General features: G+C 39.7%; 2 protein-coding genes across 2 annotated transcripts; both read right to left on the bottom strand.

Annotated features, from left to right (window-relative positions):
• Positions 1-21,826: 21,826 nt before the first annotated feature.
• Positions 21,827-25,061, bottom strand: LOC148846216 (beta-amyrin 28-monooxygenase-like). The gene is made up of 3 exons (XM_088955834.1): positions 24,066-25,061; positions 22,470-22,657; positions 21,827-22,358 (listed from the first exon to the last, which is right to left on the bottom strand). The coding sequence occupies exons 1-3, from the start codon at positions 25,018-25,020 to the stop codon at positions 22,059-22,061; spliced, it is 1,443 nt and encodes a 480-aa protein (XP_088811960.1). The 5' UTR covers positions 25,021-25,061; the 3' UTR covers positions 21,827-22,058.
• A 10,637-nt stretch (positions 25,062-35,698) lies between these two features.
• LOC148846217 (beta-amyrin 28-monooxygenase-like) lies at positions 35,699-38,933 on the bottom strand. Its single transcript, XM_088955816.1, has 3 exons — positions 37,937-38,933; positions 36,341-36,528; positions 35,699-36,229 (listed from the first exon to the last, which is right to left on the bottom strand). The coding sequence occupies exons 1-3, from the start codon at positions 38,889-38,891 to the stop codon at positions 35,930-35,932; spliced, it is 1,443 nt and encodes a 480-aa protein (XP_088811942.1). The 5' UTR covers positions 38,892-38,933; the 3' UTR covers positions 35,699-35,929.
• Positions 38,934-72,089: the final 33,156 nt, after the last annotated feature.

Here is a 72,089-nt window from a genome sequence, read left to right on the forward strand (position 1 = left end):
TGGATCTATTTAGTTTACATACCATGTTTTCCTGACCTGCAACAATGAAGCCTTGTGGCACCTACATATAGATATCTTTAGTAAAATCTCCATTCAGGAATGCAGTTTTGATATCCATCTGCCAAATCTCATAATCATGGTATACTGCTACAGCTAGTAGGATCCTAATGGATTTAATCATGGCCATAGGCGAAAAGGTTTCCAAATAATCAATGCTCTCTTTCTGAGTGTACCCTTTCGCCACCAGACAAGTTTTGAAGGTCTCAACCCTACCATCAGGGCCCTTCTTCCTCTTGTAAATCCATTTGCAACTGATTTCTTTTACCTCGAAAGGTGGATCTACTAGAACCCAGACTCCATTGGTCTCCATTGAGTCCATCTCTGCTTTCATGGCCTTCACCCACTTCTGGGAATCTATGTCCAACATAGCTTCTGCATAAGTCACGGGATCCTCCTCACTACTCAAAGGTTTCCACCAGGTAACTATCCTGGTCATAACCATAATGGACTGGTGGCCTAGATACCCGAGTGGATCTTCTATGTTGGTCACTACCTGGAACTTGTGGGACATCTCCCACTGCTCCTAAGCTCTCCTCATTAAGAACAACTTCCTGACGATGGGTGTCTAGGATGTAATCGGTTTCCAAGAATTATGCATTTTGACTGCAGAACACTTTCTACTCACTTGGGTCATAGAATAGGTAACCTAGAGAGCCTTTTGGGTAGCGTACAAATAGGCAACGGCTGGTCTTGGATTCCAACTTGTCTACACTCATTCTTTTAACATGTACTAGACAATCCCAAATCTTAAAGTGTCTGACACTCGGTTTCTTTCCGGTCCCAAGTTCATATGGAGTATTTAGAACCGATTTGGCTGAAACTCGATTCAGCACGTAAATCGCAGTCTCTAATGCGTAACCCCAAAAGGATGTGGGTAACACTGAATGTATGAGAAGTGACCGGACCATATCCAATAAGGTCCTATTCCTCCTCTCTGAAACACCATTAAGTTGTGGTGTAACAGGAGGAGCTAATTGTGATACTATCCCATTGTCCTTTAAGTAGTCCATGAATTCATCAGAGAGATACTCGCCACCTCGATCTGATTGAAGGGCTTTAATTTCCCTCCCAAACTGTTTCTCGACCTCTTGTATAAACTCTTTGAACTTTTAAAAGGATCCAGACTTGTGTCTCATTAGGTACATGTAACCATATCATAAAAAACCATCTATGAAAGTGATGAAATACACGTGTTTACTCCGAGTCCTAACACTCAGGGGACCACATACATTAGCATGTATTAGGTCAAATGTGCCTATACATCTTTCAGACTTATCGTTAAATGGCCATTTCATCATCTTGCCTTGTAGGCAAGGCTCACAAGTGAGAAGATCTTCTATAGTTAGAAAATCGAAAGGACCATCATTTACCAACCTTGTGATTCGGTCAACACCGATGTGGCCAAGTCGGTAATGCCACAGACACGTGGGATTAATTGTATCACGGGCTCTCTTCTTGGGGATTTCAGCCAACGTAGTTTCGGTTATGTTAGTTTTTAGAGAAGGATGTAGAACATAGAGACTGTTCTCTAGTTCCCTGTATGTGATGAATCTGTTATTTCTTTTAATAGTAATCGTATTACTAAAGAAGACAGAATAATCATCTGCACACAGTTTTGAGACAGAAATCAAAATTCTCCTTAAATTTTGTACATAAAGACAATCTCTCAGTACAATAGTTCATTCTCTAAAAAGTAATTCCACAATTCCTATGGCCACGGCTGCAACTGTTGCAGTAGTCCCCAAGTAGAGTGTGACTTCTCCTTCACTTAGTCTTCTGCTTACCCTGATTCCCTGCAGTGAATTACATGCATGAGTTGAAGCCCTAGAGTCAATACACCAGGATGCAGAAGCTACCAACAGATTGGTTTGTATAACACAAGTTTCGAAATTACCTTTCTTGGACTCTAGGTAGGCAGGACAACTCCTTTTCCAGTTGTATACCCAGGTTTTGACCCTCGCTAAGGATCTCACTGATTGGTACATCAAAAGCAGCCCAATCCGACACCTAGTGCAGTATCATAATCGAGTTTAGGGGTCCGATGTAAATTTCCAATTTTTCCCATCAATCTCCAAGGTCCAGGGCAGTACTGGAAATCTGGTCCAGATCAAAGATTCAATTAATTCTACACTATAAGTAACTAGGGTCTCACCTTGGCAGCTGAGACAGGCCACCCAACCGACTTGGTGGCACCACAGTATCAGCCTTGTCAGGATAGGTCTCCCAAGACCAACCCACTGGCTGTGAACGTTCTAAACTAACACGAGTCTCATTAAATGTTCAGTTTAAGGGTATTACACAGAAACATACCAAGGGAACATGAATCAAATATGCACTTTTATTCATTTACAATAAACTCATAAAGTACATCATCTTGATTGAAGCTAAGGGCGTACAAAACTGTCTAACAAGGATAAACCTCCCCAGGTGTATCCAATGGCTGTGGAGATTCTGAACTAATACGAGTCTCATAAGTGTCTAGTTTAAGGGCATTACAAAGAAACACACCATAATAACATGAATCAATTATGCACTTTATTCTTTTACAATAAATGTCAATAAGTTCATCAATCTAAATAGAGCTAAGGGCATAACTGTCTAGCTGGATAATGGACTTAAGTAAGATATAACCCATTAGGTAACCAGCCCTTAATGGTCTCTAACACTTAAACTCTCAGCCACAATGATCAAGCATTGCCCGATAAGGAAGGATCTCTCCCCTGATTGCAAGGTGCAGTGTCACACTCTCTGCTCGGATGGGTCACTGGAATTAAAACCTTTGCAAACACTTTTCTTGAAACATAATATATATGTATATATATATATATATATATATATATATATATATATATATATATATATATATATTGCAAAACAACTCTAAAACACGTTTGAAATCCACATCTACTGCCAACAATTTAGGTTTCCATCAAAGAGAGTGCAGTCCCGATCATTCACTTTGTCCACCAAAGGGGTCATTGATATCACTATGATCACCCACTTAATTGAATTCTCAGACTGCCCCAACATACCTAGGTTTTGACCCCCAAAGGATCTTACTGATTGGCACATCAAAGATAGCCCAATCCGGTACCCAATTCAATACCATAATCAAGTCTAGGGGTTATGTGTAACTTCCCAGTTTTGTCCATCAGTCTCCAAGGTCCAAAGCATAACTAGAATGGTCTGGGTTCAGTGCTTCAATCAAACAAACACTACATGTGCTTCAAGTCTAACCCTAGTAGCTAAGACAAGCTGCCCCAACTTCTTTGGTAGCACATTAGTATCAACCTTGGCAAAATAAACTCTCTAAATCTATCCAATGGCTAAGAACATTCTAAATTAACACAAGTCTCATAAGTGTCCAGCTTAATGGGTATTTTATAGAAATATACCAAACTCAACATGAAACAATAATGTACTTTTATTCATTTACAATAAATGTATTTGTACATTAATCTGATTGGAGCTAAGGGCATACATTATCTATCAATGAAGTCTTAGTATCTGTATTTAGTGAATCAGTAAAAAATGAACTCCATGTTCTGTACTCCTCTGCTTGATCTATGTGTGTGTGACAAATTCCATGAAACTTTTTTGGTGTTAGCCTAACATACATACATACAATACTAAATGTCATAGTTTGTTCATGTTTTCTTTGCTTTTAATGACTGATATAGCATCCATTAATGGAACACTGAGCTTCCGCTTCCCAAATTTTCTAGCACCAGTTTGGAGTGAAACAAGGTCACAATCAGCTCTAGTCTCATTGACAGTAGCTTTGCCACTATTAGCACATTAGGCGAGCACCTCTTCATCCCTTTGATGCTATCCCCAATCTCCCTTAGTGTGCAAGCCAGTGACAACGCCACTCCTTTACTTAGCTCCTTTATAGACATCCTCATCACCATCGAACGTGGCTGAAATCCACAGAAATAGAATTTGGATGAAGTAAGCCCCTATTCACTTTTTTGTAAATGCATTTACTCAGTAAGTCTTTCTTAGGATACCAGTAAGATTTGGTTCACTGGTTAAGAAGGGAAGAAGCACTAGGTTGATTTAGGTTGTTGTAGATTTCTTTAAGATTATGGGGAATCATTCTAAGAAGTCAAACCTCTTTGATCTTTCTTTTGCAATTTTGCAAGTGTTGATTTGATTAGTGGTGTCTTCTGCAAGGCCCCATATAAATGGGTTAATAAAACAGATTAAAACCGGGAATTCAAGAATAGTGCTAGAAATGGAATAAATTTTCATGTTAGTAGTAAGGCACTTGGCATCTTACCGACGTGAAATAACAGTTGTCCCTTCAACATGGCCAGCTTCAAAGACACTAGAGATGAATCCAGATGGAGTTCTTTTTAGCAATGGCCTAGGAGATCCAATGGCATTGTGAAGGGAACATCTCTTGTACAAACCAAGAATTTATCAATTTGAAACTAAAATGTATTTGACTCAAAAGTTTTCAATGGATAATAGATTTTTAAATTTTATTTGTAATTAATGTTTAGGTTTTTTGTCTTTCATTTTAATTTAGATGAATGTAGAGAAAATAGATTAATTTAAGAAAATTAGAAGTAAATTAAAAAAATGGGTTATATATATATAGATAGATATATAGATAGATATAAATATAGATTTAGCGGCAGTCATGATTGCTGCTAATGACATCTTTGATTGCTGCTAAAAGGCACTTATAGCAGCAGTCAGTTCATCATTCAGCAGTAGTCACAACTGTCGCTAAAAGTATTTTTAGTGGTAGTTTTTTTGTTCTTTACCAATAGTTGAGAAAATTGCCGCTAGAACTTCTAGTTTCTAGCGGCAGTTTTTCCTGTAGTGTAATTGTTTATTAGAATAATTACCAAATTCATGAAAGTAACTTTATGGAAATAAATAATGTAGTATTTTTCAATATACCAAAAACTAAGATAAATTACCAAAGATTACTAAAAAAATTCCTATAATTATGGAAATTTAATTTTGGTAATTGGATTTTTTTAATTAACTTTCACCAAACTAATTATTAGTATTTAAATTTTAGTATCTTGATTCTTTGATGAGACCAAAACGAACCCTAATTTTATCACCTAATATTCACTCTTTTACATTTATTTAGCACTTAAATGGACTCATTACTCTTGTATTTCGATTCAGGGCAATAAAGAAGGCAATTGGAAGAAAACAGGGCAAATCGGATGATTTTGCACAGTTTCGGCGACAGTCAGTAATCTAGGCCTAACTCTCAATTCCGGACACCGAATTGGACAATTCAAGAAGCATTAGAAAGATGAAAGGAAGGCCCACAACTTTTATGTTTTGGGTTTTGACAGATTCGGCACGCATCGATTACGAAAACGAGCCCAAAGTCGGAGCAAGTTCGTAGCCAGGCCCATTTCACAACTTAAGCCCAACTCGCAGAAGTACCTTGAAGCAGCCCAACTCGAATTCAAGAGTAGCTAAGCTTCTTTTTCTGGTTCAAGTGGGGAGGTTCGATTGTGTCATTGTGAGGTTCTGTAGTTACTTTATTTTCTTTCTTTTTAATTCAAGTATTCATTGGTTCTTCTGCACATTTTTATTGGATGTTAATGTTAATTAGTCTCACAAACTGAATTAATGTTGATTTTCCTACTGCTATCCATGATTTCGGTGATCCGTAATTGTCACGAATAATGGTACAAGTAGCAATTAGGTTGTTATCTTTTTGGGTCAATTGTTCGTGACAGCCTTTGACCAATGTTTTAACATGGTTCAACCTAAAAGAATCGATGGAACAAAGTTCAGTAATTGCAGCTATCTCAATTATTGTTATTTTGGATTAACTGTTTTCACAAATCTTAATGCTATCATTGTTTAACATGGAACGCTATCGTACCTAGTTGAGTGGTGATAAGTGTTGATCGAATGCTGGGTTTGGTCAACTGAATTAGGAAAACACAGGGTTTATTATGGCTATCCTAATAAATCTAAGGTTAAAGGCTTGAATTGCAAGAATGCTGAATTGTACCTAGGACCGATGACCAATCGATTCAACCTGAACCCTTGAACCAGAATTCGGTAAGACTGATTTTCTCTTGTTTGTTTAGATTGTTATTCTTTTAATTTTAGTTATTTACCCATTCGGCTAAGAGATTACTGATTTGCTCCCTGTGGGATTCGACCTAGAACCACTTTTACTGCAAATATTTTATTGTGGCACTACTAATAATTTTAAGGGCTTCGACAAACCTGTCAAAATTTTGAAGCCATTGCCGGGGCGCAACTTTAATTTCTTAGCTATTACCTTCCTCTTGTTAACCTCTTTTTTTTTAGGACTCATGCTTCTCAACGAGGTGAACTCGAGTACAATCCCAAAATTGAGAGAACTACCCGTCGTTTAAGAAAGGAGGAGAAGCAAAGGAAGGATCGTTCACCAAAGAAGGTGATTTCAGATTGTGATCTTCCCATCTTCGAAGAAGTAGAAAGAATGGCTGACAGAGAGAGGACATTAAGGGAGTTGGCTGCACCAATTATGAACCAACAACCTTTATGCATCACGTACCCCACTCTTGAGGTAGCCTTTGAACTCAAATCTGGTTTGATTCAATTATTACCTCTGTTTCAAGGTTTCCAAGGTGAGGACCCTCACAAACATCTAAAGGAATTTCATGTCGTCTGTTCAATTATGAAACCCCACGGTATGATCGAGGACCAGGTAAAACTCATAGCCTTTCCATTTACTTTAAGAGATAAAGCAAAGGATTGGTTGTATATTCTCCCTCCCGGTTCAGTACGCACATGGGATGAAATGAATAGGATATTTTTAGATAAATATTTTCCTGCATCCCGGGCTGCAAATATAAGAAAAGAAATATGTGGAGTTCGGCAGTTTGGTGGTGAGACATTATATGAATATTGGGAAAGGTTTAAGCAACTTGTTGCTAGTTGTCCCCACCACCAAATTCCTGAACAATTGTTAATCCAATACTTCTATGAAGGGCTTCAGCCCATGGATAGAAGTATGGTCGATGCAGCCAGTGGAGGAGCTCTAGTGAACAAGACACCTGAAGCGGCCAGGGAATTAATCTCCAATATGGCCAAAAATTCTCAGCAATTTGGTACAAGGACAGAAGGTACCATTCGAAGGGTTAACGAGGTAAGCCATGCAAATTTAGAAAACCAGATTTCTGATATAACTGCCTTGGTTAAGCAGCTCGCAGCAGGACAGTTACAAACTGCCAGGGTCTGTGGTATCTGTTCGATCCCTGGACATCCTACGGACATGTGTCCATCATTACAAGATGGCCCGATGCAGCAAATCAATGCCATGGGAGGATTCCCGGGCCAGCCCCAATGAAAGTATGATCCTTACTCCAATCATTACAATCCGGGGTGGAGAGATCATCCAAAATTAAGCTACGGGACCCAAGGAGGACAGCAGAAATATCAGCCCCAATTTCTCAGTCGACAGCCCCAGTTTTCAACACCCATCACAGCGCAAAGCAAATCCCCGAATTCAGGTATGTCTTTGGATGAAATAGTTAAGGCTCTAGCTACTAATACTCAGCAATTTCAACAGGAAACAAGAGCCAGCATTCAGAATTTGGGGAACCAAATGAGCCAACTTGCCACTGCCGTTAGCAAGTTGGAGGTGCAGAGCTCCAGGAAACTACCATCACAAATGGTAGTCAACCCCAAGGAGAGTGTAAGTGCAGTGGTGCTAAGAAGCGAGAAGGAACTGTAGCTAGAACCTACCTCACCAAGGAAAGTGGATAAAAGACAAGAAGAAGACAAGGTGCAGGACTCAAGAGTTATAGAGAGCGTTTCATCCATGATCAAGAGGACCTGACCAGAAAAACATGCTGATCCAGGTATGTTCACCCTACCTTGTGCGATTGGCAATAAGAAAATCGAGCATGCCATGCTACACTTAGGTGCATCTATGAATGTCATGCCATACACGATTTACTATGCTTTGAGATTAGGTCCTTTAAGAGAAACTAAAGCTGCTATCCAATTAGCTGATCGTTCTAACGCCTTCCCAGAAGGGATTGTTGAGAATGTAATGGTGCAGGTTAACGATTTAATTTTCCCAGCTGATTTTTACATTCTGAAGATGGAGGAGGACAAGATCGAAAGTTCAGCCCCACTTCTATTAGGCAGGCCATTTATGAAAACGGCCAAGACCAAAATAGATGTGGATGAGGGTACCCTCTTCGTCGAATGTGACGGAGAGACTATTAAATTTAATATTTTTGAAGCTATGAAGTACCCAAATGAAGACCATTCGGTTGACACTATTGATCCAACTGTGCAGGAATTTTTTGAAAAAGATATGAATGAGGAGTTAGAATCGAGTGCACAATTGGATACGAAGGCCCCTATTCCAGATTTGAACCCGCCCATGATGGATGGAAGGGGAGCACACCGAAAGCTGAAACCACGAGAGCTAAAGTAGCAAAGGAGGACGTCGAGCATAACGACGTTAAACAATTGCGCTTGTGGGAGGCAACCCATTGTGTTTAGTTAATTTTGTTATTTTGTTTGGTTTTGATTTTTGTGTTTAACAGGAACCCAACAAGGCAAACAGGGAAATACCCCCAAATCCTTCTACTTTATGCATAATCACATACACTGGGGACAATGTATAACTTAAGTGTGGGGGGATTACGAAAATCTGATGGAAATTTGGGATACCTTACCTTCTTGAAATTTCTGCTCCTTAGAAACTTATCTTTGAACGATTTCAACTTATCAGGAATCATGTGCTTAGGCTGAATAGATAAGATAGGATGCAAGCATGACTAACTGAATCTTTCTTGGCTGCATATGGTATCTCATGATTTTAATCGATCAATAGGCAAGATGCATAAGGGTTTGATTGATTTTCACATAATTATCTGTCAAACATGGGTTGATTATTCTAGAACTTGCTATGTTAGGCATATAGAGACCACGATCAATGAATTCATGGATCAGGCGGTGAAACCCTGTGATTCTTGTGAAAAAAAAAAGAGGGAGTTTGAAACTAAAATCGTGACTGATGTGAGATGGAGCATAAAATGCACTCACATTTAGAAACAAAAAAACAAGTGTGAGATGGAGCATAAAATGCACTCACATTTAGAAATGAAAGCAAGTGTGAGATGGAGCATAAAATGCACTCTGATCTTGAAAAGAAGGCAAGGGTTAGATGGAGCATAAAATGCACTCACCCTAGAACCCCAACCCCATTCTCACCTTCAGATCTTAGGAATTCACACTAAGTGGTGAAGATGTGATACATAGCAAGCTTAGGGCAATAAGCACACCTTGTTTTGATTCAAAGGAAAGTAATTGCATCTGGCTGAATTGGTTTGTTAAAAGCAATGAGCACCCGTGCAGTCCAAGGAGTTTTCAGCCGTGGAAGGCTTGTCTCCTTGACTATCGATTTAACTTGGGACCATGAGGAATGGTGATTTGCGATCACTCTTGGACAAGAAAAAGGGGAGAAAGAGATGAAAAGGGAAAGGTTACCAAGTCTGAACTAAAGCATGAAATGAACCAGGCCTCATGTAGAGAAAAAGAAAGATTGAAAATCAATAGTTAGTCTCTCTTGTGTTACTTGAGTTTTTGCCTTGTCCGAGGACGGGCAAACTTTAAGTGTGGGGGGATTTGATGAGACCAAAACGAACCCTAATTTTATCCCCTAATATTCACTCTTTTACATTTATTTAGCACTTGAATGGACTCATTACTCTTGTATTTCGATTCAGGGCAATAAAGAAGGCAATTGGAAGAAAACAGGGCAAATCGGATGATTTTGCACAGTTTCGGCGACAGTCAGTAATCTGGGCCTAACTCTCAATTCCGGACACCCAATTGGACAATTCAAGAAGCATTAGAAAGATGAAAGGAAGGCCCACAACTTTTATGTTTTGGGTTTTGACAGATTCGGCCCGCATCGATTACGAAAACGAGCCCAAAGTCGGAGCAAGTTCGCAGCCACGCCCATTTCACAACTTAAGCCCAACTCGCAGAAGTACCTTGAAGCAGCCCAACTCGAATTCAAGAGTTAAGAGTCCGAATTTCGAATGTAATCTCCAAGGAGAGAGTTTTATCAGATCTAAAGTCTTGAATGTAATCCTAGAGAGATAAAAAGATTGAGATTAGAACAGTAGATAAGAGATAGGATAGGATTAGTTCAAGATAAGATCAAAACTACCTAAGGATAAGATGATCTCCTAGAAGGAGTTGGAAAACAGCCCTCTCCTTTGGCTATATAAAGAGGGGGGTGAACCAGCTGTAGCAATCACTCATTCCAAGATCCAAGAGATCATCAAGAAGACCAAGAAGCAAGAAGGCAGTTCGGCTATGGAGAAGAAGAGCATGGAGATTGCGCAGATCATGAGTAGCTAAGCTTCTTTTTCTGGTTCAAGTGGGGAGGTTCGATTGTGTCATTGTGAGGTTCTGTAATTACTTTATTTTCTTTCTTTTTGATTCAAGTATTCATTGGTTCTTGTGCACATTTTTATTGGATGTTAATGTTAATTAGTCTGACAAACTGAATTAATGTTGATTTTCCTACTGCTATCCATGATTTCGGTGATCCGTAATTGTCACGAATAATGGTACAAGTAGCAATTAGGTTGTTATCTTTTTGGGTCAATTGTTCGTGATAGCCTTTGACCAATGTTTTAACATGGTTCAAGTTAAAAGAATGGATGGAACAAAGTTCAGTAATTGCAGCTATCTCAATTATTGTCATTTTGGTTTAACTGTTTTCACAAATCTTAATGCTATCACTGTTTAACATGGAACGCTATCATACCCAGTTGAGTGGTGATAAGTGTTGATCGAATGCTGGGTTTGGTCAACTGAATTAGGAAAACACAGGGTTTATTATGGCTATCCTAATAAATCTAAGGTTAAAGGCTTGAATTGCAAGAATGCTGAATTGTACCTAGGACCGATGGCCAATCGATTCAACCCGAACCCTTGAACCAGAATTCGGTAAGACTGATTTTCTATTGTTTGTTTAGATTGTTATTCTTTTAATTTTAGTTATTTAATTTTCCCACACAATTACTTTACCCATTCGGCTAAGAGATTACTGATTTGCTCCCTGTGGGATTCGACCTAGAACCACTTTTACTGCAAATATTTTATTGTGGGACTAATAATAATTTTGAGGGCTTCGATAAACCCGTCAAAATTTTGGCACCGTTGCCGGGGCGCAACTTTAATTTCTTAGCTATTACCTTCCTCTTGTTAACCTCTTTTGTTTTATGACTCGTGCTTCTCAACGAGGTGAACTCGAGTACAATCCCGAAATTGAGAGAACTACCCGTCGTTTAAGAAAGGAGGCGAAGCAAAGGAAGGATTGTTCACCAAAGAAGGTGAATTCAGATTGTGATCTTCCCATCTTCGAAGAAGTAGAAAGAATGGCTGATAGAGAGAGGACATTAAGGGAGTTGGCTGCACCAATTATGAACCAACAACCTTTATGCATCACGTACCCCACTCTTGAGGTAGCCTTTGAACTCAAATCTGGTTTGATTCAATTATTACCTCTGTTTCATGGTTTCCCAAGTGAGGACCCTCACAAACATCTAAAGGAATTTCATGTCGTCTGTTCAAGCATGAAACCCCACGGTATGATCGAGGACCAGGTAAAACTCATAGCCTTTCCATTTACTTTAAGAGATAAAGCAAAGTATTGGTTGTATATTCTCCCTCCCGGTTCAGTACGCACATGGGATGAAATGAATAGGATATTTTTAGATAAATATTTTCTTGCATCCCGGACTGCAAATATAAGAAAAGAAATATGTGGAGTTCGGCAGTTTGGTGGTGAGACATTATATGAATATTGGGAAAGGTTTAAGCAACTTGTTGCTAGTTGTCCCCACCACCAAATTCCTGAACAATTGTTAATCCAATACTTCTATGAAGGGCTTCAGCCCATGGATAGAAGTATGGTCGATGCAGCCAGTGGAGGAGCTCTAGTGAACAAGACACCTGAAGCGGCAAGGGAATTAATCTCCAATATGGCCGAAAATTCTCAGCAATTTGGTACAAGGACAGAAGGTACCATTCGAAGGGTTAACGAGGTAAGCCATGCAAATTTAGAAAACCAGATTTCTGATTTAACTGCCTTGGTTAAGCAGCTCGCAACAGGACAGTTACAAACTGCCAGGGTGTGTGGTATCTGTTCGATCCCTGGACATCCTACGGACATGTGTCCATCATTACAAGATGGTCCGATGCAGCAAATCAATGCCATGGGAGGATTCCCGGGCCAGCCCCAACGAAAGTATGATCCTTACTCCAATCATTACAATCCGGGGTGGAGAGATCATCCAAAATTAAGCTACGGGACCCAAGGAGGACAGCAGAAATATCAGCCCCAATTTCTCAGTCGACAGCCCCAGTTTTCATCACCCATCACAGCGCAAAGCCAACCCCCGAATTCAGGTATGTCTTTGGATGAAATAGTTAAGGCTCTAGCTACTAATACTCAGCAATTTCAACAGGAAACAAGAGCCAGCATTCAGAATTTGGGGAACCAAATGAGCCAACTTGCCACTGCCGTTAGCAAGTTGGAGGTGCAGAGCTCCAGGAAACTACCATCACAAATGGTAGTCAACCCCAAGGAGAGTGTAAGTGCAGTGGTGCTAAGAAGCGGGAAGGAACTGCAGCTAGAACCTACCTCACCAAGGAAGGTGGATAAAAGACAAGAAGAAGACAAGGTGCAGGACTCAAGAGTTAGAGAGAGCGTTTCAGCCATGGTCAAGAGGACCTTACCAGAAAAACATGCTGATCCAGGTATGTTCACCCTACCTTGTGCGATTGGCAATAAGAAAATCGAGCATGCCATGCTAGATGATGTGTTGCTCATTGTGACACTAGCAAGTGCACTAGCCGTTCAAGTAATAAAGTAGAGAGTGAAGTATCGTTTCCACGAGGATTTAGGAAACAATTACCAATACTAAATTGAGCACTTCTTATCTGATCAACAAATAAATCAAAACTCTAATGAAAGCTAAGAAATCCTAAATTAAAATCTATCTAAATCATTGGCCCAATTGCCTTCAATTCAGGTTAGAAGAGTAAGCAGTAAATGTCAATCTCAGAATTCAGCAATCTATCAATTTGGATCATTCGAATAAATCATGATTGATCCTTGGTTTGGTGAAACCCCAAGGTCATGAACAGCCTCTCTCAAGCGCATGTTCATCCTATGCATGAGTGACAGTTCTTCTATCTCTAGCAAGAATCTAATCCCCATGCATGCATTTCTTCAAACACTTCTAAGGCATCAATTCAAATCTGAATTGATCACCAACTGAATTGTGCAAGTTATCTCTAACCTTGCACTCAATTCAGTTCTTGAATAGTAGATCTGAATTCCTAGAGTCTCTCTTAAGCACTCTAGGAATTCCAAGCTGTAGATTAATTCGCCCAATCTAAAAATTGCAGATCTGAATTCTCTTTCAAGCAATTCAGATCTTGCAATCTCAGATCTGAGAATTCAGATCTGAGTTTTGAAGGTTAGTTGGCAGAATTACTCTACAATCACACCCTTATTCAAGAAACTTCAAGTACAATGCATGACCATTTGAATGAATCAAAAAGAATTAGATTGCTGAATTGAAATTTTACAAGCTGAAATACATCAAGGAAGAATGGAAACAAGGAGAAAGAAGAAAGAAAATATACAAAGAAACTGAATTCAAATCAAAAGAGAATGAAACTACAAATGATTTATTACAAAAGATCTTCAATCACAAACCCTCAATTTGAAATCACCTTCTCTTCTAGCTTGCTTGTCTTGAACTTCCTTCAGCCCTTCTTCTTCTTCTTCCTTGCGCCTAGCCTTCTTCTCTTCTCTTCTCTCAAGGTGGCCGAACCTCTAAGAGTGGGAGAGCCTTCCTCTCAAGCAATTGAACAACTTTCTCCCCTCCTAGAGGCCTCCTTATATAGTTTTTCAAGGGGGCTCTTGCCCCTTCTTGAAGCCTCTAGAATGGGGTGTATTACACCCCTCATGAACCTTCTAGAGTGCTCCCTCCTTCTCTTCAAGAAACTCCTAGAAGTTGCCGCCCCTAGCTCCCTTTGGGCTGCTATTTGGGCTACAACTTAGCTTGCTTTTGAGCTCAAGTGGGCTACACTCTAGGCTGTTATTTGGGCTAAAAATGGGCTGGGCCGAAATTTCCTTCTTGCTAGGCTTCTTCCCCTGGATTTTCCAAAGAGTTTCACTTGCTCTTCTTGGGCCGAATGAAATTCTCTTGCTCTCATGGCTGGGCCGGACTGAAATTGGTCTTTTTGAACCTTCTTTTTTTGCCTTTTTCCTTCATTTTCTTGGATTGATTATACCTGAACTTATTCTTAGCATTAAGCTAAATTACGGAAAAAATTAATAAAACCGGCATAAAAATCCATGCTAAAGTCCTCATAAAATATAGATAAATTGTAGGTTCATCACTAGACTTAGGTGCATCTATCAATGTCATGCCATACTCGATTTACTATGCTTTGAGATTAGGTCCTTTAAGGGAAACTAAAGCTGCTATCCAATTAGCTGATCGTTCTAATGCCTTCCCAGAAGGGATTGTTGAGAATGTAATGGTGCAGGTTAACGATTTAATTTTCCCAGCTGATTTTTACATTCTGAAGATGGAGGAGGACAGGATTGATAGTTCAGCCCCACTTCTATTAGGCAGGCCATTTATGAAAACGGCCAAGACCAAAATAGATGTGGATGAGGGTACCCTCTTCGTCGAATGTGACGGAGAGACTATTAAATTTAATATTTTTGAAGCTATGAAGTACCCAAATGAAGACCATTCGGTTGACACTATTGATCCAACTGTGCAGGAATTTTTTGAAAAAGATATGAATGAGGAGCTAGAATCGAGTGCACAATTGGATACGAAGGCCCCTATTCCAGATTTGAACCTGCCCATGATGGATGGAAGGGGAGCACACCGAAAGCTAAAACCACGAGAGCTAAAATAGCAAAGGAGGACGTCGAGCATAACGACGTTAAACAATTGCGCTTGTGGGAGGCAACCCATTGTGTTTATTTAATTTTGTTATTTTGTTTGGTTTTGATTTTTGTGTTTAACAGGAACCCAACAAGGCAAACAGGGAAGTACCCCCAAATCCTTCTACTTTATGCATAATCACATACACTGGAGACAATGTATAACTTAAGTGTGGGGGGATTACGAAAATCTGATGGAAATTTGGGATACCTTACCTTCTTGAAATTTCTGCTCCTTAGAAACTTATCTTTGAACGATTTCAACTTATCAGAAATCATGTGCTAAGGCTGAATAGATAAGATAGGATGCAAGCATGACTAACTGAATCTTTCTTGGCTGCATATGGTATCTCATGATTTTAATCGATCAATAGGCAAGATGTATAAGGGTTTGATTGATTTTCACATAATTATCTGTCAAACATGGGTTGATTATTCTAGAACTTGCTATGTTAGGCATATAGAGACCACGATCAATGAATTCATGGATCAGGCGGTGAAACCCTGTGATTCTTGTGAAAAAAAAAAAGAGGGAGTTTGAAACTAAAATCGTGACTGATGTGAGATGGAGCATAAAATGCACTCACATCTAGTAACAAAAAAACAAGTGTGAGATGGAGCATAAAATGCACTCACATTTAGAAATGAAAGCAAGTGACATTTAGAAATGCACACACATTTTAATTCATTATGAACTGATTGAAGGAAGGAGGCAAAGAGTTTAGGATGACATCAACTTTGGTGATATGATCTAGCCTAGATCCAAGAGCCTCCAGTTCATTGATGTATGCCATCATCTTAAGACAATGGTCATGAACTAACTGGTTCTTGGACATTTGTGCGGTCATAAATTGTTTTAGGACCTTCTGACGAGTAGAACGATTTTGCTCCTCATACATTGTCCTTAGACTATCCAAGATATCTTTGGACACTTCGATCTTATTGAATTGTCGATGTATCTAATTGTCTAAGGAGGCTATGATATAGCACTGGGTAAGAGATTTTCTCCCCCCATTCTTGATATTCCCTCTTGCGGGCTTCAGAAGCCCTATCACCCGGACGATCCGGAGTAGGGTTCTTAGCAACATTGTCCAATTTCTCAGACGTCAGGACCAGCATAAGGTTATGATACCAATCAACGTAATTTGGGCCCTTAAGCTTATTGTCGTCCAACATTTTGGTGAATTGTCCGTTTGCCATTTCTGATAAAGGCAAAGAAAATATTAGTCTACAACCTGATTTGATTCATATTTTCCACATAGATATAGCTTTTAATCTATGTTCCATTTCCATTTGTTCATCTCTGAGATTTCCCTCCTATCTCATTGATGGAGACTACGAACTATGTCTCTAGAAATGTGGAAAATCACATAGGGTGCATGGAGGCAACTGTTTCAACTGCATAACCCCACCACCTTCTGTGAAGGATCATATCCACTCATCTCATGAGGTTTCCCTTTGGCCTCTGCCAGACAAGGTTCATTGCCATTTTAGGTTAAACCTTTCTGTAGTAATTACCCATCATATTCGTGAATGCCAAGGTACCATGAGAGAGTCTTCTATTTTAGGATAGGCCCCTCCCACATCGGTCTATGACGCCCCTATCATCTTATGAAACAATCCAATAGATCCAACAGCAAATGGATAGCCCAATTTTATGGTGCATTTCCTCATTACTGAATGACCCATCTTCATGTTAATGATGAAAGGCCTTTAGAGAGTTCATCATATGAATTTCCCTATCACATGCACTCATATTTCAGTGGAGGGATCGAAATATTACGCCCTAATTTAGTTAGGTCAAACCAAAGTGGCTCCCACTGACTTTCTCAAAGACAGATTTAAATGGCTCCTAAATGACTAGGGTTCATACGGTTCCTCTTGAGGAGGAAGCTGATGTGGGGCCCACCAAATGGGGAGATCATTCAATGATCTTATGGACACTCTAGCAATGATGTGCATTCAGCCATAGTGTGCATAAGAGCCACTATCGAAATAAGAATGGCCCAAGTACTTATGGTCCATGTAGGTAATACATCACACATCTATACATCACATGCATGAAATAAATTGACCAAATCAATTAGAATATCTGTAAAAATGTTAATTAATTATATTAAATCAGTATCAGCCAAATAGAGCCCACAATGTTATCATGTAACATTATCTAGGTACATGGGTTGTACTGCAAAAAGCAGTTCGGCCCATGTAGCTAATTTAGGGCTGATTCAGTCATTATCATATTAAAATTAGGTTTTACAGAGCTGGGCCGAATTAAAGATTGAAGTGGGCCATCAACTCTCTGGCCTAAGTCAAATTTGGGTTAGAAAAGCCAACCCCATCGAACCAACAATTCGGTCCAACCAGTTTGGAGCAAATTTGGTGTAAATCGGCCCAAGTTTTGGTGTCCAGTTCAAGATTTAATTCAAGAATAATGATCTGAAAATAAATTAATTCAAGATAATCAAATTATCAAGAAACTAAAATCAGAAGGCTGCACTGTGATTTTCTTGGATATCCTACAAACCTACAAAGAACAGTTAATCGTAGATTGCTGAATCGATATTTACAAAATCGCAGATCGCATAACTTGTTTTTGCGAAAATTTCTTCTTCTCTATTGCGCACTCCAGTGATCTCCAGATGGAATTAGAATAGAGAAACCTAATTTTTTTATTATTACATCACATCAAAATCCTATACAATTTGTCTACAAAAATTATTTATAGACCAAAATTGAATAGAATAGAAATCGCTCGGCGTTCCAATCTTGGCACCATAATGATTCAATCTCCACCACATGTGCAGCCCAAAAATTCAAGAAAAATTCACAGAACAATTCTATAAATTTCAGAGAAAAATAAAGATTTATTTTCCAGATCATCTATCCATAATCTGAGAACCAATTCCTAGAAAAACGCTAATTGCACAAATTGGGTAGAATGCCTTCTGCCCATTTGTGCAGATTCAGATCTGTTTTAATTTGGTTCAAGACTTGAACTGGCTCCGTACCACTGAAGGGATGGGAGATCCATCATATGGATGGCCAAACCCAGCAAGAAGGTTGAGTAAAATTTCAATAATTTCTTTACTTCCATCAGGGAATCCTATTCCCAATTTAGAAAATTGCATTTTTAAGGTTCATTCTTGTAACCAAACTGGACCAAATCTAAAACCAAAATGAGGGAGGGATGTACCTGATACAGAATCCACGCAAGAATACTCCTCACAACATAGGTGTTCACGCGCAAAGAGAGTACCAAATCCTCCCTCCCCTGAAGATGACATAGCTTAAGGTGAGGCAGGATCACCAGTTAGTTCTTCACCAAGAACTAGTGATTCTTCAGCAAAAATTGAATAGGACAGTGAGCACAACTTCCAGATTGTTTCTTTTGGCAAGAAACAATATCAAGATCCAATCTTGATCCTATCCAAGAACTAGAGATCGAACAAGGTGGGGTCACAAGAGCAGGAAGAAATAGAGCAGAAGGCAAGAGCAGTCTAACTGTGTTGTCTTCTCTCTGTGTTCAGTGAATGTGTCTTTGGAGGTTCGCCCTGCTCTCTTATTTATAGCCTTAAAGAGAAAATTTCTTAATCCCATTAGGAGTTTCCTAAACCAAATTTTTTATTTGCATCTGGACTCTTTAAGTGATTAGGATAATCCCTTATCTTATCTACAGATAAAGATCAACCTTCCTAATCAATTTAGGAGTTCCTTTGATCCAAATCTTTATTTGGATCTGGACTCTTTAAGTGGATAAGAATAATCCCTTATCTTATTTGCTGATCCATATCACAGATCCGCCCTTATTTAATTAATTTAATTAACCCAGTTTGAAATGGGCTTTAGGCCCATTAAGCTTTCAGGCTCACTTCCCCTTTAATGCTGGCTATCTTGGCTCTCTTTGAATGGCGTGGGACCCTATCATTGATCTACACATCAGCCACATGGATTCAGCCTAGCCTCTATTACAAGGCCTAGCCGAATTCACTGTTGAATGCATTGAACCCCTGAGTTCAACACAATGGGCTCTTAACGGGCCCAACATTTACACTAAACGGTCCTTGGGCCCAGCCATCTTATGAAGGCCCAAGGACTGTGGGCAAATGTAAGATTAGCCCATCAGGTATAATCCTCAATGGTCTTACACTTAACCTCTCAACTCATAATGATCAAACACTGCCCAATAAGAGAGGACCTTTCCCTCGGTTGCAAGATGCAGTGCTGCACTCTCTATTCACATGGATCCCGGGAATTAAAACCTTTTGCAAACATTTTGAAACCATAATATGTATATGTATATCTCTATATAAATATATTTTGCAAAACAAATTTCTATGGTTGAAATCAACTGCCAACAATTTAGGTTTCCATGAGAGAGAGTGCATTCCCGATCATTCACATTATCCGACAAAGGGGCTGATCTTGTCACTATGATCACCCACTCAGATGAATTCTTGGACTATCCCAACATACCCAGGTTTTGACCCCCTCTAGGGATCTCATTGATTGACATATCAAAGACAACCCAATCCGACATCTAGTGCGGTATCATAATCGAGTCTAGGGGTTAGGTGTAACATTCCAGTTTTGCCCATCTATCTCCAAGGTCTAGGGCAATATTGGAATTTTGGTCCGGTTCAAGGTTACAAGAAAACCTACACTGAATGTAACTCAGGTCTCACCCTAGCAGCTGAGACAAGCCACCGCAACCAACTTGGGGGTACATTAATGTTAGCCTTGGTAGGATAAATCTTCCTAGATCTATCCAATGGCTGTGAAGATTCTAAACTAACGCGAGTCTCAAATGTATCTAGTTTAAGGGTATTACACGAAAACACACTCTAATCACAAGAATCAAATATATACTTTATTCATTTGCAATTAATGTCATAATGTACATCATGTTGATTGGAGCTAAGGCATACACTCTTTAACAAAAAGCTCAATGTATCTTTTGATTGTTAGAACTACAAGAAAATATTCTCAAAAAGACACGCCAAATGGGCCCTTAGTCTCTATAAGACCACTCCTCTCTCTCTTTCTAACCTTAAGACTACGTTTGTTTTGAAGAAAAAGGTAGGGAAAGGAAGGGAAAGAGAGGGAAACCTATACAAGATTTGTACAAATTTCTCTACTTTTCCCTTCCTTTACCTACCTTTTCCTTCAAACCAAACACAGCCTTAATGGTCAAAGTTTGTAACATCTCCTTCTCCATTCAATCCCTCTTTTACTCTTAAATCTATTTTAATTCCTTTTGCCTTTCTCCAATAAAGTAGGGGTGTAAATTAAATGGGTTGGGTTAGATTAAGGGTCAACCAAAACATGAACCCTAACTTGGACCCAAACTAATGTCAAAACCCAAATTTGCCCACTCGTAAATGGGCTGAACCAATTTTCTTCTTATATAAAAGTCTAAAGAAACCATCTTATTTCCATGGTTTATTAGGTTTTCTCTAGTTTTTTTATTAATTTAATGTAGATTTGTTTCATGGATTCTTTTGTTTCAATAATGAATTGCAGTAAGAAGTCACTTAACATAATAAGCCTTTGTTTATCTTTGTTAGTTTAATTTTGAAATTGTTCTTTTAGCTTAGTTATTAATCTCATATTAAGCACATTTTTTTGGCTTTATAAGGCTATACAACCATGGGGGCAGCCCATTACCCAAACCGTTAAACTCCCAACCTTAATGGTTGCATAATTTGATCCCATGTCTTTGCTACAACTAGTCAAAGAATCTATCAACTAAGCCACCATTAGTTGGCTCTCATGCTAGGCAGTTGACTTATGTACTTCTCATAAACGATCAGGTAAGCCACCCTTTTTATAAAGCATTCCATGCATCACATGGGTCACAGCTAGTATCTATATATAATAGAAAGAGGAAAGAGGGGAAGTGAGGAGTCCTCTCAAGCTCACATGTGCCTCCTCTTATTCTCCTTTCTCACACATGTGTATATTTATTTTTTAAATGGAATCATTAAAAATGTAATAAGGAAAAATTAAAATCAAGGTCTTCATTGTCTCTCATAAATTTCATATTTACTCTCTAATAACACTATTATTCTCTATCTCTCACCTTATTATTCTCTATCTCTCTCTATCTCTAATAACACCATTATTCTCTCACTCTCTCTCTCTCTCTCTCTCTCACCTTAATAGGCAATGTTTGTATCATCTCCCCTCCCCATTAAATCATTCTTTTCCCCTTAAATCTCTTTTAACCCCTTTTATTTCTATCTAATAAAGTAGGGACCTTAATTGGATGAATTGAGATAGGTTAAGGGCCAACCTAAATATGAACCATAACTTTGACCCAAATTAATATCGGATCTCAAATTTGCCCACCAATACATGGGATGAACCAAATTTCTTCACTTTAAAGAAACCATTTCTCCTTCCAATGGGTTATTTGGATTTTTCTATTATTTTATTAATTTAATGTAGATTTGTTTCATGGATTCTTGTCGTTTAATAATAAAAATCACTTAAAATGAGCCTTTGGTTATATTTGTCAGTTCAATTTTGATTTTTTTTAATTGGCTATTTATCTAAGCACAATTTTTGGCTATATTAGAAGTAAAAATTTGAATCTCAATAACTAAAAGGGAAAATAAATTACTTTTTTACTATTTTATATAAAAAACTAGAAATATATAAAAACTTTGACAAATCAATATTACTTCATTTTTCCCTTCAAAATATATTTTTAAAAAACAGCCCGTAGATAGCACAAACCACTACCATTAGTTTATTAATCATAGAATGTAAAACATGGATATCCATTTACTAATGATAAGATAATACAGATAAAACATTAAAATTTTGTATCTTTATTATCATAGAACAAATTAAGAAAGAAATAAAAAGCCGGGGGATATATAGGTTTTCACCGCTGCCATGATCTACATTGCTTATGCTTCAACGATTCACTGTATAAAAGGAAGAAAGGGGAAATGAACAAGAAGTGGGGAAACTTTGTGGACAGAAAATTTTCCTAATGTTGATGCAGACGAATCGGAAGTCCTTTTGCCGGGGTAGGCATCATATCGCCTATTATCTTCTCCTCCGGAAACACCACTTCCCATTTGTACCTTTTCACCACGTTATGGATGAAGGTGAGTACTGCTAATCGAGCATACTCTTTTCCTGGACACATTCGAGGTCCTCCGCCAAATGGAACTAAAGTGTAAGGAATTGGAAATCCAGTCCCTTCATCATATCTTGATGGGTCGAATTTTTCTGGTTCTGGGAAATACTCTGGATTTTTGTTTGTACTGCTAACTGTCCAATACACCTAAAATTGTAAAGCAACAATGGGTAAGTAATAAGTTAATATATATGGAATAGATCTTCTGGATTAATTACTGTAAAATAGAAAGTTGATAATGGGTCGGTAATTTCATACCTTCCAACCCTTTGGGATGGTATATCCAGCATAGGTGAAGTCAGTTATTGCCTCTCTGAATGTTCCTTGTAGAGGGGGTGTCAGTCTCATTGCTTCTAATACTACATTCCACGAGTATTTCATATTTTGAATATCATCCCATTCTAGTGCATCTCCAGCTTTTTTCGACAGGTAGATTTCCTTTTGTTCTGATTTCCAGAAGATATGAATATAATTAGTCTCCAACTCTCCATCTCACAAAATATATAAAGGACTTGCAAAATTCTATCTTTTTATAGTCCGTTGAGATGTGTAAACTAAGTTTGTTTGGATAGGATTTTGATATTCATCTTTAGGATGTTAAAACAAATTTGAGCCAAAAAGTGCTTTGAGCATTTGGTGAAAGTTATTTCTAAAGTCATAACAATTCAAAGCCGAAATACTTTTAAACCCCCGAAGAAACAGCCTAATAATCTGTGCGCTTAATTTTTCCTTTATTTTTTCAAGTCAAAAACAGGAATTTATATCTCCGCCCCACAAGGCTCCAGACACAGCCCATTCCCGCTGTGTATTAAAAATATTTCCTGATGATAGTATCAGTCCCAATACGCAGTGGAAATGTGTTGTGGGGCGGAGATGAAATCTCCAAGAACAGAAACCATGATTGACTTTCTTTTCGCAGTGGGGAGTGTGTGGGCATGTAGAACTTTTTGTATACTGTGGGAACAGAAGAAATTAAAGGGTCACGTTTGCTAAGCCGACCGGGGCTGTCGATTATAAAGTTGAGCTCTGAATGACGGGGAGACAAGAGGTGAGCTCAGGTTCTTCTACTCTTCCATTTATCAAAGGTTAAATTAAACTTTCTGAGGTATCCATCAAATACTTATACCTCCCCTTTTACCTGATGACTTATACACACTTCACCATGAAACCAAATTGGGGTTTGCCATTGCCAACAAACTGATAGAATTTAAAGGGAAATAATTATTTTACCAAAACACCCTTAATAATTTTATTATTGCCTTACTTTTGCTTTGAAAAGTATATTTTAAAATCGATCAAAATCTCTTCACTATAATTACATATATAATAAATACAGTTTTCTTTGATACTATAATAGGAAAAAGTTTAATACTAAAAAAGTATAAATTAAGGATTTAAGGGTATTTTTGTCAATGTAATATACAAAGAGGCTGCATAAAAATGGTAATATATACATTTAATTAAAAAGTATTAAATGTTACATGAGAGATCACGTTAGTGGAGGACTTGATCCCAAACTACGACAGAGGTGAATAAGTAAATAGGTAAAACAGAAGGGAGGTATAAGTAATTTACCCTTTGTAAAAATCCATTAATTTTATACTTTGTGCAAAAACAAAAATGCTACCCAAATGTAAATCGTGTTAATTAAATTATATGATACTTCCCTAAATCTATGTTTGGTTTGAAAGAAAAGGTAGGGACAGGTTTTGTATAAGTTTCTCTACCTGTCGTCCCTGCCTTTTCTTTCAAACCAAACACAGTTACGAGGCTAAGGAAAATTATTTTGAACAAAAATAAGTAAACAAATATATGATAGTCAACAGTTCCCAAAACTAGAGTTAGGTAATATACCACTAAGAATCTTTTCGTAGATATCCGGTCTTTCTCCCACATATTTTATGAAGAAAGTTATGGCAGTGGCCACAGCGCTGTAACCTGCAACCAGCAAACCCATTATTTTATCGGCGATCTCGGCCTCTGGCATAAGCCTGCCAGTGGGTTCGGTCGCTACGATCATATGGGACAGTATGTCTTGCATTTGTGCACCGGTAGCCATTGCTGTTTTCTTCTCTTTAATCACCAGCTGAAGCTCCTTCCGAACTCCAATGGCCGCCTTGCTACCACGATAAAATTGCGTTCCAGGGAAGTTTAAAATTATGGAATGCATTCCCAAGGTCATGTCATCAAATTTACTCACAAGCTTGGCCACTCGTTCTGGGTCTTCAATCCCCAAGAAGAAACGACTGGCCAAGGTTAGTGTGAATGTCTTGGCAAGGGGGAAGAACTTCACTTCATCTCTTCCTTCCCAGTACGTTTGGAGGTGGTGCTGACTGATTGAGTCCATTTTGCCCAAGTATCGAACCAAAGCTTCCGGCTTAAGAAAGCCTGGGGAACGCAAGACTTTTGTCTCTTCCCCGCGCTTGGGGGGAACTGCAGCCGGAGCTGAAGCCTGCTGCTGGTAGGAGCGGAAGAGCCTCTGCATAGGATGTGGACGCCAAGCTACAACGAGCTTTTGCTCGTTGGAGAAGAGGAATTTGTTACCGGCGGGGCCACAAATAACGGCGGTCGGCTCTCCAAATATTTTGGTCTTGAAGATCTCAGAGGAGTACTTCTTCATCCTATCTCCCACAAATTTCTCTGGCTTTCCGAAGACAAATTCAAGAGTCTCACCAATGATGGGCCATCCAAGACTACCAGGGGGCAGCTTGGTGGCACCGCCCACCTTGCTGCTTCTGTAAGCATAGAAGCTAAGGGCAAGAGAGATGACGATAAGAAGCACAGATAGAGATAGAAAGAAGAGCTCCATGGTTAATATTTTTGTGTGGACACGGCAAATGTGAAACGAAGTTGTGTGATATAAAGGCGCAGAGACGTGCTGGTATATATAGGTGAGAGTCGACATCTAGTCGTTGGCTTTGTGTTTGTTTATTCTTGGTGAAATTATCATGGCCGTAATATTCACGTTACAAGCCGGTCAGTACTGGATTCACTTTCAACGACGGTCGACCTGTTTTCATATTGCGCTGTCAAAGTGTAATAATTATATTAAGAAGTATATTTATATTGGTCAATTTTTTATTGTTCTGAATTTTGAATTCCGAAAAATGTCAAATGTCCAATTTTGAATTTTTATTTATTTATATAATTCAATAAAAAATAATATTAAAAATTATTATAATAAATATTACCTAATATTAATTATTAATAATTATTAATAGTAATTAATTAATAATTAATAGAGACGAATTCCCAAGATATAAGAGGCTTCTCCAAGATCCTTCATGGAGAATTTCTATGAAAGCCATATTTTCACCGTAATCAACATTCCTTTATCATTTCCAATGAGTAGAATGTCGTCTACATACAGAACCAAGAACATAACATTATCCCCACTGGTCTTCCTGTAAACACAAAGCTCATCTAGATTCTACACAAATTCAAACTATTTGATAGTAGAGTCAAACTGGATGTTCTAGCTCCTAGAAGCTTGCTTAAGTCCATATATGGATTGGTTGAGTTACATACGATGTGTTCCTGACTTGCAGCTATGAAACCTTACAGTTGTTGCATATAGAGATATCTTTAGTAAGATCTTCATTCAGGAACGCAGTTTTGACATCCATTTTCCAAATCTCATAGTCATGGTATGCTACTACAACTAGTAGGATCCTAATGGATTTAAGCATGGCCACGGGCGAAAAGGTTTCTTCATAATCAATTCCTTCTTTCTGAGTGTACCCTTTCACCACAAGACGAGCCTTATAGGTCTCAACCTTACCATCGGGGCCCTTCTTCCTCTTATAGATCCATTTGCAACAAAATGCTTTTACCCCAGGGGCAGATCTACTAGAGTTCAGACTCCATTGGTCTCCATTGAGTCCAACTCAGCTCTCATGGCATCTACCCACTTCAAGGAATCTATGTCCAACATAGCTTCCGTATAAGTCACGGGATCCTTCTCAATGGTTGTGGCTTCCACCAAGTAACTTTCTTGGTCATAGCCGTAATGAACTGGAGGCCTAGATTCCCAAATTCTCGAGTAGAACTCCTAGGTTGGTTATTAACTAGAGCTTGTGGGACATCTCCCACTACTCCTGAGCTCTCCTCATCAAGAACAACTTCTTGACGATGATTGTTTAGGATGTAATCTTCCTCCAAGAAATGGGCATTTCTACTACAGAACACCTTATATTCTCTAGGGTCATAGAATAAATACACTACAGAGCCTTTTGGGTAATTTACAAGTAGGCAACGACTAGTATTATATTCCTATTTGTCAGCACTTGTTCTTTTAACATGTGTCAGACAACCCCAAATTTTCAAGTGTCATACGCTTGGTTTCTTACTGGTCCAAAGCTCATAGGGAGTCTTCGGAACGGATTTGGTTGGAACCCAGTTCAGATGTGGATAATTCTGAGTGTGTGAGAAGTGATCGGACCATATCCAATAAAGTCCGGTTCCACCTTTTTGACACACCATTTAATTGTGGTGTAGCAGGAGGAGCTAGTTGTGATACTATCCCATTTTTCTTTAAGTAGTCCCTGAATTTGTTAGAGACATATTCGTCTCCTCGATCTGATCGAAGGGCCTTAATGTGTCTCCCCAACTGTTTCTCGACCTCTTGCCTGAATTCTTTGAACTATTTAATGGATTCAGACTTGTGTCTCATTAGTGAAGGGATAGGAAATCCAACACATGGATGCCCAAAGATTGTGGAATAAGGGGGAAAATTTCAAAAATTTTTCTCTCCCTTCAACTGGGAATCAAATTCCCTATTTAGAAAATCATATTTTCAAGGATCATTCTTGAACCATAAACTAAACTAGATCTGAACCAAAAGGAGTAGGGAGAGATAATACCTGATACAGAGAAATAATATCTCTCAATGGAGGTGTTCACGCCCAAGGGAGGATCCAAAATCTACTCCCACTGAAGATGGCATGGTGCAGGGTGGAGCAGAATCAGGAGTGTTCTTCCAAAAGAACTTGATCCTTCTCAAGAATCACCTGGACGGCTTGTGAATACAACTCCCACCAATCTTTTCTCCAAAAGATTGGAAACAAGATCCAATATTGATTTCACCCAAGGACTGGAGATCGAACTACTGTAGGCGGTGGTTGTAGGAAGGAGGCGGCAAGAGAGTATTTGCAGGGTGCAGAATTCTCTCTTCTGTGATTTCAGCTCTGAAGACAAGACTATTGCTTGTGGTTGTCTGTTGTGTTGATGTGTCTAAAGGCTGCCGGCCCCTCTTCCTTTTATAGACTTAAAGGGATCAGCTCCTAATCCCATTAGGAGTTGCTAAACCAAATCATATCTAGATTAGAAGTCCCTTTAAGATAAGGGATAACCTTTATCTTATCTGTAGATTAGATCTTGGACTCTCTAAGTGGATAGGGTGTGGGCCCAATCCTATCAGCTGATCCATCTCAGAATTCGCCCCTTAAGTGACTAATCAAATTAGCGAAATGGGCTTAAGGCCAATTTAAGGTTATGTATTCATTTAGCCTTCCAAACTACTGCCCAGTTGGGCTTCCTTGTATGGCGTGGGACCCAAACATTGATCTACACATCAGTCACATGGGTTCAACCCAGCTTTTGTTACAAGGCCTGGTCGAATACACTGTTATGGATAGTGCACCCCTTGAAACCCATCAGGTGGACTCTATGGGCCCAACACTTACCCTAAGTGGTCCTTGGGCCAAGCCACCTTGTAACACACAGGGACTGTGGGCAGATGCAAGATTATCCCATCAGGTATTATCCTCAATGGTCTTACACTTAACCTCTCAGCCCATAATGATCATATACTGCCCGACAAGAGATGACCTCTCCCTCGGCTGCAAGGTACAGTGTTGCACTCTCTGCTTATATGGATCATAGGAATTAAAATCTTTTGCAAATCATTTAGAAACCATAATATATATACTTTTATATCTCATATAAAATATATTTTGCAAAACGAATCTTAACGATTGAAATCGGCTATTGGCAGTCTTGGTTTCCATTAGTGAGAGTGCATCCCTGATCATTACCTTTGTCCGACAAAGGGGCTGATCCTGTCACTATGATCACCCACTCAGATGAATTCTTAGACTGTCCCAACATACCCAGGTGGCTGAGACAAGCCACCCCAACCGACTTGGTGGCACCACAGTGTCAGCCTTGTCAGGATAGGTCTCCCTAGACAGACCCACTAGCTGTGAACATTCTAAACTAACACAAGTCTCATTAAGTGTCCAGTTTAAGGGTATTACACAGAAACATACCAAGGGAACATGAATCAAATATGCACTTTTATTCATTTACAATAAACTCATAAAGTACATCATTTTGATTGAAGCTAAGGGCATACAAAACTGTCTAACAATTAGGTACACATAACCATATCGAGAGTGATCATCGGTGAATGTTATAAAATAAACATGTTGGCTATGTGTCCTAACATTCAGGGGACCACATACATCAGTATGTATAAGGTCAAAGGTGCCTGCTGATCTTTTAGGCTTACCATTAAATGGTCGTTTCGTCATCTTACCCTGAAGGCATGGTCACAGGTTGGAAGATCTTCTACAGCTAGAAAATTTAAAGGACCATCCTTTACCAACCTTGTGATATGATCTATGTTAATGTGGCCAAGTCGGTAATGCCACAGGCACATGGAATTAAATGTATCACGAGTTGTTTTCTTGGGTTATTATCTGACGTAGTTTTAGTTATATTTATTTTCAGAGAAGGATGGAGAACATAGGGACCATTCTCAAGTTCTTCATATGCGAGGAATTTGCTATCTCTTTTGATAGTAATCACATTACTATAAAGAATAGAATATCCATCCGCATACAGTTTTGAAACAGAAATCAAATTTCTTCTCAAATTAGGTACATAAAGACAATCTTTTAATGTAATTGTTCATTCTCCGAAATACAATTCTACAGTTCCTATGGATGTAGCTATAACGCTTGCAGAAGTCCCCAAGTAAAGAATCACTTCACCGTTACTCAGTCTTCTACTAGTCCTGAACCCCTATAATGTGTTACATGCATGAGTAGAAGCCCCGAAGTCAATACATCAAGAAGAAAAAGTCACCAACATATTGATTTCTATGACAAAGGATTCGAAAATACCTTGTTTCTTGGTCTCCAGGTATTGAGGACAGTTTGTCTTCCAATGGCTGACTTGTTTGCAAAAGTGACAAGCATCTAATGCCTTGTCCTTCCTCTACTTTTTAGGTTTGCTAGTTTTCTTCTAAGGTTTCTTCTTTGCCTTCCTCTTCTTCTTTTCTGATTTGCCACCTTCGACAAGAATGGCAATGGGCTCATCCTTCTTTATTAGTTCCTCGACCCTCTACAATATATTGTTGAGATCCTGGAGGCTAACATTTAGCTTGCTCATATTTTAATTCATTATGAACTGACTGAAGGAAGGAGGCAAAGAGTTTAGGATGACATCAACTTTGGTGATATGATCTAGCCTAGATCCAAGAGCCTCCAGTTCATTGATGTATGCCATCATCTTAAGACAATGGTCATGAACTAACTGGTTCTTGGACATTTGTGCGGTCATAAATTGTTTTAGGACCTTCTGACGAGTAGAACGATTTTGCTCCTCATACATTGTCCTTAGACTATCCAAGATATCTTTGGACACTTCGATCTTATTGAATTGTCGATGTATCTAATTGTCTAAGGAGGCTATGATATAGCACTGGGTAAGAGATTTTCTCCCCCCATTCTTGATATTCCCTCTTGCGGGCTTCAGAAGCCCTATCACCCGGACGATCCGGAGTAGGGTTCTTAGCAACATTGTCCAATTTCTCATACGTCAGGACCAGCATAAGGTTATGATACCAATCAACGTAATTTGGGCCCTTAAGCTTATTGTCGTCCAACATTTTGGTGAATTGTCCGTTTGCCATTTCTGATAAAGGCAAAGAAAATATTAGTCTACAACCTGATTTGATTCATATTTTCTACATAGATATAGCTTTTAATCTATGTTCCATTTCCATTTGTTCATCTCTGAGATTTCCCTCCTATCTCATTGATGGAGACTGCGAACTATGTCTCTGGAAATGTGGAAAACCACATAGGGTGCATGGAGGCAACTGTTTCAACTGCATAACCCCACCACCTTCTGTGAAGGATCATATCCACTCATCTCATGAGGTTTCCCTTTGGCCTCTGCCAGACAAGGTTCATTGCCATTTTAGGTTAAACCTTTCTGTAGTGCTTACCCATCATATTCGTGAATGCCAAGGTACCATGAGAGAGTCTTCTATTTTAAGATAGGCCCCTCCCACATCGGTCTATGACACCCCTATCATCTTATGAAACAATCCAATAGATCCAACAGCAAATGGATAGCCCAATTTTATGGTGCATTTCCTCATTACTGAATGACCCATCTTCATGTTAATGATGAAAGGCCTTTAGAGAGTTCATCATATGAATTTCCCTATCACATGCACTCATATTTCAGTGGAGGGATCGAAATATTACGCCCTAATTTAGTTAGGTCAAACCAAAGTGGCTCCCACTGACTTTCTCAAAGACAGATTTAAATGGCTCCTAAATGACTAGGGTTCATACGGTTCCTCTTGAGGAGGAAGCTGATGTGGGGCCCACCAAATGGGGAGATCATTCAATGATCTTATGGACACTCTAGCAATGATGTGCATTCAGCCATAGTGTGCGTAAGAGCCACTATCGAAATAAGCATGGCCCAAGTACTTATGGTCCATGTAGGTAATACATCACACATCTATACATCACATGCATGAAATAAATTGACCAAATCAATTAGAATATCTGTAAAAATGTTAATTAATTATATTAAATCAGTATCAGCCAAATAGAGCCCACAATGTTATCATGTAACATTATCTAGGTACATGGGTTGTACTGCAAAAAGCAGTTCGGCCCATGTAGCTAATTTAGGGCTGATTCAGTCATTATCATATTAAAATTAGGTTTTACAGAGCTGGGCCGAATTAAAGATTGAAGTGGGCCATCAACTCTCTGGCCTAAGTCAAATTTGGGTTAGAAAAGCCAACCCCATCGAACCAACAATTCGGTCCAACCAGTTTGGAGCAAATTTGGTGTAAATCGGCCCAAGTTTTGGTGTCCAGTTCAAGATTTAATTCAAGAATAATGATCTGAAAATAAATTAATTCAAGATAATCAAATTATCAAGAAACTAAAATCAGAAGGCTGCACTGTGATTTTCTTGGATATCCTACAAACCTACAAAGAACAGTTAATCGTAGATTGCTGAATCGATATTTACAAAATCGCAGATCGCATAACTTGTTTTTGCGAAAATTTCTTCTTCTCTATTGCGCACTCCAGTGATCTCCAGATGGAATTAGAATAGAGAAACCTAATTTTTTTATTATTACATCACATCAAAATCCTATACAATTTGTCTACAAAAATTATTTATAGACCAAAATTGAATAGAATAGAAATCGCTCGGCGTTCCAATCTTGGCACCATAATGATTCAATCTCCACCACATGTGCAGCCCAAAAATTCAAGAAAAATTCACAGAACAATTCTATAAATTTCAGAGAAAAATAAAGATTTATTTTCCAGATCATCTATCCATAATCTGAGAACCAATTCCTAGAAAAACGCTAATTGCACAAATTGGGTAGAATGCCTTCTGCCCATTTGTGCAGATTCAGATCTGTTTTAATTTGGTTCAAGACTTGAACTGGCTCCGTACCACTGAAGGGATGGGAGATCCATCATATGGATGGCCAAACCCAGCAAGAAGGTTGAGTAAAATTTCAATAATTTCTTTACTTCCATCAGGGAATCCTATTCCCAATTTAGAAAATTGCATTTTTAAGGTTCATTCTTGTAACCAAACTGGACCAAATCTAAAACCAAAATGAGGGAGGGATGTACCTGATACAGAATCCACGCAAGAATACTCCTCACAACATAGGTGTTCACGCGCAAAGAGAGTACCAAATCCTCCCTCCCCTGAAGATGACATAGCTTAAGGTGAGGCAGGATCACCAGTTAGTTCTTCACCAAGAACTAGTGATTCTTCAGCAAAAATTGAATAGGACAGTGAGCACAACTTCCAGATTGTTTCTTTTGGCAAGAAACAATATCAAGATCCAATCTTGATCCTATCCAAGAACTAGAGATCGAACAAGGTGGGGTCACAAGAGCAGGAAGAAATAGAGCAGAAGGCAAGAGCAGTCTAACTGTGTTGTCTTCTCTCTGTGTTCAGTGAATGTGTCTTTGGAGGTTCGCCCTGCTCTCTTATTTATAGCCTTAAAGAGAAAATTTCTTAATCCCATTAGGAGTTTCCTAAACCAAATTTTTTATTTGCATCTGGACTCTTTAAGTGATTAGGATAATCCCTTATCTTATCTACAGATAAAGATCAACCTTCCTAATCAATTTAGGAGTTCCTTTGATCCAAATCTTTATTTGGATCTGGACTCTTTAAGTGGATAAGAATAATCCCTTATCTTATTTGCTGATCCATATCACAGATCCGCCCTTATTTAATTAATTTAATTAACCCAGTTTGAAATGGGCTTTAGGCCCATTAAGCTTTCAGGCTCACTTCCCCTTTAATGCTGGCTATCTTGGCTCTCTTTGAATGGCGTGGGACCCTATCATTGATCTACACATCAGCCACATGGATTCAGCCTAGCCTCTATTACAAGGCCTAGCCGAATTCACTGTTGAATGCATTGAACCCCTGAGTTCAACACAATGGGCTCTTAACGGGCCCAACATTTACACTAAACGGTCCTTGGGCCCAGCCATCTTATGAAGGCCCAAGGACTGTGGGCAAATGTAAGATTAGCCCATCAGGTATAATCCTCAATGGTCTTACACTTAACCTCTCAACTCATAATGATCAAACACTGCCCAATAAGAGAGGACCTTTCCCTCGGTTGCAAGATGCAGTGCTGCACTCTCTATTCACATGGATCCCGGGAATTAAAACCTTTTGCAAACATTTTGAAACCATAATATGTATATGTATATCTCTATATAAATATATTTTGCAAAACAAATTTCTATGGTTGAAATCAACTGCCAACAATTTAGGTTTCCATGAGAGAGAGTGCATTCCCGATCATTCACATTATCCGACAAAGGGGCTGATCTTGTCACTATGATCACCCACTCAGATGAATTCTTGGACTATCCCAACATACCCAGGTTTTGACCCCCTCTAGGGATCTCATTGATTGACATATCAAAGACAACCCAATCCGACATCTAGTGCGGTATCATAATCGAGTCTAGGGGTTAGGTGTAACATTCCAGTTTTGCCCATCTATCTCCAAGGTCTAGGGCAATATTGGAATTTTGGTCCGGTTCAAGGTTACAAGAAAACCTACACTGAATGTAACTCAGGTCTCACCCTAGCAGCTGAGACAAGCCACCGCAACCAACTTGGGGGTACATTAATGTTAGCCTTGGTAGGATAAATCTTCCTAGATCTATCCAATGGCTGTGAAGATTCTAAACTAACGCGAGTCTCAAATGTATCTAGTTTAAGGGTATTACACGAAAACACACTCTAATCACAAGAATCAAATATATACTTTATTCATTTGCAATTAATGTCATAATGTACATCATGTTGATTGGAGCTAAGGCATACACTCTTTAACAAAAAGCTCAATGTATCTTTTGATTGTTAGAACTACAAGAAAATATTCTCAAAAAGACACGCCAAATGGGCCCTTAGTCTCTATAAGACCACTCCTCTCTCTCTTTCTAACCTTAAGACTACGTTTGTTTTGAAGAAAAAGGTAGGGAAAGGAAGGGAAAGAGAGGGAAACCTATACAAGATTTGTACAAATTTCTCTACTTTTCCCTTCCTTTACCTACCTTTTCCTTCAAACCAAACACAGCCTTAATGGTCAAAGTTTGTAACATCTCCTTCTCCATTCAATCCCTCTTTTACTCTTAAATCTATTTTAATTCCTTTTGCCTTTCTCCAATAAAGTAGGGGTGTAAATTAAATGGGTTGGGTTAGATTAAGGGTCAACCAAAACATGAACCCTAACTTGGACCCAAACTAATGTCAAAACCCAAATTTGCCCACTCGTAAATGGGCTGAACCAATTTTCTTCTTATATAAAAGTCTAAAGAAACCATCTTATTTCCATGGTTTATTAGGTTTTCTCTAGTTTTTTTATTAATTTAATGTAGATTTGTTTCATGGATTCTTTTGTTTCAATAATGAATTGCAGTAAGAAGTCACTTAACATAATAAGCCTTTGTTTATCTTTGTTAGTTTAATTTTGAAATTGTTCTTTTAGCTTAGTTATTAATCTCATATTAAGCACATTTTTTTGGCTTTATAAGGCTATACAACCATGGGGGCAGCCCATTACCCAAACCGTTAAACTCCCAACCTTAATGGTTGCATAATTTGATCCCATGTCTTTGCTACAACTAGTCAAAGAATCTATCAACTAAGCCACCATTAGTTGGCTCTCATGCTAGGCAGTTGACTTATGTACTTCTCATAAACGATCAGGTAAGCCACCCTTTTTATAAAGCATTCCATGCATCACATGGGTCACAGCTAGTATCTATATATAATAGAAAGAGGAAAGAGGGGAAGTGAGGAGTCCTCTCAAGCTCACATGTGCCTCCTCTTATTCTCCTTTCTCACACATGTGTATATTTATTTTTTAAATGGAATCATTAAAAATGTAATAAGGAAAAATTAAAATCAAGGTCTTCATTGTCTCTCATAAATTTCATATTTACTCTCTAATAACACTATTATTCTCTATCTCTCACCTTATTATTCTCTATCTCTCTCTATCTCTAATAACACCATTATTCTCTCACTCTCTCTCTCTCTCTCTCTCTCACCTTAATAGGCAATGTTTGTATCATCTCCCCTCCCCATTAAATCATTCTTTTCCCCTTAAATCTCTTTTAACCCCTTTTATTTCTATCTAATAAAGTAGGGACCTTAATTGGATGAATTGAGATAGGTTAAGGGCCAACCTAAATATGAACCATAACTTTGACCCAAATTAATATCGGATCTCAAATTTGCCCACCAATACATGGGATGAACCAAATTTCTTCACTTTAAAGAAACCATTTCTCCTTCCAATGGGTTATTTGGATTTTTCTATTATTTTATTAATTTAATGTAGATTTGTTTCATGGATTCTTGTCGTTTAATAATAAAAATCACTTAAAATGAGCCTTTGGTTATATTTGTCAGTTCAATTTTGATTTTTTTTAATTGGCTATTTATCTAAGCACAATTTTTGGCTATATTAGAAGTAAAAATTTGAATCTCAATAACTAAAAGGGAAAATAAATTACTTTTTTACTATTTTATATAAAAAACTAGAAATATATAAAAACTTTGACAAATCAATATTACTTCATTTTTCCCTTCAAAATATATTTTTAAAAAACAGCCCGTAGATAGCACAAACCACTACCATTAGTTTATTAATCATAGAATGTAAAACATGGATATCCATTTACTAATGATAAGATAATACAGATAAAACATTAAAATTTTGTATCTTTATTATCATAGAACAAATTAAGAAAGAAATAAAAAGCCGGGGGATATATAGGTTTTCACCGCTGCCATGATCTACATTGCTTATGCTTCAACGATTCACTGTATAAAAGGAAGAAAGGGGAAATGAACAAGAAGTGGGGAAACTTTGTGGACAGAAAATTTTCCTAATGTTGATGCAGACGAATCGGAAGTCCTTTTGCCGGGGTAGGCATCATATCGCCTATTATCTTCTCCTCCGGAAACACCACTTCCCATTTGTACCTTTTCACCACGTTATGGATGAAGGTGAGTACTGCTAATCGAGCATACTCTTTTCCTGGACACATTCGAGGTCCTCCGCCAAATGGAACTAAAGTGTAAGGAATTGGAAATCCAGTCCCTTCATCATATCTTGATGGGTCGAATTTTTCTGGTTCTGGGAAATACTCTGGATTTTTGTTTGTACTGCTAACTGTCCAATACACCTAAAATTGTAAAGCAACAATGGGTAAGTAATAAGTTAATATATATGGAATAGATCTTCTGGATTAATTACTGTAAAATAGAAAGTTGATAATGGGTCGGTAATTTCATACCTTCCAACCCTTTGGGATGGTATATCCAGCATAGGTGAAGTCAGTTATTGCCTCTCTGAATGTTCCTTGTAGAGGGGGTGTCAGTCTCATTGCTTCTAATACTACATTCCACGAGTATTTCATATTTTGAATATCATCCCATTCTAGTGCATCTCCAGCTTTTTTCGACAGGTAGATTTCCTTTTGTTCTGATTTCCAGAAGATATGAATATAATTAGTCTCCAACTCTCCATCTCACAAAATATATAAAGGACTTGCAAAATTCTATCTTTTTATAGTCCGTTGAGATGTGTAAACTAAGTTTGTTTGGATAGGATTTTGATATTCATCTTTAGGATGTTAAAACAAATTTGAGCCAAAAAGTGCTTTGAGCATTTGGTGAAAGTTATTTCTAAAGTCATAACAATTCAAAGCCGAAATACTTTTAAACCCCCGAAGAAACAGCCTAATAATCTGTGCGCTTAATTTTTCCTTTATTTTTTCAAGTCAAAAACAGGAATTTATATCTCCGCCCCACAAGGCTCCAGACACAGCCCATTCCCGCTGTGTATTAAAAATATTTCCTGATGATAGTATCAGTCCCAATACGCAGTGGAAATGTGTTGTGGGGCGGAGATGAAATCTCCAAGAACAGAAACCATGATTGACTTTCTTTTCGCAGTGGGGAGTGTGTGGGCATGTAGAACTTTTTGTATACTGTGGGAACAGAAGAAATTAAAGGGTCACGTTTGCTAAGCCGACCGGGGCTGTCGATTATAAAGTTGAGCTCTGAATGACGGGGAGACAAGAGGTGAGCTCAGGTTCTTCTACTCTTCCATTTATCAAAGGTTAAATTAAACTTTCTGAGGTATCCATCAAATACTTATACCTCCCCTTTTACCTGATGACTTATACACACTTCACCATGAAACCAAATTGGGGTTTGCCATTGCCAACAAACTGATAGAATTTAAAGGGAAATAATTATTTTACCAAAACACCCTTAATAATTTTATTATTGCCTTACTTTTGCTTTGAAAAGTATATTTTAAAATCGATCAAAATCTCTTCACTATAATTACATATATAATAAATACAGTTTTCTTTGATACTATAATAGGAAAAAGTTTAATACTAAAAAAGTATAAATTAAGGATTTAAGGGTATTTTTGTCAATGTAATATACAAAGAGGCTGCATAAAAATGGTAATATATACATTTAATTAAAAAGTATTAAATGTTACATGAGAGATCACGTTAGTGGAGGACTTGATCCCAAACTACGACAGAGGTGAATAAGTAAATAGGTAAAACAGAAGGGAGGTATAAGTAATTTACCCTTTGTAAAAATCCATTAATTTTATACTTTGTGCAAAAACAAAAATGCTACCCAAATGTAAATCGTGTTAATTAAATTATATGATACTTCCCTAAATCTATGTTTGGTTTGAAAGAAAAGGTAGGGACAGGTTTTGTATAAGTTTCTCTACCTGTCGTCCCTGCCTTTTCTTTCAAACCAAACACAGTTACGAGGTTAAGGAAAATTATTTTGAACAAAAATAAGTAAACAAATATATGATAGTCAACAGTTCCCAAAACTAGAGTTAGGTAATATACCACTAAGAATCTTTTCGTAGATATCCGGTCTCTCTCCCACATATTTTATGAAGAAAGTTATGGCAGTGGCCACAGCGCTGTAACCTGCAACCAGCAAACCCATTATTTTATCGGCGATCTCGGCCTCTGGCATAAGCCTGCCAGTGGGTTCGGTCGCTACGATCATATGGGACAGTATGTCTTGCATTTGTGCACCGGTAGCCATTGCTGTTTTCTTCTCTTTAATCACCAGCTGAAGCTCCTTCCGAACTCCAATGGCCGCCTTGCTACCACGATAAAATTGCGTTCCAGGGAAGTTTAAAATTATGGAATGCATTCCCAAGGTCATGTCATCAAATTTACTCACAAGCTTGGCCACTCGTTCTGGGTCTTCAATCCCCAAGAAGAAACGACTGGCCAAGGTTAGTGTGAATGTCTTGGCAAGGGGGAAGACCTTCACTTCATCTCTTCCTTCCCAGTACGTTTGGAGGTGGTGCTGACTGATTGAGTCCATTTTGCCCAAGTATCGAACCAAAGCTTCCGGCTTAAGAAAGCCTGGGGAACGCAAGACTTTTGTCTCTTCCCCGCGCTTGGGGGGAACTGCAGCCGGAGCTGAAGCCTGCTGCTGGTAGGAGCGGAAGAGCCTCTGCATAGGATGTGGACGCCAAGCTACAACGAGCTTTTGCTCGTTGGAGAAGAGGAATTTGTTACCGGCGTGGCCACAAATAACGGCGGTCGGCTCTCCAAATATTTTGGTCTTGAAGATCTCAGAGGAGTACTTCTTCATCCTATCTCCCACAAATTTCTCTGGCTTTCCGAAGACAAATTCAAGAGTCTCACCAATGATGGGCCATCCAAGACTACCAGGGGGCAGCTTGGTGGCACCGCCCACCTTGCTGCTTCTGTAAGCATAGAAGCTAAGGGCAAGAGAGATGACGATAAGAAGCACAGATAGAGATAGAAAGAAGAGCTCCATGGTTAATATTTTTGTGTGGACACGGCAAATGTTGAAACGAAGTTGTGTGAGATAAAGGCGCAGAGACGTGCTGGTATATATAGGTGAGAGTCGACATGTAGTCGTTGGCTTTGTGTTTGTTTATTCTTGGTGAAATTATCATGGCTGTAATATTCACGTTACAAGCCGGTCAGTACTGGATTTACTTTCAACGACGGTCGACCTGTTTTCATATTGCGCTGTCAAAGTGTAATAATTATATTAAGAAGTATATTTATATTGGTCAATTTTTTATTGTTCTGAATTTTGAAATCTGAAAAATGTCAAATGTCCAATTTTGAATATTTATTTATTTATATAATTCAATAAAAAATAATATTAAAAATTATTATAATAAATATTACCTAATATTAATTATTAATAATTATTAATAGTAATTAATTAATAATAAATTAATGATTAATTTATTACTAACAATTAATTAACTATTATTAATAATAATTGATTAATAAATTATTAATAAGTAATAATAATTAATTATTACTTAATTATGAATTATTATTATTAATTAATTAATGAAATATTATTTTATTAATTAATCAATAATTATTTATTTTTATGATTAAATAATACATATTTTTAATAATTAATATTTTTATGAATAATAATTAATTAATTATTAATAAGTAATAATAATTAATTATTAATAAGTAATAATAATTAATTATTATTTTGATTAATTAATAACTATTATCAATAATTAATTAGTAATTAATAATTAATGAAACTGTGTGGTAATAATTAATATTGTAATTAATTAATTTCTATTAGCATATTACTATAACATATTGTAATGAATATTATAATATTAATCATTAATTTATAATGTTAGTAATATTATATTTTTTTATATTTCATCTATTATAATAAAACTTTTTATAAATTAAAAATAAGATAAAGATGTTTGAAATGTCATATAATTCTGCTCGCACATGAAAAATCTGTAGTCTCTCTTCACTTGGAACGTGTAGGGAAGGGACCTTTACCACCCAATCTCGTTTCATATGGATCGATACAAGTACCAAATCTCCAAACCCAGTAGCACACTATTAGACCTGATCATTACATTAAGACCTGATTGGTCCAAATATAAGACGGGAAGTATCCCCTGCCTGATTTGGCTAGGTTGGGGACCGCACAGGCAGCAGAACCTGGTAGGTGCTAATATTGATAGAGACAATACATGACTGACTTGAGATTTGCAAGCCTTTTCTGACTGTTGACTTATATTTAATTGACTCTCTTATTTTGTGTTCAATTTTCTAATAAAAGAAAAAAATAGAAATTATGCATAGACTATTAAACATCGAATTGAAAGACTATTAACCTTTGTGATCTCATGGTGTCAAAACCGGTTGAACATGAAGGATCATTCAAATTAATTTTCCTGGTCTGGATACCTGTTTCAGACGGAACCACTTGTAGATAAGCTCTCCCAGACTTGCAGTCAATACAATCTATTTCGGAGAATTTTCTATAAAGCCCGCCAATGTGATGAAAATGAAACCAATGGCTAGCCCTAGCTCAAGCAAAAAGCCAATATACAATGTTTATACTACACAAACTGCATTGAACAAAAAATATAACATAATAATTAGGACTTATATATTTACGGAGAATTAGATCCCAAGTCTTCACTACTACCAGCCAGAGATCTTATGAATTGAGCAACGCTTGTTTTGAAAATAAGAGGTTATAGTTCAATTCCCTTTATTGTGAACAGTAATGGTGGATGAGATATAAATGTTAAAAAAAGCAAACAAACACAAATTAGTGTTTAAAAAACCATATTGCCCTAAGGAATCTGAAGGTTGAGTTTGGAAGGAGTATAAATACAAATATGTACAGTATAAAATCAATTTTGGGCGAAGTTGAAAACATTTTTACCAGATTTTAAGAGCTCTGAACAATCCTATTGATTTGTGTTTTGCTAGAATTTGAGCCCGAATTACTCCCATAGTGGGCTGTTATAGCAGGTTGGAGAGAGGGGTGCCTAACACCTTCCCTCTCCCAATCTTTGGAACCCAAAACATTTCATTTCAGTGCCTTTCCCATAGAGAATGGAGTCACCATCAAGGAAAGTAAACCGATTTTTGAATCTAAAAATGAGGGCTCATTTTCTCTAAAAAATGGGTGGTGACTCCATCTCTTTGAGCCGGCCATGAGCTTCCTAAAGCTCACATAAGTGTCATTGTCATTCATTGTATAATTTCAGTCAATGTCCATTCATTGTTTTGTCTTCTTCATTTGTTTTCATATACCATAACACATAATAGCCGGCCGGGTGTGCTTCCTTAATAATGTACAATCTGACCCAGTTAGGAGTGAATTTGTCAGTTGATTTCCCTTGTCGCACATGTATGTCTACAACACCTTGTCCCCTTCTTTGAACTTGCAAGGTTTTACCAGCTTATTGAAGTTAGAAGCCATAAGTTTTTTTTATTTTATCTACCTTCATAGTGATTCCTCTCTAGCTTCTTCTATGCTTTCTAGTTTATCGTCAAGAAATTGATCTATGTCTTCTGTCTAGAAATGCTTTCCCATTGCATAAGCTACCCTAGTGGATACTATCTATATTTCTGCCGGTAAGACTGCTTCTTGGCCATAAACTAAGGAGTATAGAGTCACTTGTGTACTTTTCCTAATTGATGTGCGATAGGCCTAGAGTGTTTCAGATAACTTTTCAGCCTAGTCTCTTTGGTTCTCAACTACCATCTTGCTCAACACTCTCAATAGAGCTTTCTTAGTTGCCTCTACTTGCCCATTTCCTTGCGGGTAGTAAGTCATCGATGTCCCCAATCATGCTCCATACTACCCCAGTAAATCTCAGACTTCTTGATTCTTCATAAATAGTCCATGATCCATAAGAATCTTCATTGGGACCCCAAACCAATGGACTATGTGCTATCTCAAGAAGTTTGCTATGTTTTCTACGCAGATCCTTCTCAATGGTATGGCTTCCGCCCATTTTGTTAAATAATCCGTGGCCACAATGATGAAACATAATCCCCTAGAGGGTGAGTGTATTTTGCCTATTAGCTCTACCCCCAAGGTATGGAAGAGCCACAGTGTAACAACGGAGTCGAGATCATTGGCTGGTTTATGTATTCGCTGACCATGTACCTGACATGTGTGACATCTGCATACATGCCATTAACTATATTTTAGCATAGCTGGCCAGTAAAAGCCTAAGTGCTAGGATTCCTATACAATGTCACCATTTTGTCTCCACAATTGGCCTCATGAGTTTCTTTTAACACTACTATCACTTCTGTGGGTCTAGGCACCTTGCCCTTACTCCATCCGCCATTCTGTGATACAACTCTCCATTCATCGGTTGAAATCGCAAAAGCACCTTTCTGTTCCACATCACTACCATCAATTTCTTTGATTTTTTATCACAACACCTCTAACAACCCTCAACATCATCCTTGGTCTCAACCCATTGCCCTAATCTCTCTGTTGATGGATCATACTATGTCCGAATTGTTATGGTAATTGGTCCATTGTTAGGCTGTATCTTAGATCCCAGGGTGGCTAAAGTGTCAACATATCTGTTCCTAGCCCTATTCTGATGTTCATAGGTTACTTCTAAGTCTTTGGTTAGGTTTTGGATCAGTGTTCTATACAACAAGATTATTAATTCTTTAACTATCGTTCTACCCTCCATCTGTCTGATTACTAGTTTAGAATCCCCTATGCCTTTTACCTTCTTTGTTCCAGAATCCCTTGCTACTATAAAACCGAGCACCAGTGCCTCATATTCTACGATGTTGTGTGAGCAGGGGAATTGCAACGTAAAGGAGTATGCTGAAGTCTGTCTAGTATGTGAGCTCAATGTAACTCCGTCTCCCATAGAGTAATTAGTGTTACTACCATCAAAGGTTAAGATCCATTATGCTTCCTCTACTACTGCAATGAGGGGGAGGTCTCTAAGTATTTCTTCAGAGATAAGGAAGTCATCACTAGTGGGGAAGGTAGCTAAGAAATTTGTGACCGCCTGACATTTAATTTCCCTGGGTTGGGTGTATTCAGTACTATACTCACTTAGTTGCATCATCCATTTGACCAATCTTCCAGAGAGTGGGAGCCTATCAATGAAGTATGTAATAAGGTCACTCCTTGATATCACTACCACCTTCTGGCCTAGGATGTCATGCCTGAATTTCTATGCGATGAAGACCAATGCTAAATACTGTTGTTCCATATGTGTGTAGTTTTTCTCTATCAATTTCAAAGTCTTACTGGCATAATAGATGGGGCACTCAACCTTTTCATCATTCTCTTGGGCTAACAAACAACCTATACTTTTGAGTTGGACACTATGTATACCGATCGCTCTTCAGAGGGGACATGATTAGGGCTTTAGCTATGGTCTATTTCAATTGGTCAAAAGCATGTTGATTTTGTTCTAACCACTAGTACTCTATGATTTCTTAGTGAGCTTAAGGGGAGGCAACGCTACATGTGCTAGACCAGGGATGAACCTTTTAAGGTAGGAGACCTTTTGTAAGAATGCCTTCAGCTGCGACTCGACACTCGAGGGTGGTAAGTCAAGGATTGCTTTTACTTTATTCTCATCTAGGTGAATTCCAATGTGGTTGACTTGATAACCCATGAATTTTCTTGATTGCACACTAAATGCGCACTTATGTAGATTAAGCCTTAGGTTAAAGGCTCAACATTGCTTAAACACTTTCCTCAATACTTCAGAAGGATCCTCTTTCTTCTTGGCCTTGACTACGATGTCGTCCACATAACACTCTATCTCCTTGTGCATCATACCATGGAAGACACCTGCCATTGATCTCTAGTATGTAGCCCTAACATTCTTTAAACTGAAAGGCATCATTTTGTAGTAAAAGTTCCCTATTGGCGTCCAAACGCTGTATGGGGCTAAAGGGATGAGAGATCCATCGTATAGACACCCAAATCTTATGGAATAAGGTGGGCAAATTTCAAAAAATTTTCTCTCCCTTCAATTGGAAATCGCATTCCCTATTTAGAAAATCATATTTTCAGGGACCAATCTTGAACCATGAACTGAACCAGATCTGAACCAAAAGAAGTAGGAGAGAGGTATACCTGATATAGAGAAATATTATCTCTCAATGGAGGTGTTCATGCCCAAGGAAGGATCCAAATACTGCTCCCACTAAAGATGGCGCAGTGCAGGATGGAGCAGAATCAGTAGCGTTCTCCAAAAACTTGATCCTTCGTAAGAATAGTTGGATGCCACATGAGCACTGCTTCCAATCAGTCCTTTCACAAAGAGCTGATATCCTAATCCCATTAGGAGCTGCTGATCCAAATCATATTTGGATTAGAAGTCCCTTTAAGTGATAAGGGAGAACCCTTATCTTATCTGTAGATTAGATCATCCCTCTCCTAATCCTATTAGGAGGCTCCTAGATCTAAATCTTATTTAGATCTTGGACTCTCTGAGTGGACAGGATCAGGGCCCAATCCTATCAACTGATTTAATCCCAGATCCGCCCCTCATTTAAACTGATCAAATTAGCCCAGTTCAAAATGGGCTTTAGGCCCATTAAGGTTGTGTGCTCATTTAGCCTTCCAAACTACTGTCTAGTTGGGCTTCCTTGTATGGCATAGGGTCCAAATATTGATCTACACATCATCTACATGGGTTTGGCCCTGTCTTTGTTACAAGGCCTGGCCAAATACACTACTATGGATAGTACACCCCCTGAAACCCATCAAATGGGCTCTATGGGCCCAACACATATCCTAAGTGGTCCTTGGGCCAAGCCACCTTGTAAAACCCAGGGACTGTGGGCAGATGCAAGATTAGCCCATTAGGTATTACCCTCAATGGCCTTACACTTAACCTCTCAGCCCTTAATGATCAATCACTGCCTGACAAGAGAGGACCTCTCCCTCGGCTACAAGGAACATTGTTGCACTTTCTGCTTATGTGGATCCCGGGAATTAAAACCTTTTGCATGTTAGACCGTTTTGTATGCCCTTAGCTTCAATCCGATTTGATGTACTTTTGACATTTAGTGTAAATAAATAAAGTGCATGTTTGACTCATGTTGTTTGGTTTAATTCTGTGTAAGACCCTAAAACTGGACACTTATAGAGGCTCATGTTAGTTTTAAATGCTCATAGCCATTGGATAAGTCTGGGGAGATTTATCCTGCCAAGGTTGATACTAGTGTGCCACCAAGTGTTGGGATGGCCTGTCTCGGCCACCAGGGTAAGACCCAAGGCACATGCAGTATGGGATTACTTGATTCCTTGAATTGGACCAGATTTCTAGTGTTGCCCTGGACCTTGGAGACAGATGGGAAAAACTAGAAAGTTACACCTAACCCCTAGACTCGATTATGACACTTCACTAGGTGTCAGATCGGGTTGTCTTTGATATGCCAATTAGTGAGATCCTTAGTGGGGACCAAAACATGGGTATGTTGGGGCAGTCTGAGAATTCATCTGAGTGGGTGATCATAGTGATAGGATCAGCCCCTTTGTCGGACAAAGGTAATGATCGGTAATGCACTCTCTCTAATGGAAACCAATCTGCCAGCAGTTGATAAGCCGGCAGTCTTGGTTTCCATTAGTGAGAGTGCACCCCCGATCATTACCTTTGTCCGACAAAGGGGCTGATCCTGTCACTATGATCACCCACTCAGATGAATTCTCAGATTGTCCCATCATACCCAGGTTTTGACCCCCGCTAAGGATCTCACTGATTGGTACATCAAAGACAGCCCAATCCGACACGTAGTGCAGTATCATAATCGAGTCTAGGGGTCAGGTGTAACTTTCCAGTTTGCCCATCAATCTCCAAGGTCCAGGGCAATACTGGAATTCTGGTCCAGTTAAAAGATTCAATTAATCCCACATTGTATGTGCCTAGGGTCTCACCCCAGTAGCTGTGACAAGCCATCCCAACCGACATGGTGGCACCATAGTGTCAGCCTTGTCAGGATAGGTCTCCCCAGACCGACCCACTGGCTGTGAACATTCTAAACTAACACGAGTCTCATAAAATGTCCAGTTTAAGGGTATTACACAGAAACATACCAAGGGAATATGAATCAAATATGCACTTTTATTCATTTACAATAAACTCATAAAGTACATCATTTTGATTGAATCTAAGGGCATACAAAACTGTCTAACATTGAGACCTTCAAAGCTCGTCTGGTGGCGAAAGGGTACACTCAAAAAGTGGGCATCGATTATGAGGAAACCTTTTCACTTTTGGCCAAGCTTAAATCCATTCGGATCCTGCTAGCTGTAGCAGCATACCATGATTATGAGATTTGGCAGATGGATGTCAAAACTGCATTCTAAAATGGAGATCTTACTAAAGATATCTATATGCAGTAGCCATCAGGCTTCATGCTACAGGTCAGGAAAACATTGTATGTAAACTTAATAGATCCATTAATGGACTTAAGCAAGCTTCTTGAAGTTAGAACATCCGTTTTGACTCTGCTGACAAATCATTTGGCTTCGAGCAGAATCCGGATGAACCTTTTGTTTATAGGAAGTATAGTGGAGATAAGGTTACCTTCTTGGTTTTGTATGTAGATGGCATTCTACACATTGGGAATGATGTAGGTGTTAGACAATTTTGTATGCCCTTAGCTTCAATCAAAATGATGTACTTTATGAGTTTATTGTAAATGAATAAAAGTGCATATTTTATTCATGTTACCTTGGTATGTTTCTGTGTAATACCCTTAAACCGGACACTTTATGAGACTCGTGTTAGTTTAGAGTGTTCAAAGCCAATGGGTTGGTCTAGGGAGACCTATCCTGACAAGGCTGACACTGTGGTGCCACCAAGTCGGTTGGGGTGGCTTGTCTCAGCTACCGTGGTGAGACCCTAGGCACATACAGTGTGGGATTAATTGAATCTTTGAACTAGACTAGAATTCCAATATTGCCTTGGACCTTGGAGATTGATGGGCAAAACAGGAAAGTTACACCCGACCCCTAGACTCGATTATGATACTACACTAGGTGTCAGATTGGGCTGTCTTTGATGTACCAATCAGTGAGATCCTTAGCGGGGGTCAAAACCTGGGTATGTTGGGACAGTCTGAGAATTCATCTGAGTGGGTGATCATAGTGACAGGATCAGCCCCTTTGTCGGACAAAGGTAATGATCGGGGATGCACTCTCACTGATGGAAGCCAAGACTGCCGACTGCCGATTTCAATCATTGAGATTTGTTTTGCAAAATATATTTTATATGAGATATAAAAGTATATATATTATGGTTTCAAAATGATTTGCAAAAGGTTTTAATTCCCAGTATCCATATAAGAGAGTGCAACACTATTCCTTGCAGCCGAGGGAGAGGTCCTCTCTTGTCGGGTAGTGCATGATCATTATAGGCTGAGAGGTTAAGTGTAAGACCATTGAGGATAATACCTGATGGGCTAATCTTGCATCTGCCCACAGTCCCTGGGTGTTACAAGGTGGCTTGGCCCAGGGACCACTTAGAGTAAGTGTTGGGCCCATAGATCCCATCTGATTGGTTTCAGGGGGTGCACTGTCCATCGAAGATGGCGGCGCAGAAAAGGAGATTTCGCAGATAAGAGAAATGCTATCTGCGATTTGCAGTTTGTGAAATTGCATTTTGTGATCTAACCTCTGTTTTACAGGAAGGATTGTGCGAATAGCCTTGATTGACTGATTCTTGTTTTTCCTTTTATCAGTATTTAATTACAGATTATTTTCTTGAATTAAGGATTTAATTAAAAATCAAACCCTAGACCCATTCGAACTGAGATTGGTTCAAAACTGTTTGGACCAAATCTATGGTTTAATCAAGGCTGAAAGTCAGCCCTAATTTTCCCACTAATGGGCCTAAGGATTGATATTTAATTAAATGGCTAATTCGGCCCAACCTGTAAAGGCCCAGTTTTAAATAGTTAAAACTGTTAAAAGCCCACTTCAAAGGATAAAACTATATGGGCCGAACTGGGTAACCCTAATTCAGCCCATATACCTAGAGAATATTAATGGTTAATATTATGGAATTTTAACGGACTTCCAATGGGCCTTACAGATAATTAATTGATTGGATCAATTTATCCCTGCATGATATGTATGGATGTATGATGTGTTGTGTACATGGGCCATAAGTACTTGGCCCATGCTCATTCGACAGTGGCTCTTGCGCACACCATGGCTGAATGCACATCATTGCCATGGTGTCCCTTTTGGTCATTGGAGGACCTCCCTCAGTGGTGGGTCCCACACCTCATCAAGAGGCTACATGCAGAACCCTAGCCGATTAAAGGCCCACAGAAATCTTACTTTATGAAAGTTAGTGGGAGCCACTATGGTTTGACTTAAATCTAAGTAAGGCGTAAGTAATTGTTCCCTCCAGATAATATGAGTGCATGTGATAGGGAGATTCATATGATGAACACTCTAAAGGCCTTCCATCATTAGTATGAGGATGGGTCCTTCAGTAATGAGGAAACACACCAGAAAATGGGCTATCCATTTGTTGTTGGGCTTGTCTGAGTGTTTCATAAGATGATAGGGGCATCATAGACCGATGTGGGAGGGGCTTCACCAGAAAATGAGAACTTTCTCATGGTACCTTGGTGTTCACGAATATGATGGGTGAGCACTCACTGGACAGAAAGGTTTACCTAAAAATGCCTCTGAACCTTGTTTGACAGAGGCCAAAGGGAAAACTCATATGATGAGTGGATATGATCCTTCACAGAAAGGTGGTGGGGTTATGCAGCTGAAACAGTTGGCTCCATGCACCTATGTGATTTCCCACATTTCCAGACACAACCCGTAGTCTCCATCACCGAGAAAGGAGGGAAATCTCAGAGATGAATAAATGGAAATGGATCGTAGATTAAAAGCCATATCTATGAAATGAACATGAATCAAATTAGGTTGTGGACTGATGTTTGCTCTTTTATCAGAAAATGGCAAACGGATCTTTTGCAAAGCTTCTTGATGACAACAAGCTTAAGGGCCCAAACTATGCCGACTGGTACAGGAACCTTATGCTGGTCCAAGCTTCAGAAAAGCTGGACAAAGTGGCAAAGAATCCTGCCCCAGAGCATCCGGGTGATAGGGCTTCCGAGGCCTGAAGGAGAGACTATCAGGAATGGGAGGATATCCAATGCAGAGGCAGTTCGATTAGATCGAACTTGCCAAGGACATATTGGATAGCCTGAGGATGATGTATGAAGAGCAGAGTCGTTCTACTCGACAAAAGGTCTTTAAACAGTTCATGACCACTCAAATGTCCAAGAGCCAACAAGTTCACGACCATTGTCTTCGGATGATGGGTTACATCAACGAACTAGAGGCTCTTGGATCTGGGCTATACCTCGCAACCCAGATAGATGCTATCCTTAATTCTTTGCCTCATTCCTTTAATCCGTTCATCATGAACTACAACATGAACAAACTGAATGTCAGCTTGCAAAAGCTCACCAATATGTTGCAAAGAGTTGAAGAACTGATTAAAAAGGATGAGCCTGTAGCTATGCTTGTTGAAGCTAGCAAAATGGGCAAGAGAAAGAGGAAGGCAAAGAAGCCTAAGAAGAAAGCCACTAAGTGCAAAAGGCAGAAGAAAGATAAAGCATCGGATGCCTGTCACTTCTGCAAGAAGACTGGCCACTAGAAAAGGAATTGTCCAGCCTACCTGGAATCCAAGAAAGGTAATTTCGAAACTTGTGTTATAGAAACCAATTTATTGGTAGATTCTGCATCCTGGTGTATTGACTCTGGGGCTTCAACTCATGCGTGTAACTCACTGCAGGGGTTCAAGGTAAGCAGAAGGCTGAGTGAAGGAGAAATCACTCTCTACTTGGGGACTATTGCAACAGTTGTAGCCGTGGCAATTGGAACCGTGTGCATATGGTTAATCTGTCTTTTTTTGTAATACGATTACTATTAAAAGAAATAATAGATTCATTGCATACGGGGAACTAGAGAACGGTCTCTATGTTCTACATCCTTCTCTAGAAACTAACATAATCGAAACTCGACTGAAATCCCCAAGAAGAGAGCCCGTGATACAGTTAATCCCACGTGTCTGTGGCATTACCGACTTGGCCACATTGGTGTGGACCGAATCACAAGGTTGGTAATCGATGGTCCTTTGAATTTTCTAACTGTAGAAGATCTTCCTACCTGTGAGCCTTGCCTACAAGGCAAGATGACGAAATGGCCATTTAACGGTAAGCCTGAAAGATGTACAGGCACACGACCTAATACATATTGATGATTTCATCACCTTCACAGATGATTTCTCACGATATGGTTACGTGTACCTAATGAGACACAGGTCTGAATCCTTTGAAAAGTTCAAAAAGTTTAGACAAGAGGTCGAGAAACAGATGGGGAGAGAAATTAAAGCCTTCGATCTGATCGAGGTGGCGAGTACTCTGACGAGTTCAGGGACTACTTAAAGGACAATGGGATAGTATCACAATTAGATCCTCCTGCTACACCACAACTTAACGGTGTTTCAGAGAGGAGGAATAGGACCTTATTGTATATGCTCCGGTCACTTCTCATACACTCAGAGTTACCCACATCCTTTTGGGGTTACACATTAGAGACTGTGATTTACGTGCTGAATCGGGTTCCAACCAAATCGGTTCCGAACACTCCATATGAACTTTAGACTAGAAAGAAACCAAGTGTCAGACACTTGAAGATTTGGGGTTGTCCAGCACACGTTAAAAGAATGAGTGCGGACAAGTTGGAATCCAAGACCAACCGTTGAATATTTGTAAGCTATCTAAAAGGTTCTGTAGGTTACCTTTTCTATGAACCAAGTGAGCAAAAAGTGTTCTGCAGTGGAAATGCCCAGTTCTTGGAGACCGATTACATCTTGGACACCCATCGTCAGAAAATCGTTCTTGATGAGTAGAGTTCAGGAGTAGTGGGAGATGTCCCACAAATTCCAAGTAGTGACCAACCTAGAAGATCCACTCGAGTATCCAGGCCACCAGTCCATTATGGTTATGACTAGGATAGCTACCTGGTGAAAACCTTGACTAGTGAGGAGGATCCCATGACTTACGCAGAAGCTATGTTGGACATAGATTCCTAGAAGTGGGTGGAGGTCATGAGAGCAGAGATTGACTCAATGGAGACCAATGGAGTCTGGACTCTAGTAGATCCACCCTTCGGGGTAAAACCAATCGGTTGAAAATGAATTTACAAAGGAAGAAGGGCCCCGATGGTAGGGTTGAGACCTTCAAAGCTCGTCTGGTGGCGAAAGGGTACACTCAGAAAGAGGGCATCGATTATGAGAAAACCTTTTCGCCTGTGGCCATGCTTAAATCCATTAGGATCCTGCTAGCTGTAACAGCATACAATGATTATGAGATTTGGCAAATGGATGTCAAAACTGCATTCCTGAATGGAGATCTTACTGAAGATATCTATATGCAGCAGCCGCAAGGCTTCATAGCTGTTGGTCAGGAAAACATGGTATGTAAACTCAATAGATCCATTTATGGACTTAAGCAAGCTTCTAGAAGTTGGAACATCCGTTTTGACTCTGCTGTCAAATCATTTGACTTCGAGCAGAATCCGGATGAACCTTGTGTTTACAGGAAGTACAGTGGAGATAAGGTTATCTTCTTGGTTCTATATGTAGATGACATTCTACTCATTGGGAATGATGTAGGAATGTTGACTACGATGAAAGTATGGCTTTCACAACAATTCTCCATGAAAGATCTTGGAGAAGCCTCTTATATACTGGGTCTTCGACTCTATAGAGATAGATCAAAGCAGATAATAAGATTATCCCAATCTGCCTACATTGACAAAATAGTCAAAAGATACAACATGAAAAACTCTAAGAAGATGTCTCCCAAGACATCTGAGGAGATTGATGGGGAGCATCATGTATGCCATGCTGTGCACTTGTCCTGACATTGCTCAGGCAGTGAGTGTAGTAAGTAGATTTTAGGCCAACCCAGGGCAGGAGCACTGGACTGCTGTGAAAAACATACTTAAGTACCTTTGAAAGACAAAAGAGTTTTGTCTAGTATTCGATGGTAACTCACTACAGATGCAAGGGTATACAGATGCCGATTTCCAGTCGAATCTAGATGATAGAAAGTCTACATCTAGATATGTTTTCACAATAGGATTGTGTGTTGTTTCCTGAATGTCAGCAAACAAGGGTCCTAAATAGCAAATTAATAGTCCACAACCCAAGCCGAACGCATTGATGTAAGTGAGGCTGCCTTATGAATGAAGGTGTTCATTCCTGAATTTGGAATTCAGCACATCACTCATTCCACTGTTGTATGACAACACTAGACCTACGGGATAATGATATTAAGAGGTAGTATCAGCGGACAATGTGATAGACCCATTGACTAAGCCACATTCACAGAAAGTGGTAGAGAAACATGTGGAAAGCATGGGACTCCGGCTAGTACCTGATTGGACCTAAGTAAAAGTGGGAGCTGTTAGACAATTTTGTATGCCCTTAGCTTCAATCAAAATGATGTACTTTATGAGTTTATTGTAAATGAATAAAAGTGCATATTTGATTCATGTTCCGTTGGTATGTTTCTGTGTAATACCCTTAAATTGGACACATAATGAGACTTGTGTTAGTTTAGAATGTTCACAGCCAGTGGGTCGGTTTGGGGAGACCTATCCTGGCAAGGCTGACATTGTGGTGCCACCAAGTCGGTTGGGGTGGTTTGTCTCAGCTACCGGGGTGAGACCCTAGGCACATACAGTGTAGGATTAATTGAATCTTTGAACTGGACCAGATTTCCAGTATTGCCCCTGGACATTGGAGATTGATGGGCAAAACTGGAAAGTTACACCCGACCCCTAGACTCGATTATGATACTGCACTAGGTGTCGGATTGGGCTGTCTTTGATGTACCAATCAGTGAGATCCTTAGCGGGGGCCAAAACCTGGGTATGTTGGGACAGTCTGAGAATTCATCTGAGTGGGTGATCATAATGACAGGATCAGCCCCTTTGTCGGACAAAGGTAATGATCGGGGATGCACTCTCACTGATGGAAACCAAGACTACCGGCAACCGATTTCAATCATTGATATTTGTTTTGCAAAGTATATTTTTTATGAAATGTAAAAGTATATATATTATGGTTTCTAAAATGTTTTCAAAAGGCTTTAATTTCCGGGATCCATATATGTAGAGAGTGCAATACTATTCCTTGCAGCCGAGGGAGAGGTCCTCTCTTGTTGGGTTGTGTGTTTGTTCATTATGGGCTGAGAGGTTAAGTGTAAGACCATTGAGGATAATACCTAATGGGCTAATCTTGCATTTGCCCACAGTCCCTGGGTGTTACAAGGTGGCTTGGCCCAGGGACCACTTAGGGTAAGTATTGGGCCCATAGAACCCATTTGATGGGTTTCAGGGGGTGCACTGTCCATAGCAGTGTATTCGGCCAAGCCTTGTAACAAAGGCTGGGCCGAACCCATGTGGCTGATGTGTAGATCAATGCTTGGGTCCCACGCCATACAAGGAAGCCCGACTGGGCAGCAGTTAGGAAGGTTAAGTGAGCACATAAGCTTAATGGGCCTAAAGCCCACTTCGAACTGTACTAATTTAAGAAGTTAAATATGGGCAAATTTTGAGCTGGACCAGCAAATAGGATAGGGTCTTAACCCTATCCACTTAGAGATTCCAGATCTGAATTTGATTCAGATCTAGAAACCTCCTAATGTGATTAGGAGAAGGCTGATCTTATCTGCAGATAAGATAAGGGTTTATCCTTATCACCTAAAGAGAGGTCTGATCCAAATATTATTTGGATCAACAACTCCTAATTGGATTAGGAGTTTATCTTTTAGGGTTACAAAAGGAGGGGGCAGCAGCCTTTAGAAGAATGAGATAATCAGACCCCCTTCAGAGCTGAAATCAGAGAAGAATGATTTCTGCAATCCCTGCAAAGATCTTTCTTGCTGCCTCCTTCCTGTAGCCGCTAGACATCCAATTCGATCTCCAGTTGTGGGAGAAGTCAAGATTCGATCTTGACATCAGTTCTTTGAGAATGAATTGATAGGAAGCTGTGCTTATGTGCCATCCTGTTGTTTCTTGTGAAGGATAGAATTCTTGGTGAAGAATACTGTTGATTCTGCTCCATCTTGCACTGCACAATCTTCAGTGGGAGCAATTTGTGGATCCTTCCTTGGGCGTGAACACCTTCATTGGGAGATGCTTTTTCTCCGTATTAGGTATAATCCTCTCCTACTCCTTTTGGTTCAGATCTGGTTCAGTTTATGGTTCCAGATTGATCCTAGAAAATATGTTTTTCTAAATAGGGAATGCGATTCCCAGTTGTTTTGAAATTCGCCCCTTTATTCTGCAATTTTTGGGCATTCATATGATGGATCTCTCATCCCAATAGTTGGATAAATCTGGGGAGATTTATCCTACCAAGGTTGACACTAATGTGTTGCAAAGTTGGTTGGGGTGGCTTGTCTCAGTTGCCAGGGTGAGACTTGAGGTACATGTAGTGTGGGTTTTCTTGAAACCTTGAATCGGACCAGAATTCCAGTGTTGCCCTGGACCTTGGAGATAATGGGCAAAACTGGAATGTTACACCTGACCCCTAGCATCGATTATGATACTTTACTAGGTGTTGGATTGGGCTGTCTTTGATATTCCAATCAGTGAGATCCTTAGAGGGGGTCAAAACCTGGGTATATTGGGATAGTTCGAGAATTCATCTAAGTGGTTGATCATAGTGACAGGATCATCCCCTTTATCGGACTAAGTGAATGATCGGGGATGCATTATCTCTAATGGAAACCTAAACTACCGGCAGTTGATTTCAACCGTTGATTTTTTTTTGCAAAATATATTTATACAGAGATATACATATTATATATATATACATATATATTATGGTTTCAAAATGTTTACAAAATGTTTTAATTCTTGGGATCCATGTGAGTAGAGAGTGCAACACTGTACCAAACAGCTGAGGAAGAGGTCCTCTTTTGTCGGACAGTGTTTGATCATTATGGGCTGAGAGGTTAAGTGTAAGACCATTGAGAGTAATACCTGTTGGGCTAATTTTGCATCTACCCACAGTCCTTGGGGTTTTATAAGGTGGTTTGACCCAATGACCATTTAGTGTAAATGTTAGGCCCAATAAGAGCCCATGGTGATGGACTCAAGGGTTCACTGTCTCCTACAGTGAATTCAGCCAGGCCTTGTAAAAGAAGCTGGGCTGAACCCTTGTGGTTGATGTGTAGATCAATGTTTGGGTCCCATGCCATACAAGGATAACCAACTGGGCAGCAGTTAGAAGGCTAAGTGAGCAGATGGACTTAATGGGCCTAAAGCCCAATTTGAACTGGCTTAATGAGATTAATTCAAAGAGGGCGGTTCTGGGATTTAGATTAATAAATAGGATAAGAATTATCCCTATCCACTCAAAGAGTCCAGATCCAAATAAAGATTTGGATCAGGAAACTTCTAATTAGATTAGGAGGGCTGATCTTTATCTGCAGATAAGATAAGGGATTATCCTTATCTCTTAAAGAGAGTCCAAATCCAAATACAAGATTTGGATTAGGAAACTCCTAATGGGATTAGGAGAACCTCTCTTTAAGGCTATAAATAGGAGAGCAGGGTGAACCTCCAGGACATAATTCTTAGTTCAAAGATTACAAAGAAAGAAGAATCTATAGTTTGACTGCTCCTGTCTTCTGCTCTTCCCTATTCTTGCCACCATACCAGTTCGATCTCCACTTGTGGGAGCGATCAAGAAGGGTTCTTATATTACCTTTTGGAAGAAAAGTTAATTTGAAGTCATGCTCACTTGCCCTCCATCAGATTCTTGCTGAAGAATTTGGTTCTTGCTGAAGAACCATCCTGCTAATTCTGCCTCATCCTGCATCGAGTCATCTTCGATGGAAGCAGTCTTTGGATTTTTCCTTGGGCATGAACACCTTCATTGGAGGTTATTACTACTTTTTATTAGGTATATCCCTTCACTCCCTTTTGGTTTCAGATCTGATATGGTTTGGGTTCAAGATTGATCCTTGAAAATGTAGTTTTCTAAAATAGGGAATGTGACTCCCACATGGGAGAGAGAAATTTTTGAAAATTTGCCCAACCTTCCTGCCAGGTTCGGCCATCCATATGATGGATCTCTCATCCCATTATCTTGTACCCCCCTATTTTGGCCATGACGCTCAGGGGCCGATTATGATTAGGGTTCGCTGCCAAAATATCATCTGTGACGTTCAAGGGCCAATTTTGGACGTGTCTATTTAGTGAGGTTTAAGTGGTCTTCTAAAAGCCTCCTCCAGTGCCTTGATAGTGAGTTGTTGCACCGTGGAGTTGGCCCCTTGTTTGCTGAGAAACTACTATAGGCCTAGGTTTTGCTCAAACCATTATATTATTATGTTTGTGTGGTCACCACCTAATGTCCCAACCATGTTTGTACTACCTCCTTATGAGTGTGTGGAGAGGGGATCGGTTTCCACTTGTGTTGGTTTTCTGTTAACAAAATTGTCTAACTTCACCTTTTGTACGAAGAGTCATTGGAGAGTGAAGCAAATCATCAAGTCGTGGTTTGGTGACTGGTGATAGTTACACTACCTTCCCTGTGTCTTTCTTTCTAGAGGTCAATTCCAACAAATGGTGGTGGCAAACTGATCACATAGTCTTCCACAAGTTTGTTCATTATCATTATTACTTCATTCTTGCTACAAGGGAAAGTAGGAGGGGGTAGTAGTAGCGGGACATTTTGCTAGCTTTGATTGCTGCTATGATAGTAAGGCCCTTGGTTAGGCCCTCTAGTGTTCCAGGGTTTGCGATTGATGGCATATGCTTCATCCTTGACATATAGTGATCCTGATGTAATTGGCTGTGATGTCAGGGAAGCAATGGTCCACGTTGTCTTCTCTGTGCACTTTTAGAGTAGGCTAAAGGTTTCAACCTTGACGTTCTCCTATATGTCGGGTGTATCCCTTGGATTCTCTGCTCCACAAAGCCCTTTTTCATTGCATGCTCTTCGAAAACTGAGTGCATCGACTTCTAAAATTGCTGACATATGTTAGAAGGTCTTCTCTTGCACACTGTTCACTATTGCAGAGGTCTGCCATTATGAGTCTTCATTCAAGCGTGAACCACTTAGATAAAAACTTCTTCGTGATCTCTACCCATGAATCAATGCTCCCTACCGTCAAGTTGACAAACCATGAATACGCCGGTCCAGTCATAGATTTAGAAAACTCCTAAACTTTCAAGTCTCTGTCCAAGGCAAATGCTCCCAACGCATCTTCAAATTTGTTAACATTTTCTTGTGGGCTCCTTCTCTACCCATCATATTGTGGCCACTGTTATGGGGGAACGTAGCCAGAGGGATATGGTTTGTATAAGATACAAGTGGAATAGGGCTTCTGGAGCACGAACATAAGCTGGGTCTTGTTTTGTCTCTCCTCCGCCAGGCCTTGGACATATTCTCTTATCTCCATTCGACTGATGGGTGCCTCCGCCATTGTATTACCTTGTGGGACTGTGTGGGGTTGTTCGACGATAGAGAGGTGTGTTCTCTGTATTGCATTTGGCACATGCGCAAAGTTGTTTGGGGAGTATTCGGTGCAAAATGGCCAGCAGGGGTGAATGGGGAGTATTTGGTTGTCGTTGTTTTTTGTAGGGTATTCCTCATCTCAACTTGCATCTACTCCATGAGGTCGAAAAGGGTTTCGAAGTCATACAATTTGTTGGCTAAGGTCTCGATATCAACCTGGTAAGTGGTTTCTTGGCTAACTAGGTCCTCAACTTCCAAGTTAGCACTCTCAAATTTGTTGGGTTGTTCTTCTGGGATAGGGGAAAGGTTGATTCTGCAAGCAACAATCCTCCGTGATCAAGGACAAAATAGTGATTCTAATGTAAGTGGTGTAGTAAGGTTAAGTATGGTGGTCTCCTTAAAGGAAGAAGAAAGGCTAGGGGTCTCGGGTAACAGAAATAGGCAGGGATCTTTTATTAACAGAATTATGCGTTTGTTATGATCTACGCTCCTTTTTATAAGAGGAGATCTTGAGGCCTTGAAGAGAAGGAGCCAAAAGGGATTTGATTTCTATTTGGAAAGGCGATATTTGATTTGGTATCGATTGTTAGGAGGGCACTACCGGGGGTTCACCACGTGTCATACAAGATCTTTCTAGGATGGAGTTTCCTTTCATCTGAGGATTCTCTTAGTGCGTGTGTGCTACTTTCTTTCATAGGTCCCCTATGTTCACATGGCATGGGTGATGTTAGAGCTAGTTTAGTGTGTTGGTCTACTTGTTCTGTCATCGGCTGGTTGTTTTATCACGAGTGGTTTTGGCTTGTTGTAGACACATGATGATCTTTAAGTGTATTGTAGGTTTGCAATGTCCTTGAGCTCATCGCAGGTCTATAATGAGTGCTTTCAATTTAGTTGTTTGTGTTGGCCTATGTTTCTCCATGGTTGTTTGTGTGGTTTCAATTTAGTACCTCCATTGCAATCATAGTCAAGTCATGATTGATAACATATACTTACACAATCCATCAAATTTGGGTCATCAAAAGGATAATTTGGTGTATTTGTGTCATTATTCATTCTGTTAAGCGTCGTTATTAGCTAAAATAATAATGAGCACCCATAGGGGTTTTCATTGACTCGGGGGCCATGCACGGGCAGTTCTAGTAGTGATAGTACATGCTTCACTATCACTATGAATTCCTAAGAAGCTCCAATAAACATTTGTGTTCTATAATCAGAGGTCCCATGAATTCTAAATTCCTAGTTTTCCTCATCCCCCTAAGATGGTCCACTATCCAAAGTAGAGAAGAACTTTTCAGCAACTTCTAGTACTCAGGTTTTGAAAAAAATGTGTAGCACCCAATCCTCATACTGAAAGAATGGTAGGATCCATCTAATGGACGCCAAGAAAAGTGCGGAATGGGGGCGAATTTCAAAAAAAATTTCCTACCTTCTTCCAACTGGGAATCATATTCCCTAAATTTAGAATACATTATTCAAGGATCCTACTTGAACCATAAACAAACTAGATCTGAACCAAAAGGAAACATGAAGGATTATACCTGATCCGGAGAAATAATATCTCCCAAAGTTGGTGTTCACGCCCAAAGAAGTGACCAAGATCTGCTCCTACTGAAGATGACACAGTTGTGGATGGAACGGAACCAGCAGGGTGCATCCTACACATTGGATTCTTCACAAGAACCCTCTAGAAACCTTGAACACCGAATCCTAGTGTCTTTCTTGCAAGACTATTGTCAAGAACTGCTTTCTTGACTTCCTGTTGCTGCAAAGATCCAATCTTCCAACAAGTAGTGGCGGCGGCTGAAGGAGGAGAAGTCCAGGGACGAAGAGGGCAAAACTTTCTCTTCACTCTGGAGTCTGTGAGAGATCAAATCTCAGATTGCAGGATGTGTGTCTTGCTTACTCCAACCCCCTTAGTTCGAAATCTGATATTTCTGCTATGGTTTTCTCCTCTTTCTTCTTGATTAAGAAACCTCCCAATATTTTGGGAGTTATCCCAATCCAAATCAGTATTTGGATAGAGGTTAATCTTAATCCTATCTGCAGATCAAGTTAGTTAACTCCTGATTTTATCAGAAGGTTACCAGATTCAAATCCAATTTGAATTTGGTCTCTTAGAGTGGATTAGGTCAAAGACCCAATCCTTTTACTAACACTAATCTCAGATTCGCCCTATGATTGGTGATCATATCAGCCCAGTTCGAAATGGGCTTTTGGCCCATTAAGTATTCAGTGTTTAGCTAGTTTCCAACCTGCTGCCCAGTTGGGCTTCTTTGTATGGAGTGGGACCCAAGCATTGATCTACACACCAGCCACATGGGTTCGGCCCAGCCTTTATTACAAGGCCCAGCCGAATTCACTAAAAGACTCAGTGACCCCCTTGAGCCCATCACATGGACCCTATGGTTCCAACACTTACATTAAGTGGTCCCTGGGCCAAGCCATCTTATAAAAACCCAGGGACTGTGGGCAGGTGCAAGATTAGCCCATCAGGTATTATCCTCAATGGTCTTACACTTAACCTCTCTCTCAGCTACAAGGAACAGTGCCGCACTCTCTACTCACATGGATCCCGGGAATTAAAACCTTTTGCAAATCTTTTGAAACCGTACATATACATATATATATATATATATATCTTATTTTGCAAAACAAAATTCCAACGATTGAAATCAACTGCCAGCAGTTTGGTTTCCATCAGAGAGAGTGCATTACTGATCATTACCATTGTCCGACAAAGGGGCTGATCCTGTCACTATGACCACTCACTCAGATGAATTCTCAGACTGCCCCAACATGTCCAGGTTTTGACCCCACTAAAGATCTCACTGATTGACACATCAAAGATAGACCGATCCGACACCTAGTGATGTGTCATAATCGAGTCTAGGGGTCAGGTGTAACTTTCCAGTTTTGCCCATCTGTCTCCAAGGTCTAGGGCAATACTGAAAATCTGGTCCGGTTCAAGGGTTCAAGCAATCCCATACTAAATGTGCCTTGGGTCTTACCCTGATGGCCGAAACAAGCCATCCCAACACTTGGTGGCACACCAGTATCAGCCTTGGCAGGATAAATCTCCCCAGACTTATCCAATGGGTGTGAACATTTAAAAACTAACACAAGTTTCTATAAGTGTCCAGTTTTAGGGTCTTACACAGAATCATACCAAACAACATGAATCAAACATGCACTTTAATTTATTTCCACTAAATAACAAAAGTACATCAAATCCGATTGAAGCTAAGGGCATACAAGGCTGTCTAACACATACTTATCATTATATGCCTCTCTCTCTTTCTTTACCTCCACAATATCTCATTTTGGAATCTTCACTGGGGACCCTTTGTGCTGACATGTTAAATGCCTTAAGTAGAGTTTTCTCTCTCTTCAACTCTACTTCTGATGTAGGTACACATGGCAGGCCCAATGGCGTGCATGCACATGGCAGACTTGGGATAGCGACACATGGCACAAGGCAAATCATATCTTGACCGTCCGCTCATAACTAACTCTAGGCGAATTCAGCTATAAATAAGTGGCATCACAAATGAGGTAAGACATGTTGGCATTTATTGCTCTAAGCTTTCTAGCTCTCTAGTGACCTTGTTTGAGCTACCTCTACTTAGGCCTCGTTTGACCCCCTTTTCTTTGCCCTTACTAACATGATTGTCGAAGTTTCCACCCCTAGGACAACACCGAGGGCCTTTGACGTGCTTTCTCTCCTATAGGTCGGATCAACAGGCCCTTGGCCTATTCAGCCCTTGGACACATCAGCCCTCAGCCTCGACAGACCTCGGCTAATGGAAGAAAATTTACATTGTTGCCTTCAGCCCATTCCAGGCAACAACAATTGGTGCCATCTATGGGAACGACTACTAAGACTTCCCTTAACTGAACACTTAACCAAACTCAAGTACTAAGCTTCCAGCTTAATGGCTGATAACCAGGACAACATGCAAAATGCTCAGAACCTTGTCACCATGTTTCGGATGGTCCTCAACCAGCTCGACAACATAACACAGAGATTGGATGAGGTGGGGTGACCGACAGGAGGCTGCCCACAGGGTAGACACCTCATCGAGAGCCTAGGGCACAACAATTGATGCTCTTACTAAGCCTCATTGGTTCAATGCCTAGTCAACGTCCAATGGCTGAAGGGATAGGAAATCCATCACATGGACGCCCAAGATTGCGGAATAAAGGGGGCGAATTTCAAAAATTTTTCTCTCCCTTCAATTGGGAATCGAATTCCCTATTTAGAAAATCATATTTTCAAGGATCATTCTTGAACCATAAACTGAACAAGATCGGAACCAAAAGGAGTAGGGAGAGATAATACCTGATACAGAGAAACAATATCTCTCAATGGAGGTGTTCACGCCCAAGGTAGGATCCAAAATCTGCTCCCACTGAAGATGGCACAGTGCAGGGTGGAGCAGAATCAGCAGTGTTCTTCCAAAAGAACCCGATCCTTCTCAAGAATCACCTGGACGGCTTGTGAATACAACTCCCACCAATCTTTTCTCCAAAAGATTGGAATCAAGATCCAATCTTGATTTCTCCCAAGCAATGGAGATTGAACTGCTATAGGCGGCGGCTGCAGGAAGGAGGCGGCTAGAGAGTATTTGCAGGGTGCAGAATTCTCTCTTCTGTGATCTCAGCTCTGAAGACAAGGCAATCTGTTGCTGATGATTGTGTGTGGTGTCTAAAGGCTGCTGCCCCCTCTTCCTTTTATAGACTTAAAGGGATCAGCTCCTAATCCCATTAGGAGCTGCTAACCCAAATCATATCTGGATTAGATGTCCCTTTAAGATAAGGGATAACCCTTATCTTATCTGCAGATTAGATCAGCCATCTCCTAATCTAATTAGGAAAATTCTAGATCTAAATCTCATTTAAATCTTGGACTCTCTGAGTGGATAGGGTGTGGGCCCAATCCTATCAGCTGATCTTATCTCATAATTCGCCCCTTAAGTGACTAATCAAATTAGCCCAGTTCGAAATGGGCTTAAGGCCCATTTAGGGTTATGTATTCATTTAGCCTTCCAAACTACTACCCAGTTGGGCTTCCTTGTATAGTGTGGGACCCAAACATTGATCTACACATCAACCACATGGGTTCAGCCAACCTTTGTTACAAGGCCTAGCCGAATACACTGTTATGGACAGTGCACCCCTTGAAACCCATCAGATGGGCTCTATGGGCCCAACACTTACCCTAAGTGGTTCCTGGGCCAAGCCACCTTGTAACACCCAGGGGCTGTGGGCAAATGCAAGATTATCCCATCAGGTATTATCCTCAATGGTCTTACACTTAACCTTCCAGCCCATAATCATCATACACTGCCCGACAAGAGAGGACCTCTCCCTCGGCTGCAAGGAACAGTGTTGCACTCTCTCAAGTATGGATCCCGGGAATTAAAACCTTTTGCAAACATTTCAAAATCATAATATATATATACTTTTATATCTCATATAAAATATATTTTGCAAAACAAATTTCAACGATTGAAATCGATTGTCGGTAGTCTTGTTTTCCATCAGTGAGGGTGCATCCCCGATCATTATCTTTGTCCGACAAAGGGGCTGATCCTGTCACTATGATCACCCACTCAGATGAATTCTCAGGCTGTCCCAACATACCTAGGTTTTGACCCCCGCTAAGGATCTCATTGATTGGTACATCAAAGACAGCCCAATCCGACACCTAGTGCAGTATCATAATCGAGTCTAAGGTCGGGTGTAACTTTTCAGCTTTGCCCATAAATCTCCAAGTTCTAGGGCAATACTGGAAATCTGGTCCAGTTCAAAGATTCAATTAATCCCACACTATATGTGCCTAGGGTCTCACCCTGGTAGCTAAGACAAGCCACCCCAACCGACTTGGTGGCACCACAGTGTCAGCCTTGTCAGTATAGGTGTCCCCAGACCGACCCACTGGCTGTGAACATTCTAAACTAACACGAGTCTCATTAAGTGTCCAGTTTAAGGGTATTACATAGAAACATACCAAGGGAACATGAATCAAATATGCACTTTTATTCATTTACAATAAACTCATAAAGTACATCATTTTGATTGAAGCTAAGGGCATACAAGACTGTCTAACAATGGCAACAGCTGGCGCGTAAGCTAGCTGTCGAGAACCTCCCACCTACCCAGTCGAGTCACATTGGGTGCATGGATCCAACTGTTTCAGCTGCATAACTCCACCACCTTTCTGTGAATGATCATCTCCGCTCATCATATGAGCGTTCCCTTTGGCCTCTGTCAGACAAGGTTCAAAGCCATTTTTAGGTAACCCTTTCTGTCTAGTGAGTGCTCACCCATCATATTCGTGAATGCCAAGGTACCGTGAGAGAGTTCCCATTTTCTGGTGAAGCCCCTCCCACATCGGTCTATGACGCCTCTATCATCTTATGAAACACTCAAACAAGCCCAATAGCAAATGGACATCCCATTTTCTGATGCATTTCCTCATTACTGAAGGACTCATCTGTTAGACAGTTTTTGTATGCCCTTAGCTTCAATCTGATTTGTTGTGCTTTTGTTATTTAGTGGAAATAAATAAAGTGCATGTTTGATTCATGTTGTTTGGTTTAATTCTGTGTAAAACCCTAAAACTGGACATTTATAGAGACTCGTGTTAGTTTTAAATGTTCACAGCTGTTGGATAAGTCTGGGGAGATTTATCCTGCCAAGGCTGATACTGGTGTGCCACCAAGTGTTGGGATGGCCTGTCTCAGCCACCAGGGTAAGACCCGAGGCACATGCAGTGTGGGATTACTTGAATCCTTGAACCGGACCAGATTTCCCGTATTTCCCTGGACCTTGGAGATAGATGGGAAAAACTAGAAAGTTACACCTGACCCCTAGACTCGATTATGACACTTCACTAGGTGTTGGATCAGGCTGCCTTTGATATGCCAATCAGTGAGATCCTTAGCGGGGATGAAAACCTGGGTATGTTGGGGCAGTTTGAGAATTCATCTGAGTGGGTGATCATAGTGACAGAATCAGCCACTTTGTCAGACAAAGGGTAATGATCGGGATTGCACTCTCTCTGATGGAAACCAAACTGCCGGCAGTTGATTTCAATCGTTGGAATTTTGTTTTGCAAAATTAATATATTTATATATATATGTACAATTTCAAATTGTTTGCAAATGGTTTTAATTCCCGGGATCCATGTGAGAGGAGAGTGCGGCACTATTCCTTGCATCCGAGGGAGAGGTCCTCTCTTGTCGGGCAGTGCTTGATCATTAAGGGCTAAGAGGTTAAGTGTAAGACCATTGAGGATAATACTTGATGGGCTAATCTTGCACCTGCCCATAGTCCCTGGGTTTTTATAAGATGACTTGGCCTAAGGACCACTTAATGTAAGTGTTGGGCCCATAGGGTCCATATGATGGACTCAAGGGGTTCATTGAGTTTTTCAGTGAATTCGGCTGGGCCTTATATTAAAGGCTGGGCCGAACCCAAGTGGCTGGTGTGTAGATCAATGCTTTGGTCCCACGCCATACAAAGAAGCCCAACTGGGCAGCAGATTGGAATGTAATTAGACACTGAACACTTAATGGGCCAGAAGCCCATTTCGAGGTGGGCTGATATGATCACCCATCCTTGGGGCGAATCTGAGATTAACGTTAGTAAAAGGATTGGACCTTTAGCCTTATCCACTCTTGGAGACCAAATTCAAATTAGATTTGAATCTGGTAACCTCCTGATAAGATCAGGAGTAAGCTAACTTTATCTGCAGATAAGATTAAGATTATCCCCTATCCAAATACTGATTTGGATTGGGATAACTCCTAATTAGGAGGATTCTTAATCAAGAAGAAAGGAGGAGAAACCCTAACCAAGAAAGAGAAATATCAGATTTTGAATCACCTTGAAGAGATATAGGATATCTCCTGCGAATTGAGATAGGATCTCATTCATACTCCAGAAAAGAGAAAGGTAGTTCAGCCTTTTCGCCTTTAGAGTTCTCCTCCTGCCGCCGCCATCTTTTTTTTGCAAGATTAGATCTTTGCAGAAAAAGAAAGTCAAGAAATCTGTTCTTGACATTAGTCTTGCAATAAAGACTAAAAGGATTCAGTGTTTAGTGTTTCCAGAGGATTCTTGTGAAGGATCCAGTGAGTAGGACGCACCCTGCTGGTTCTGTTCCATCCACAGCTGTGTCATCTTCAGCAGGAACGGATCTTGGAGCATTCTTTGGGCGTGAACACCAACTTTGGGAGATACTGCTTCTCCGGATCAGGTATATTCCTCCCATTTATCTTTTGGTACAGATCTGGTTTGATTATGGTTCAAGTAGGATCCTTGAATATTGTATTCTAAACTTAGGGAATATGATTCCCAGTTCGGAGAAGGTAGGAAATTTTTGAAATTCGCCCACCCATTCCGCAACCTTTATGGCGTCCATTAGATGGATCCTACCATTCTTTCATCATCCTCATGCTAATGATGGAAGGCCTTTACCGAGTTCATCATATGAATCTCCCTATCACATGCACTCATATTAGTTGGAGGGAACAGTAATTATGCCCTAGTATGATCTAGGTCAAACCAAAGTGGCTCCCACTGACTTTCATAAAGCCAGATTTTGGTGGGCCCAAATTGGCTAAGGTTCCGCACAAATCCTATTCAGGAGGTGTGGGGCCCACCAGTGAGGGAGGTCATCCAATGAAAAAAAGGGACACCATGGCAATGATGTGCATTCAGCCATGGTGTGTGCAAGAGCCACTATCAAAACTGCATGGACCAAGTTCTTATGGTCCATGCTCGAAGCACATCACACATCCATACATCACATGCAAGGATAAATTGATCCAATCAATTAAATATCTGTAAAGCCCATTTGGAGCCCATTTTAATTCATAATATTAACCATTAATATTATCTAGGTATATGGGCTGAATTAGGGTTGATCAGTTCGGCCCATATAGCTTTATCCGCGAAGTGGGATTTTAGCAGTTTAACAATTTAAAACTGGGCCTTTACAGGTTGGGCCAAATTAAACATTGAATTAGTTATCAATCCTCAGGCCCATTAGTGGGAAAAATAGGACTGACATTCATCCTTCATTGAACCCTAGATTCGGTCCAACCAGTTTGGACCAATCTGGTTCGAATGGGTTTAGGGTTTGTCTTTAATTAAAGATTTAATTCAAGAATTAATCTGAAATTAATTACTGATAAAAGATCAAGCAAGAATCAGTTAGGTAGGGCTATTCACACATTCCATCCTACAAAACAGAGGTTATATCCCAGTTTGTAGTTTCTCAAACTGTAAATCGCAGATAGCGATTTTTCCATCAGTGAAATCTCCTTCCGGCGCTGCCAGCTTCAATCCAAAATAAAATAAATAGAAATACTATTTTTCCATTAATATTACATTAGATCAAATCCTATACATTCAGTATCAAAAATAAAAAATAAAATTATTTACAGACCAGAATGAATGAATAGAAACTGCAAATCACAGGTTCACTGCGCTAATCAAGATTTTGATCTCCAGTTGTATGAATAGCTCATAAATCAAGAAAATAATAAAGTACAATTCTCAATAAATTCCAGATTTATAAAAAAATTAATTTCAGATCATTCGCCCATTAACTGGGAACAAATTTCCTAGAAAAACTTTAAACTGTGGAAATCGGGTAGAAAACCTTTTGCGTATTTGTGCAGGTTACAGATCTGGTTTGTTTGGTTCAAGATTTGAACCATGGCTCTGATACCACTGAATGGATGAGAGATCCATCACATGGACACCAAAAAATGTGGAATAGGGTGGGCGAATTTCAAAAATTTCTCTCCCTTCAACTGGGAATTGTATTCCCTATTTTAGAAAAATCATATTTTTCAAGGATCAATCTTGAACCATGAATCGAACCTGATTTGAAATGAAACAGTAGGAGAGGGATATACCTGATACAGAGAAATAATATCTCTCAATGGAGGTATTCATGCCCAAAGAAGATCACCAAAGATTGCTCCCACAGAAGATGACACAGTGGATGGAGGAGCAGAATCAGCAGGGTCTGTCCCACGAACCAAATTCTTCAGCAAGAATCCAATAGAGGCAGTGAGCACAACTTTCTATCAGCCTTTCAGCAAAGACTGATGCCAAGATCCAATCTTGACCACTCCTACAATGTTGGAGAATGAACTGGCAATATGGCGGCGGTAGGAAGGGATCACAGGGAGAAGGCACAGTCACACTGTGTATTCTTCTCTCTGTAATTTGAGATCTAGTATCTCTAGAACTTCTGGGATCGTTTTGATGGTTCGCCCCTTCCTATTTTAAAAGGATTAAAGAGATCAGCTCTTGATCCTATCAGGAGTTTCCTAATTCAGATCATAATCTGAACTTGGACTCTCTTTAAGTGATAAGGATAAAACCCTTATCTTATCTACAGATTAGATCAGCCTTCTCTTGATCTTAACAGGAAGTTTCCAGATTTGAATTCAGATCTGGTCTCTCTCTGAGTGGATAGAGTGGGACTCTATCCTATTAGCTGATTTAATCCCAGATCTGCCCCCTCTATTTAACTAATTAAAAGGACAAGTTCGAAATGGGCTTCAGGCCTAATAAGTCCATATGCTCAAAACTGCTGCCCAGTTGGGCAACTTTGTATTGCGTGGAACCAAGCATTGATCTACACATCAGCCACATGGGTTTGGCCGCCGAATACACTGCTGTGGATAGTGCACCCCCTAAAACCCATCACATGGGCTTCTATTGGGCACAACACTTACATTAAGTGGTCCCTAAGCCAAGCCACCTTATAAATACCCAGGGACTATGGACAGATGCAAGATTAACCCATCAGGCAGTACCCTCAGTGGCCTTACCCTTAACTATTGGACTGTTTTTGTATGCCCTTAGCTTTAATCAATTCTGATGTACTTTTGATATTTAATTTAAATAAATGAAGTACATGTTTGATTCATGTTAAATAGTATGCTTCTGTGTAAGACCCTAAAATTGGACACTTAATGAGGCTTGTGTTGGTTTTGAATGTTCACAGCCGTTGGATAAGTCTGGGGAGATTTATCCTACCAAGGCTGACACTGGTGTGCTGCCAATTGTTAGGGAGGCTTGTCTCAACTGCTAGGGTGAGACCCAAGGCATATGTAGTGTAAGATTAATTGAACCCTTGAACCAGACCAGATTTCTAGTTTTGCCCTGGACCTTGGAGATAGATGGGCAAAACTGGAAAGTTACACCCAACCCCTAGACCCGATTATGGTACTGCACTAGGTATCGATATAGGATGTCTTTGATATGCCAATCAGTGAGATCCTTAGCAGGGATCAAAACATGGGTATGTTGGGACAGTTTGAGAATTCATCTAAGTGGGTGATCATAGTGACGGGATCAGCCCCTTTGTTGGACAAAGGTAATGATCGGGAATGCACTCTGATGGAAACCAATTGTTGAAATTTTGTTTTGCAAAATTTATATATGATATATAGATATGTACGGTTTCAAAAATGTTTGCAAATGGTTTTAATTCTCGGGATCCATGTGAGTAGAGAGTGCAGCAATGTTCCTTGCAGCCGAGGGAGAGGTCCTCTCTTGTCGGGTAGTGCTTGATCATTATGGGATGAGAGGTTAAGTGTAAGGCTATTTTGGATAATACCTAATGGGATAATCTTGCACCTGCCCACAGTCCCTGGGTTTTTATAAGATGGCTTGGCCCAAGGACCACTTAGTGTATGTGTTGTGTCCATAGGGTCCATAAGATGGGCTCAGGGGTTCACTAGGCTTTCTAGTGAATTCGGCTAGGCCATGCAATAAAAGCGGGGCCGAACGCATGTGGTTGGTGTGTAGATCAAGGCTTGGGTCCCACGCCATACAAATAAGCCCAACTGGGCAGCAGATTGGAAACTAATTGAGCACTAATTACTTAATGGGCCTAAAGCCCACTTCGAACTGGGCTGATATGATCACCCTTTTATGGGGTGGATCTGAGAGTAGGGTTAGCTAATAGGATGGGGTTTTAACCCGATGCACTCTTAGAGACCAGATTCAAATTTGATTTGAATCTGGTAACCTCCTGATAACATTAGGAGTAGTCTAACCTAATTTACAGATAGGATTAAGATTATCCCTATCCAAATACAGATTCAGATTGGGATAACTCCTAATAGGATTAGGGGATTCTTAATCAACAAGAAAGGAGGAAACCCTATCAAGAATTATTAGATTTTGGACCTAGGGTTTTCAGAGGATCTCTTTCTCTCTCTAAGTTGAAAACTGCTTCTACTCCAATTTAGCATTAGGGAACTCCTCCAGCCGCCACCACTTGCTGCATAGTTCGATCTTCACCAAGAAGGGAAGCAAGGAATCAGTTCTTGATATCAGTTTTTGCTGAAAAACTGATCGAGTTCGGTGCTCATTTTTTCTAGAGGATTCTTCTGAAGAGTTCGGTGTGTAGGACGCACTCTGCTGGTTCCGTTCCACAATTGTTGTGTCATCTTCAGCAGGAGCGGATCTTGGTGTTTTCTCTAGGCATGAACACCAACTTTGGGAGATATTATTTCTCTGGATCAGGTATAATCCCTCCCTTGTCTTTTGGTTCAGATCTGGTTCGGTATGGTTCAAGCAGGATCCTTGAATTTTGATTCTAAAATTAGGGAATTTGATTCCCAGTTGGAAGAAAGCGGAAAATTTTTGAAATTTGCCCTACCCTATTATGCAATTTTTGGCATCCATACGATGGATCCCACCATTCTTTCAGTGGTATCAGAGCCACAGGTTCGAATCTTGAACCAAGAAAATCAGATTTGAACCTGTGCAAATGGGCAGAAGCTATTCTCCCAGGATTTGCATAGATTGTTTACTTTAATTCAAGAAATCATTTCTTGTTGAGGGTGATTGGTCTGAAATTAATTTTATTAAATCTAAAATTTATTTTGAATTGTTCTTTATTTATTTCTTGCTTTAATGGACTGTTCGTACCTGGAGATCGAAGTGCAGCATTGGCGCAGATTGTCTGCGCATTCTTCTTTTAATTTCTATTCCATTTGATCTGTAAAATAATTATTTTTATTTTTCTAGACTGAATGTATAGGATTTGATCAAGAATTTAATTAATTAATAGAAATAGGATTTTTGTATTTTTTTATTTTCTTGATTGGAGAAGGTAGCGGCGCTGGAGATTAGCAGATGGAGGGATCGCTTTTTGCGTTTTGCAGTTTATGAAACTACAACCCTAGTGACTAACCTCTATTTTGCAGGTGGTGCGAGCAGTCCATGTCTGATTTATGATTGTCTAAAATCAGAAATATTAATTTCAGATCTTTCTTGAATTAATTCTTGAATTGAAAATCAGCTTCGGACCATCTCGGACCGGATTGGACCAAATCTGTTTGGACCGAATCTAGGGTTCGAAAGGGGACTATTTTCAGTCCAGTTTTCTCACACTATCAGGCCCAAATCTGATGTTCAGTTGCAAGGATTAATTCAGCCCAATCTGTAAAGCCTAGTTTTAAAAGGTTAAAACTGCAAAAGCCCATTTTGTGAGAAAAGCTATATGGGCCAAACTGTTGACTGCTATTCAGCCCATATACCTAGATGATATTAATTGTTAATATTGTGTTTTTGTTGGGCTGATTAATGGGCTTTACAGTTAGTGATTGATTGGATCAATTCTTCCATATCATGTGATGTGTGGATGTTTGATGTGCTGCGACCATGGGGCATAAGCACTTGGCCCATGATGACCTGTCAGTGGCTCTTGCACACACAATGGCTGAATGCACATCATTGCCGTGGTTTCCCATAAGATCATTGGATGACCCCTCCGATTTAGGCCCACCACAAATTTGACTTTACGAAAGTCAATGGGAGCCGCTCTGGTTTGACTTAAATTAACTAGGTCGTAATTTTGTTCCCTCCAGTAAATATGAGTGCATGTGATAGGGAGATCCATATGATGGACTCTCTAAAGGCCTTCCATCATTAGCACAATGATAGGTCCTTCAGTAATGAGAAACGCACCATAAAATTTGGCTATCTATTTGCTGTTGGATCTGTTAGAGTGTTTCATAAAATGATAGGGGCGTCATAGACCAATGTGGGAGGGGCTTCACCAAAAAATGGGAACTCTCTCACGGTTCCTTGGCGTAACCTGAATATGATGGGTGAGCACTCACTGGACAGAAAGGTTTACCTAAAAATGGCTCTAAACCTTGTCTGACAGAGGCCAAAGGGAAACTCATACAATTAGTGGATATGATCCGTCACAGAAAGGTGGTGGGGTTATGTAGCTTAAACAGTTGGCTCCATGCACCCTATGTGATTTCCCACATTTTTAGAGACATTTTGCCATCTCTGTCACTGAGAGATGAGGGAAATCTCAGAGATGTACAAATGGGAATGGAACTAGATTAAAAGCCATATCTATGTAGGTAGCATGAATCAAACTAAAAGTTGTGGACTAATGTTCTGCAGTTTTACCAGAAAATGGCAAACAGACAATTTGCTAAGTTGCACGACAACAACAAACTTAAGGGTCCAAACTATGCCGACTGGTACATTAACCTTATGCTGGTCCTAGCTTTAGAAAAACTGGATAAGGTGGCTAAAAATCCTGCTCTGGATCGTCCAGGGGACAG

Source organism: Nelumbo lutea, chromosome 7 (genome assembly GCF_056320005.1).
Source record: "Nelumbo lutea isolate HS-2025 chromosome 7, American lotus-T2T, whole genome shotgun sequence".
NCBI lineage: Eukaryota > Viridiplantae > Streptophyta > Magnoliopsida > Proteales > Nelumbonaceae > Nelumbo > Nelumbo lutea.

Excerpts from the sequence above, each read along its gene's own strand:
- LOC148846216 (XM_088955834.1), bottom strand. The coding sequence starts at position 25,020 with ATGGAGCTCTTCTTTCTATCTCTATCTGTGCTTCTTATCGTCATCTCT. Across the intron at positions 22,658-24,065 it reads CTACGAAAAGATTCTTAGTG|AACAAAAGGAAATCTACCTG; the intron begins GTATATTACCTA and ends TCTGGAAATCAG. Across the intron at positions 22,359-22,469 it reads CCATCCCAAAGGGTTGGAAG|GTGTATTGGACAGTTAGCAG; the intron begins GTATGAAATTAC and ends TTACAATTTTAG.
- LOC148846217 (XM_088955816.1), bottom strand. The coding sequence starts at position 38,891 with ATGGAGCTCTTCTTTCTATCTCTATCTGTGCTTCTTATCGTCATCTCT. Across the intron at positions 36,529-37,936 it reads CTACGAAAAGATTCTTAGTG|AACAAAAGGAAATCTACCTG; the intron begins GTATATTACCTA and ends TCTGGAAATCAG. Across the intron at positions 36,230-36,340 it reads CCATCCCAAAGGGTTGGAAG|GTGTATTGGACAGTTAGCAG; the intron begins GTATGAAATTAC and ends TTACAATTTTAG.